At 37.1% G+C, this 72,089-nt stretch overlaps 2 protein-coding genes and 2 non-coding genes across 5 annotated transcripts; all 4 read right to left on the bottom strand.

The window, feature by feature from the left end:
• Positions 1-6,710: 6,710 nt before the first annotated feature.
• LOC145625885 (small nucleolar RNA R71) lies at positions 6,711-6,817 on the bottom strand. The gene has a single exon (XR_014110781.1). It is a non-coding gene; the product is annotated as a small nucleolar RNA R71 (small nucleolar RNA).
• Positions 6,818-17,870: 11,053 nt separating this feature from the next.
• Positions 17,871-19,932, bottom strand: LOC145614301 (uncharacterized). 2 transcript variants are annotated; one of them, XM_081669346.1, is made up of 4 exons: positions 19,813-19,932; positions 19,338-19,403; positions 18,766-18,898; positions 17,871-18,472 (listed from the first exon to the last, which is right to left on the bottom strand). In XM_081669346.1, exons 2-4 carry the CDS (start codon positions 19,383-19,385, stop codon positions 18,072-18,074), a joined length of 582 nt encoding a protein of 193 aa, XP_081525472.1. In that variant the 5' UTR covers positions 19,386-19,403; positions 19,813-19,932; the 3' UTR covers positions 17,871-18,071. The 2 variants fall into 2 exon arrangements, with proteins under 2 accessions (XP_081525472.1, XP_081525464.1); XM_081669338.1 differs by lacking the exon at positions 19,813-19,932 and adding an exon at positions 19,693-19,780.
• A 7,859-nt stretch (positions 19,933-27,791) lies between these two features.
• Positions 27,792-27,898, bottom strand: LOC145625884 (small nucleolar RNA R71). The gene has a single exon (XR_014110780.1). It is a non-coding gene; the product is annotated as a small nucleolar RNA R71 (small nucleolar RNA).
• An 11,056-nt stretch (positions 27,899-38,954) lies between these two features.
• Positions 38,955-49,527, bottom strand: LOC145624008 (COP9 signalosome complex subunit 3-like). The gene is made up of 12 exons (XM_081676934.1): positions 49,367-49,527; positions 48,800-48,989; positions 46,611-46,723; positions 46,277-46,523; positions 45,066-45,123; positions 44,808-44,897; positions 44,642-44,707; positions 40,455-40,544; positions 40,194-40,352; positions 39,875-39,996; positions 39,434-39,506; positions 38,955-39,337 (listed from the first exon to the last, which is right to left on the bottom strand). The coding sequence occupies exons 2-12, from the start codon at positions 48,982-48,984 to the stop codon at positions 39,269-39,271; spliced, it is 1,272 nt and encodes a 423-aa protein (XP_081533060.1). The 5' UTR covers positions 48,985-48,989; positions 49,367-49,527; the 3' UTR covers positions 38,955-39,268.
• Between the last annotated feature and the right edge of the window lie 22,562 nt (positions 49,528-72,089).

The following is a 72,089-nucleotide window of genomic DNA, read 5'->3' as shown; positions in this document are numbered from 1 at the left end:
ATTTACAATATATACTAATCGGTTAAAATAATATACTTCCTTTTTTTATTATTATTATTTGCATCAGTTTGACCAACACATTTGTCAAGACGCAAGTTTGATGACAGGGTAAAGTCGTATCCCCTAATCAAAAATAATTCCTAAGTCCTCTAATTAAAGCAGATCGGGAATTAGGGTCGATCTCCACAGGGAAACAAGTCTTTCTATTCCTAATTAACTAAAATAATCTAGATTATGAAGTAACCAAAGTTTATATTTGAATAAGGAACTAAACTACTAAGATTGAGATTAGGGAGAAAACAAGATATAAAAGGATATAGGGCATAGATTCACCAATAAATAATATTCCAGGGTAGAATATAATAATCAGTCATCAATGCATACATCAATCAGATTATAAAGGGCTTTCCCTACGTATTATAATCACACACTTAATTTACCGGTATTAAATCTCATCTTTCAAATCTCGACTTAACCATTTATAAATCAACCTGCCTATTGAAACTAGACCTAAACATTAATTCGCATTTGTCTAATCTCGAATTAATATTGTCAAACTCATGCATAAAAGATCAGGCCTAATCTAGTCACAGAGCATTAATTCAATCAAAAGGAAATTAATCTAGCATTGATAATCAACAACAATAAATTACCCCTTCATATTATTTATGGATCCCCATAAACCCTAGAAATAAAACTACTCACACATAGTAAAAACTAAACTAATCAAAGCAATAAAGCAAGACATGATGAAAGAAAAAAAATAAACAACTAAGATTAAGAGAAGAGAAATCGTTACCAAAATAAATATGGAATTAAGAGTAGATTAAGAACAAAGGTTTAGGAGAAAGAAAATCTAAGAGAACAATTAAGAGAGTAAAGAAAAAGTAAAAGAAGAAGAAGAGAAAAAAAAAAAAAGGATCGTATTACGGAGGAGTATTTATACTCCGTACAAAATCCTAAACTAAAACAAATTAAAAAGACACTAATCGTCTCCTAAGAAATACACGCGCCCGATCGGGCGAGGCACCGCCCGATCGGGCGCGCCTTTTTATCCCTAATACTAATCTCGCGCCCGGCCGGGCGCGTCACCGGGCGCAGCCTTAGCTTCTCCCGCCCGGCCGGGCGCGCCTCCGGGTGCCAGCCTCTTTGGCCGGGCGGCTCACTTGGGCCATTATTTGAACTACGATTGGGACCCAATTCTTTGGGTCAATCTGGGTTTCCTCTTCCGGTCTTGAATACTCGGTCCAAATGCCCCGGTATCACCTATACCGAGCCCTTAATCACCGGTTCGATGGCTCTAACCGACCATGGGCTATAGAATCTGGTCGTGCTTCTCCAATGTTCGTGATTGCTCCAAAATAACTCGGGAAAATACTCCAAAAGCATAAATCCCTGCAAAAGTCAACCAAATCTACGAAAACACTAGAAAACACCAATTAGTAATAAAAGTGGCTCTAAAGAGCCAAAAACACTACTAATTATGACCAAGGGACGGGGGTAAAATACTATATAAAATAGACACATCAAACTCCCCCAAGCCAAACCTTTGCTTGTCCCTAAGCAAAGATCTCATCAATGAATCAATAAATATGCTTCACCCCAAAAGTAAAATCAAGCACAAACGATCCAGGGTAAATCAAATAAACATGCTTCAAAATCAACCAATCAAATCCATTAATTACCAATCTTCCCTAACAATTGTCAGAGCAGATCACAAGAGCATATAGAATTCAAGACTAGTGCTCACGCACTCAACTCTCATTTTTGTGGCGAGTAAAAGATGTACTCGATCGCTCTCCATCCAACCCCTTTATGTGAACAATGCCCTCCCAACTCACACTCTCGTGTGTATAAAACAATGAACGCTCAATCCTACTAATCGACTCAAAATATGCCAAATCATAACTTGCATTGATAAACAACACTTTCACATTCATACAATTCTATGCACAAAGGTCAGAAGGTCTTTAAAGCTTGTAATGTAAGGCTAGGGTAAAGGGTAGGATAAATTTGGGAATAAGTGAGAGAAAAGCTATGCTTAAGGGAGCAAATCCTATCAAAACCCATGATCAAAACAAATAATGATCATACATCTCCTACATAACCAACTCTAACATCAACCAAATATACTCCAATCATAATAAATAAACCCAACTCTTACAATTTCACTCATAAGATATAATAATGAAGAAGTAGAGTGAATAAACAAACTTTATTTTCCAAACTTGAATTTTTCATTGAGGCTCAAAATTATTTTCCTTTGATCAACCTCCAACTAGAACATTTGAACATTTTTTTTCTTTTGAAGTTCACTTATTTTTTTTTCACATTTTTTTCTTGAACTTCTCTTTTTTTTTTTCATAATATCATGCTTTATTTTTTTCAAGAAAATATAACTCTCAAACTCATCAAAAATAAACATGATCAACAACAAAGCAACTTCTCAAATCCCACCCAAATTGTGCAAATAATAAGCACACTACAAACTCCCTCACCTCACTCACTAATAGCTCCCCCAAGCCAAGCTTGGGACTAGTAACCAATGGGGCAAATAGGCTTGAAATGCGGCTAATAAACAACAAAAAGTCAAGGCAACAACATGGGTAGCAAGAAGGGAACAAATGTATCTACAATGTCTGGAGGCTACCTAAAAGAACAAATGCCTTCGTCCTCCACAATGTGCATAATAATGAATCATATAAATATTACTAATAGTTGCAAACCAATACTCAAATTCATTGACATACCAGGAACTATGGAACTATCACACATTCCTTACCAAATCAACTAGTCAAGCACTATATTCACAAGTAGTTGGACAAAATTGACGCATGTAAAGGTTTCAATGCAATCAAACATCAAATCATGATCAACTAGTCCACAATGCTTATCATCAAATACCAAGAATCAAAATAATTTTCTCAAGTAAGGGGCACAGGGAAGCATACTTTATAATTCATTTGAACGTATTTTTGGATTTTTTATTTTTTAATTTTTTTGTATTTTTTCATATATAAGAAAGCAATAAAACTAACCTAGAAAGCAAGAAATCTAACCTAAGAAAACACACCAAAAAAAAAAGAAAAGAGAAAAAAGAAATATATCAAATCAAAATCTCCCCCAAGCCAGAATAAGACAATATCCTCATTGGCTCGGGAACTAGCCCAGCATAGCTAGTCCTGATCATCCTCATCCATCGAGCCGAAACCCGCACCTCCACTGCCACCTGCACCACCTGCACCAGAAGAGCTACCACCAAAATAATCAGCGTGAAAACTCCCCCCCCCCCGCCGGTCCCCCGAAAGGAATGTCCTGGCCGTACCCGTAGAAGGAAGAATAGTCAGTGTAAATACCACGGGCAGTGGGATCCCTATCGTATCCCTGGGGTGGAGGCTGAAACCAGTCAGGGTGAATAGCGTCGTTAGGAATGTTGCCCCGACGAGCATAATCATCGTACATAGGGTAGAAAGCTCTACCCTGGTTCCTCTCTAGGTACCTTAACCTCTGGTCTAAGGAGCCTACCATCCTCCTAAGGTCGGTATAGGAATGCTCGATACATCCTAAGGCCTGACCTATACTCTGAAGATCCCAAACTAGGTCAGAGTCAACATGAGGGACGGAGTGGGACATACGAGGTGGAGAGAAAGCCACCTCGGGCTGAGGCTGGGGTGGTGGAACTGGTGGTGGTGGTGCATGCCCCCTAGCGTTGGCAACTAAAACATCATAAGTGTAAGAAGGTGCCCTGGGGGAAAGGCGGTCAAGTCAGGACTGAAAAATGGGCAAAGGTTGCTCACTCCCAGTCCGAATACACCAAAAGGGTGTTTGCTCGCTATCCGGTCTAACCCACCCCAACTCCTCAAAATACCTAGAAGTCATATAGGTATCTGATCCACAGTTGGTCAACTGGTGGGGTCCGTCCAATACAAAACCGGCCTTTTTCACTGCTATTCGAGTGATAAGGCCACCTAAACGGATAGGGGTCTTGGATGTGGTGCTGGCCGTGGCATGCCTACTCAAATGGTGAACTATAAACCTACCTATGTCCAATTTCCCGTACCCATATACATAGTTTCCTATGACAGCTAGTTTGTTAGATTGGGCATTATGGGGCTCGGCCCTACCTAAAAAACACAAACCCGCAAATCTTTGCCAGATTTTTTGGGACAGGGTGGTGAATAGGTTTGGTACTAGCATGTTGGGGGTCGGGGGTAGGCAAACCAGTCAAAGCATTATATATGTCACCCATTTTATAGTCTGCATGCCATTGGTGAGATAATTCAGAATTTAATTCAAAAATTTTACAAAATTCTACAAAAGTTAGACTAATATTTCTATTGTTCAACCTGAAAAATAAATTTGGCCCATTTCTACTACTAAGAACATGGAAAGTAGACAGGAATTCACAAGTAAGTTCTTGGAAAATAGGATAGTGCATATCAACAAATTTTCTCATGCCAATGTCATTCAAAAATCGTTTTACAAAATCATACAAACCAAATGATTCTAGGGTAGGGTGGTGTAGCCACCGAGGAGGAATTACCTCACGACCGATTAAGTACTCTAGCCGCTCCTTTTGCTCTCGACTCGCAATCCGGATCGTCGGCCAGTGATGTGTCTATTTTATACAGTATTTTACCCCCGTCCCTTGGTCATAATTAGTAGTGTTTTTGGCTCTTTAGAGCCACTTTTATTACTAATTGGCGTTTTCTAGTGTTTTCGTAGATTTGGTTGACTTTTGCAGGGATTTATGCTTTTGGAGTATTTTCCCAAGATATTTTGGAGCAATCACGAACATTGGAGAAGCACGGCCAGATTTTATAGCCCAGGACCGGTTAGAGCCATCAAACCGGTGATTAAGGGCTTGGTATAGGTGATACCGGGGCATTTGGACCGAGTATTCAAGACCGGAAGAGGAAACCCAGATTGGCCCGAAGAATTGGAGCCCAATCGAAGTCCAAATAGTGGCCCAAATGAGCCGCCCGGCCAAAGAAGCTGGCGCCCGGAGGCGCGCCCGGCCGGGCGGGAGAAGCTTAGGCTGGCGCCCGGTGACGCGCCCGAACGGGTGCGAGTTTAGTATTAGGGAGCAAAAAAAGGCGCGCCCGATCGGGTGCGTGTTTTTATTAGTTGACGCTTATCGTCGTTTTAATTTGTTTTAGTTTAGGATTTTTGTACGGAGTATAAATACTCCTCCGTAATACGATTTTGGTATCTCTTCTTCTCTTTTTACTCTTTCTTTTACTCTCTTAATTGTTCTCTTAGAATTCTCTCTCTAAACCTTTGTTCTTAATTCTACTCTTAATTCCAGATTTATTTTGGTAACGATTTCTCTTCTCTTAATCTCAGTTATTTACTTTATTCTTTTATCATGTCTTGCTTTATTGCTTTGGTTGGTTTAATTTCTATTATGTTTGAGTAGTTCTCTTTCTAGGGTTTATGGGAATCCATAAATAATATGAAGGGGTAATTTATTGTTGTTGATTATCAATGCTAGATTAATTTCCCATTGATTAATTTAATGCTCTGTGACTAGATTAGGCCTGATCTTTTATGCATGAGTTTGGCAATATTAATTCGAGATTCGACAGATGAGAATTAATGTTTAGGTCTAGTTTCAATAGGCAGGTTAATTTATAAATGGTTAAGTCGAGATTCGAAAGATGAGATTTAATACCAGTAAATTAATTGTGTGATTATAATACGTAGCGAAAGCCCTTTATAATCTGATTGATGTATGCTTTGATGAATGATTATTATATTTTACCCTGGAATATTATTTATTGGTGAACCTATGCCCTAGATCCTTTTATATATTATTTTCTCCTTATTCTTGATCTTCGTAGTTTAGTTTATTATTTAATATAAATATTGGTTACCTCATAATCTAGATTATATTGGTTAATTAGGAATAGAAAGATCCGTTTCTCTGTGGATTCGACCCTAATTCCCTATCTACATTAGTTAGAGGATTTAGGTATTACTTTTGATTTGGGGATACGACTTTACCCTGTCAAAATTTGGCGCCGTTGCCGGGGAAACGGTTTTATTTTTATTTCTGATTGTTTTTGTAGTCTAGATTATTTCCCTTTTTGTCTCAGAGAGCGTTAGTTCTCTGAGACAAATCTCACATTTGCTTCTAGTTTTTGTTTATGCCCAGGTGTTCCAGATCAGGTTACATCCCATTCGATCCTGAGATCGAACGTTCCTTCCATAGACAGAAAAATTTCTACAAGCAAATCCTGGCGGATTCTGGTGATAATAACAATAATCACCGCGATCCTCCGACTGGTTCTAGCGATTCAGAGACATCATCAGACGCAGAATCAGAGATGACGGCTCCAAAGAAGCTTAGTGATTATTCACAACCAAAGCTTACGGATTTTCCACATCTCACCCCTACTCAGGCTCTTGATGGGGTTCAATTTGAAATTAAACCTCAATTTATAACGATGATAGAGAGGAAGCAATTCAGTGGAGCCAAGGGTGAAGACCCGAATCTTCACATTGCCGACTATTGTCAATATTGCAACACCATCAGGCAAGCCGGGGTCACTCAAGACCAAATCAGGGAGATTCTCTTTCCCTTCTCTTTAACTGGAAAAGCTAAATTGTGGTTTAATGGCTTAAATAGAACTACACTTGGTATAACTGACTGGGAAACTCTTGTTTTGAATTTCTATAACAAGTATTATCCTGCAGAGAGAACAGCCGTACTACGGAGTGCGATCCAGAACTTTGCCCAAGAAGCCGATGAATCTTTATATGAGGCTTGGGAGAGGTTCAAAGATCTACAAAGAGATTGCCCTCACCATAATTTAGCGCAATGGCAGTTAATCCAAGCCTTTTATAATGGCCTTGGAAATTCTTCACGAATAATTTTAGACTCTGCAGCTAGTGGGAGATTTTTGAATCTTGATGTTGATGATGCAGGTCAGGTTATTGAAGACATGGCGATACACAATTCCCAATATGGGAACCCTAGAGGATTTGCTAACAAGGGGAAGCATAGTGTTGACTCTATATCCTTTTTGCAAGCTCAACTAACCTCTATTTGCCAAAAATTAGATAATATGAGCACTGCTAATGTAGCCAATGTTTCTGCGATTAATAATAATTCTAATGAGGCTTTCTGTGAAAATTGTGGTATTGTAGGTCATTGGGAGCAGGATTGCAGGTGTTCCGTGGAGCAAGTTAATGCCTTCCAAGCTTATAGGCAGAATAACCCATACTCCAACACTTACAATCCTGGGTATCGGAATCATACATACCTTTCCTACCGCAGCACTAATGTTCAAAATCCACCACCACAAGAACCACTGGCGCCGCAGCAACATCAGCAGAAATATTATCATCCCAATGCTAGCCAGAAGAACCAACCACAACAACCCTCCTCATCTTCTGACCCTTCTCTGGTGGAAATTAGAGCAATGTTGGCTAATATGCAAAATCACATGGAGAGCAGAGATGCGACAATTGATCAAACTCTAACGCATAAAAAAATTGTAGATAATCAAATTGCGCAACTCTCCGCTACTCTACAAGCCTGCCAACAGGGAGCTCTGCCGGCACAGCCAACCCGGCCTACGGATCAAGCATTTGCAATTACTCTAATGAGCGGTTCAAACTATGAAGGGCCCTCTATGCCCAGAGTTGATGAACCTGTTTTATTAAATAATGCTAATCTTGATTCCGTTAAACCAAACAATGTAGTTGATAGCCCTGCAGGGCTAAAGGATAATACTAACATATCTAATTCTACATTGCAGGGTACAACTCCAGAGAAGGTGGCTACTCCAGACAAGAGTAATAATGCTCCAAAGCCAATTATCAAACTTCCTTTCCCTAATCGTCAATTGAAGACAAACTTGGATAAGCAGTTTGGTAAGTTCCTGGAGGTGGTAAAAGATTTGAAGATAACAGTTCCCTTTACTGAATTGATCACACAAATCCCCTAGTATGAAAAATTTATGAAAGAAATATTGACGAGAAAAAGGTCTATTAGTGAGGTAGAGACGGTAGCTTTCACTGCAGAGTGTAGTGCCGTACTTCAAAATAAGTCTCCACCTAAATTAAAAGATCCGGGTAGTTTCTCTATCCCTTGTCATATTGGAAATCTCTTGATTGATAATGCATTATGTGATTTGGGTGCTAGTGTTAGCGTCATGCCATTATCTGTGTGTTATAAGTTGAATATGGGTAAATTAAAAGCTACCAATATAACTCTACAAATGGCCAACCGTTCTTTCAAATACCCCTTAGGTGTTTTAGAGGATGTCCCCGTTAGAGTAGGTAAATTTTATATACCTGTAGATTTTGTTGTTCTTGATATGGCTGAGGATATGCAAACCCCAATTATTTTGGGTAGACCATTCCTTAACACTGCAGGAGCAGTCATAGATGTAAGAAGTAGTAAGTTAACATTATTAGTAGGGGATGGTAAAGTTTTTTTTAATCTGAATAATGCCCCTAAAAGCTCCATGACTGAGGAGAAATGTTTCAGTGCTAATGTGGTTGTAAATTATTCTAACAAGCCTCAAGCTCTTGAAAAAGATCCCTTGGAGGCGATATCTTGTGTTGCATCCTTTTCAGATGAGATAGACAAATGGCAGAAGGAAGTCGATGCAATAGAAAGAGCACTCTACAATGTTGGTCTTGGTTTCGAGGATGAACAGGTGGAACCGATCGAGCAAGTTGTGCGAATCGAGCCTACGGTAAGTGTTCCGCCAGATCGAGTTGCAAGTGTTGAACGCAATGACAATTTGAAGCAACATTCGATCGAAGAAGGGTTTTTAGTGCGTAGAATTGAAGATCCCCCGGTCCAAGTCAAGGAGGATCCACCAAATAAGGTGATTTGGCGTCCCACAGGGTATGTCAGGAAGCCGCATCGCAGCCTGAACACCGCTAGACCGGGTAAGAAACCACCCGATCAAGCGTTAGGCCAAGGGTCCTAAATATTGTACTTGGTAAGAAGGTCGTGCGGGACCTAGATAAACCAGCGCTTTGCGGGAGGCAACCCGTATTTTTATGCTTTTTAGACTAGTTTTTATTTCATTTTTCTTATGAGAGGAGAGATGAGGGAATTTCATGAGTTTTATAAGTGTTTGTACAGGTTTGAAGGAAAAGAGTTAGCCAATTTTTGGAGAAAAGAAGAAAATAGTACTTGGACGATTTAGTCTCGGGCCCGATTGGGCGAAGCTCGCCCGACCGGGCGCGAGAGGAAGGTCTAAAAATAGAGTCATTTCGCCCGACCGGGCGCGAAATATGTCGTATACGGACTAAATTGTCCGCCCGATCGGGCGACTCTCGCCCGACTGGGCGTGAGAAAAGCAAAAATTTGAAGCTACAGATCGCCCGACCAGGCGAAGGGCGCCCGACCGGGTGCGAGACCATGAGAAAGTCTGACCAAATAGATCGCCCGACCGGGCGATGGGAGCCCGACCGGGCGCGTGAGTTGGGCAAAAATCACAATTTAGATCGCCCGACCGGGCGACCGGCGCCCGACCGGGCGCGATAGCTCGAACATATTTAAAATTAGATTGCCCGATCGGGCGACACACCGCCCGACCGGGCGCGAGATGTCCGACGCTTCTATTCTTCTTCCTCCTTCGCTTTTTTTTCATTTCACCCTTCTTTCCTTCATTACTTTCTCTTTCTAAAACTCAAATTCTCTCTACCTTCTCTCTAAGATTTCTTCTTCATTTCTTACCCAAATTCAAAACTCTTTGCATATTTGTGATCCTCTCTTCATCCTCTACACTTCCATATAAAAAAATTTCAGATTTAATTCAATAAATTTTCAAACCCATTTCCTAAACATGGCTTCAAAGAGGGCTAGGTCCATTTTTGGTAGGAGCTCCAGTTCGAGGGAGGAATACGACCCAGACTTGCAACTCCCGTACTGGCCGACGATCCAAATTGTGAGCCGAGAGCAAAAGGAACGGCTAGAACACTTAATCGGTCGTAAGGTAATTCCTTCTCGGTGGTTACACCGCCCTACCCTAGAATCATTTGGTTTGTATGATTTTGTAAAACGATTTTTGAATGACATTGGCATGAGAAAATTTGTTGATATGCACTATCCTACATACCGAGAACTTACTTGTGAATTCCTGTCCACTTTCCATGTTGTTAGTAGTAGAAATGGGCCAAATTTATTTTTCAGGTTAAACAATAGAAATATTAGTTTAACTTTTGTAGAATTTTGTAAAATTTTTTAATTAAATTCTGAATTATCTCACCAGTGGCATGCGGACTATAAAATGGGTGACTTATATTATGCTTTGACTGGTTTGCCTACCCCCGACCCCCAACATGCTAGTACCAAACCTATTCACCACCCTGTCCCAAAAATCTGGCAAAGATTTGCGGGTTTGTGTTTTTTAGGTAGGGTCGAGCCTCATAATGCTCAATCTAACGAACTAGCTGTCATAGGACACTATGTGTACGGGTACGGGAAATTGAACATGGGTAGGTTTATAGTTCACCATTTGAGTAGGCATGCCACAGCCAGCACCACTTCCAAGACCCCTATCCGTTTAGGTGGCCTTATCACTCGAATAGCAGTGAAAAAGGCCGGTTTTGTAGTAGACGGACCCCACCAGCTGACCAACTGTGGACCAGATACCTATATGACTACTAGGTATTTTGAGGATGTGGGGTGGGTTAAACCGGATAGTGAGCAGACACCCTTTTGGTGTATTCGGACTGGGAACGAGCAACCTTTGCCCATTTTTCCCCTACCCAGTCCTGATTTGAGTCATGCTTGCTTGGGAAAATGACTAAGTCACCCTTCACGGGTATAGGTGAAAGAGCTAGTGACCTTTTGGGACTTATACATACGGATGTGTGTGGACCAATGAGTTCAAAAGCAAGGGGTGGGTTTAACTACTTCATTACTTTTACTGATGATTTAAGTAGATATGGTTATGTCTACTTAATGAAGAACAAATCGGAATTCTTTGAAAAGTTCAAAGAATTCCAGAATGAGGAACAAAACCAACTCGGGAAGACGATTAAAGCATTACGATCAGATCGTGGTGGTGAGTATTTAACCCAAGAGTTTGATGAACATCTGATTAACTGTGGAATACTTTCACAGTTAACTCCTCCAGGAACGCCACAGTTGAATGGTCTGTCAGAAAGGAGGAACAGGACCTTACTAGATATGGTTCGGTCCATGATGAGCTTTACTGATCTTCACATATCATTCTAGGGATATGCATTAGGAGCAGCTGCGAATATACTAAACAGAAGCCCGTCCAAAGCAGTTGAGAAGACACCATATGAGTTATGGACTGGAAGAGTTCCGAAATTGTCTTATCTCAAGATTTGGGGATGTGAGGTCTATGTAAAACGTTTACAAAGCGACAAATTACACCCAAAATCAGACAAGTGTTTCTTTGTGGGTTATCCTAAAGAAATAAAAGGGTATTACTTCTACAATCGCGAAGATAACAAAGTGTTTGTTGCTCGCGATGGTGTCTTTCTAGAAAAGGAATTTATATCTAGAAAGCCAAGTGGGAGTAAAGTGGTTCTCGAAGAAATTCGAGACGAGCAACAAATGGATGTGGATAACACCACGTCAGAGGCGAGGGCGCATGAGACGATTAATCATGCGTCGGAGCAAGCTAATTCCACCAGCGAGACTCCTATCGTCCCACTTGAATCTAATTCATGCGAAAATCTTCAAGGAGTTGGAGAGAAAATTTCTACTGTTGCTCCTACCCCACGTAGGTCTGCCAGAATCAGAAACAAACAGTTTGTTGAGGTTCTGTTAACTGAGGATTCTGAAATCTTCCTATTGGAGAATGAGGAACCCACAACCTACAAGCAAGCTTTGGTGAGCCCCAACTCAGATAAATGGCTTGAGGCCATGAAATCCGAAATGGAATCGATGTCTGAAAATAAAGTGTGGACCCTAGTAGACTTGCCTAATGGGGTAAAACCCATTGGTTGCAAATGGGTCTACAAGATTAAAACAGACAAGGATGGAAATGCCTACATCCATAAAGCAAGACTGGTTGCAAAAGGATACAGACAGATTCATGGTATTGACTATGATGAAACTTTTTCCCCAGTAGCAATGTTTAAGTCCATTCAGATTCTTCTAGCGATTGCTGCATTTTTTGATTACGAAATTTGGCAGATGGATGTCAAATCCGCCTTCTTGAATGGGTTCTTGACGGAGGAAGTGTACATGACACAACCTGAGGGTTTTGAAGATCCAGAAAATCCTAGAAAGGTATGCAAGCTTGAGAAATCCATTTATGGATTGAAGCAGGCATCCAGGAGTTGGAATCTTCGTTTTGATGAAGCGATCAAAAGGTTTGATTTTGTCAAAAGTGAAGAGGAACCTTGTGTATACAAGAAGTCTAGTGGGAGCAGCGTAGTTTTCTTAGTCTTGTATGTGGATGACATACTTCTCATGGGAAATGACATACCAATGCTTGAATCAGTCAAGGAATGGTTGAAGAGTTGTTTTTCCATGAAAGACTTAGGTGAAGCCGAGTACATTTTGGGAATCAAGATCCATAGAGACAGGTCTCGAAGGATGATTGGACTAAGTCAAGAGACTTATATTGATAAGGTTCTTGACAAGTTTGAGATGACAAACTCCAAGAGAGGTTTTCTCCCCATGTCCCATGGCATTACGCTCAGTAAATCTCAATGCCCGGTTATGCCAGATGAGATGAGACGTATGGCTATCATTCCTTATGCTTCTGCAATATGATCGATTATGTATGCCATGATTTTTATAAGGCCAGATGTTGCATATGCTCTAAGCATGTGCAGAAGGTTTCAAGCAAATCCAGGTGAAGCACACTGGACAGCTGCCAAGAACATCCTTAAGTACTTGAGAAGGACGAAAGGAATGTTTCTAGTGTATGGTGGCGAAGATGAGTTGGTTGTCAAAGGTTATACGGATGCGAGTTTCCAAACAGACATGGATGACTTCAGATCTCAATCTGGATACATTTTCTGTCTGAATGGAGGAGCAGTGAGCTGGAAGAGTTCGAAGCAAAGCACTGTCGCAGACTCTACGACAGAATCAGAGTATTTGGCTGCTGTTGAAGCAGTTAAGGAAGCAGTTTGGATAAAGAAGTTCCTAACTGAGCTGGATATCGTACCAAGTGCTCAAAAGGGAATCGAGGTATACTGTGACAATAATGGAGCCATTGCTCAATCGAAGGAAGCTAGGTCACACTTCAAATCCAAACATGTAGAGAGGAAGTTTCACCTCATTCGAGAGATCGTTGACAGAGGAGATGTCAAGATGAGCAAAATTCACACGGATGAGAACATCGCTGATCCGCTTACTAAACCCCTTCCAATGCCTAAGCATGAGAAGCATACTAGTGCAACTGGATTGAAGCGAATGATGTAATCAGAAGTTGTTATTTGTTTTTGAGAAAAATAAATTACATGTGTAATACATTCATTTGCAGAATTATGTTTAATCAGAAATTATCATTTCTTTATTTAATTGTGGTTTCAATATTAAATAAAATGTCCAAAATAATTATGAATTGTTGGGCTCACTAGGTTAATGACCTTTTGAATGAAACCCCACAAGTGAACAAAATTCATACATTATTTAAGTTCCTAGTTCGAAATCATTAAACTGGACATAAATGATTTCGATTTGGACTAGCATGTTAAGATTGATTGGATAGCGCAGTTTCATGGGCTATAGGAGCCTAGTGATGCTCGGTCAATCACATGGATATGCATGAATGATGCATGATCGAACCATAGACCTACTTTGAAGTTCAAGTATAGAGCTTCCGGATATATTAGTAGATTCCTTTGACATGAGTGAAACATTGATCTCATTCAATGGATGTTATAACTGTGGTACATTCAAACGTCTTCCCGTAACTGGAGATTATAAAGGTGTTTCCTGGTTATTTCAGAAGTTGAGTGGGAGCTTTGGTTGCCACAAGATTGGATAGAGTCTTCCTATTTAATTAGGAATGTGTCTTATTTTGGCCTCTTGAAGAGGGAGAATTCAGAAAATGCATGGCCGTGCTCAAATGTGTTACATAGTAACCATTTGTTTTGTAATTCTAACTCAGATTTCAAGAAATGATTTGTAGATTAATAATGATTACATAAGATGCAATCATATTATCAAATCGACACAAAATGACTTAAGGAATTTGAATATTGCGCACTTGTCTCAGACAAGTGGGAGATTGAAGGAATTGTGTCTTCGATAAGTGCAATTACTAGATGTATCAAGGATCACTATTATGGAGATAATAAGTTTATTCTATTGGGGCGTCATCCTCTGTTGCTAGACTATGAGAGATGACCTTTGGGCTAGTCAAATAGTCCAAAGCCCTTTAGAGTGGATCCTATATTGGTCACACACAAGGGTAATGGGTTAAGCAAGTTAGAGGCCCATTAATGGGCCTCATGAGCAATTAATTAGTCATAAGTATGATTGGGCTAAATGTAGTTTGAGTGGGATTAGGAATTGGGCTTGGACTTGGACTATTATTTAGAGATATGATCTATAAATAATAGTCATGCCTAGGGTTGATTAAGGAAGTCACAATTAACATACAGTGAATTGTGAATCTAAGCAACCAACATCCAAAAAGCCCTCATCCCTCTCTCTCTCACTCGCACGCCTCTCTCTCTCCCCTCTCACCCACGGCCGGCCACCCCTAGTGGCTCACGTGGTGTTGCGCGGTGGTTCTTGGCTAGTTCATTGTTCGTTCATCTCCGTAGAAGGTCGATAGAAGGGTTCTTTCGCGACTAACTAGCATTAGTGGAGGTCTTAATCTGTGCCCGTGGACCAAGTAGAGGAATCACGTTTGAGGTTCTTTATCTCCCCTTTTGTTCTTGCTCGATCACCGTGGAATCACGCTTCAAAGGTATAATTCTTACTTCTTTATGTGTTATGCATGAGATCCTTGGTTTGGTGCTATGTGAATATGATTCATGTTATTTCCGCAATTAGTACCTATAATCTCCTACAATTTTCTCTCTCTCTCTCTCTCTCTCTCTCTCTCTCTCTCGATTCTCAATCATGTTACAAATCAATAAATATTTTCTCTAATCAATAATTATTTTTTCTATGATGAATCAAGGTTAATTAGATTATATTCAATTTTTTTAGAGTTTGAATAATTACAATTGAATTTGAGTACAATTTCTGTAAAAAAAAAATAATAATAATAAAAAAAAAAAAATTGAACATATAGTAATATAAAAATGAACATTTAGTACACCAAATGTGAATATTTAGTAAAAATGAACATATTTCAACAATTTATTATATATTTATTTTTCGTTAATTATATTCAATGAATTTGAACCTATATAAAAATCATGTTCATTTTTTATGTTCATAACTTTTTTTGACATGTTCAATTTTTTATACTAAATGTTCATTTATTTAAATTGTGCATATATTTTAATTTTTATGAAATGTTCATTTTATTAGGTTGAAAGTTGAAATATAAATAACCCTTTTTTAAAAAATATTATGAATATACTCATTTTAGAAAATGAACATACGCATTCAAAATATAACATATGCATTGGTTCAATTTTTGAATGCGTATGAACATAAGCATTTTAGAAGGTGAACATATACATAAATAAATATAAACTTATGGATTTCAAAAAAGTGAACATATGCATTTTAGAAAGTTTACATAAGCATTCAAAATATGAACATAAGCATTTAAGAAAGCGAACATATACATAAAAAAAATATGAACATATGCATTTCAGAAAAGTGAACATAAGCATTCAAAATATGCACATAAGCATAAACAGACAAGATGAGAACATTTTATGAACATTAGCAATATCACAAACTATTGGGTGCATCCACCCACACCCAATGTTTGGTGCGGCCATTCTCCATTTTCCGCCTTTTCACTTTTCTTCTCCTTGAAAATCGGAAAATTGAACCTTTCTCTCTCCTCTTTCTTCTACCAATTTGCAATTTACTTGGAAGCAATTATGGGTTTGCAATTTTGCACTACTAATTTCGCAAATTGCGATCTCAAATTCACGAATTGCGATTTGAAATTCATGATGTGCGAAGCTGCTGCCGGTGGTTGTGGGAATTGATGCGGTGAGGATGTTGTGACTGATTGTGGAGTTTGTTTCTGGTGGCGATTCGGTGCAGGTGATGGTTTGATGGTGGCTGTGTGCTGTTGTTGTTGGAGTTCGGTGGTGGCTTAATTGCGGGCTATGAGGGAGTATATGAGGCGGCCCGGTGGATTTACGGTTGCTATTGGTGGTGCAATTTGGTGTTGGTGAATTGGGGGAATAGGGGAGTTCGCTTGGTGGTGGCAACCAGTGTGGGGGAAGGAGTAAGAGCGAACTTTGTTGTGATGGTGGTAAGGGGCGGCGGCAGGGGCGGAGAAAGGAGTGAGAATGTGGTTGTGGTTGTGTTGGTGATGGGTGGGGGCTGCATAGGATTAGAAGAGAGAGAAAGAATGCATGGGGAAGAGAGAAATGGCCATTTTGTGAAGAAGACAACATTATATCAGCCAACACTATGTTATATTATGTTGTTAATTATATAAGAAAACAAATGACCCATATTAGCTAATTAAAATAACATATAAGCCAATTTATGTCTGATAATATCATATATTGATAAACGTATCAGCTAACAAAAGAAATCTATGAGCCAACAAAATATATTTATTTGCTAACAAGAGGAGTATATCAACCAACAAAAGGTATTTATCAGCTAATAAAAGGAATATATCAACCAACAAAGGATGCATATCAGCCAACAAATGATGCATATCAGCAAATAAATGCAACAAGTAAGCAAACAAAATAAACATATTAGCTAACAAAATGAAACATATAACCCAAATATACATATCAGCTATATCAGCCAACTAAAGAAACATATAAGCTAAATTATGTCTAATTTTAGCCAACAAAAGGAAAAAAAAAAAAAAAAAAAAAAACCACATTAGCCAACAAAAGGAATATATTAGCCAACACAAAAACCGTATCAGCCAACACATATCGGCAACGAGTAAAATATATCAGCCAAGCCTCTCGCACCAAACAGTTCGTGCGTCCGTACGCACGCAATACCTTCTCTAAGAATATTTATCATATGAACAACAAAACATTTTATGAAAATAAGGTATCCGTTTGATTTCACTAAATTTTTTAACAATTCCAATAAAATTTCGAACAACAGAATACCGAACAATATTCAAACAAAAATAAGTGATATTCACATAAATTCAAAAAAAAAATAGTGATATTCACAAAAATTTACCTTTTATTGGGAGATTCCGTTTGATTTTTCATCTCTTCTCAAATATCCATAGCGTTTTCTCATATTGTAAGTGAGGTAAAATCACAGAGGAGAGAGAATGAACTTTTTTTTTATTTTTTGAGAGAGAAAATTACAATAAGGAGAAATTGAATTTAGAAATTAAATTTTGAAATGACTAAATGATGTTTTGAAAAATTATATTTCAAAAAAATATGGTGGTTGGAAAGTGACCGTTTTTCTGTAAACTTTGTGTGTGTGAGCGGCATTTTTGTTTGAAACGCATTTGTAATTGGGCTCTTAATGCAATTAGGCTTCTTAATAGGAGCTAGAATAGCTGTTTAGACCAATTGTTATGTGAACCCTAGGTCAACAAAATAGCTGGACTTGAACAATGGGTGATGACATCTATTTTATTTTTTTTTTTTTTTTTTAAAATTTATTTTAATTTTCTAATTTTAAGAAATGGTTATGTAAAGTATTCAAAAAAGGGCAATTGCTTCTAATCAGGGCATTTTGAGGGGTGATTATTTTCAAAATTTCCAACAAAAATTGAATTTTGTTAGACAATTCTAATTATCTAACCGGTACAGTCATGTAGACTAACTACTCAGACGCCACCCATTTTCATTACATAATCTTGAAAACTCAAAAGTACATAATGGCCCCTAATTGCAAAACATTAAACGGAACACCGACAGCATAGAATTTTCACAGTAGTAACTGACTGTACGGAAGCAAACGCAAGAGACTATTCAACAAAAATGTTCATCAGATTTGAAACAAGGATATTATTTACTCAGTTGGCATCATTGCTACTCTCATCGATCAAACTTCCTGATGCAACAACCTTTTCAGCCTGACTAGCTTCAGCAATTGTATTTTCACATCTTACATGAACATCAGTTCTTTCATTCAGAGAATTATGAGAAAGGACAGAGGTTTCACCCTCCTTGAAATCCTGAATGAAATCATCAATAGATTCTTTGCATCTTAATGACACCAAATCATCATTTCTGGTGTTTCCATTTTGTAAGTCATCAATGTCATTTGCATCATAGAAGGATGAAGCCAAAGAATCACCATCAATATTATGGGCATCATTCAGCAGATGAGAATCATTAGCATCTTCTCCTGCAGCTGGTTCCAGAATAGAGGAGCTTGGTACTTGTACTTCAACCATATTCCTACCGTGTTCAACTGCATGGAATATTCTATTTAAATCAAACCAATACGCAAAAAAAAACCTTAAAGCTTGTATAGATAAACAATTCATTGTAAAACAAACTAACTCATCCAAAAATCAGGCTCGTCTCAAATTTTAAAAAGCACATCTGAACACTACAGAAATATAACAAATCAGTATTTTTCATATAATTATGCCTACAATCTCAAAGTTAGGTAAATACTAATAACGAGAAAGGAAAAAAAAAAATCCAATTTCTACCACAAAAAATCTCTACAAAACGTTGTATAAAATCTTAGATTCTTACCAATAGGAGCAACGGGATCAGGATCAGACTTTTCTCTAATAAAAGGGAGAACATCAGTAAGAATTGATTCCACAGCTTCATCAGGATCCTTTGCATGTTCGATAGCTACAGCTTTCAAAATACGAGCATCCACCTTCACGAAAAAAAAAAAAAAAAAAAAAAAACCTTATGAACACCTCACTCGAGCAAAAGACGAATCAAGATGTATCCTGATAACTACTACAAAAAAAACCTACAAAATACAAAGTCTCATAGTTGCAAATAATATGAAACGGAGGAAGTATTTTTTCTGCATCAAATCTATTAATCATACAGAAATTGTAACCTGAGCGTGAATGTGGCAATCCATAAAATATCAAATCTATACAGAGAAAAGGCTATACATGATCAGTGATAAACCCAAAGCAGCAATCGCAATTCGTAGAGCATATGAAAAAATTCACACTATCTTATAAACCCCTTTATGAATTCATTATCTCTTGAACAATAATTCGATACAAATAGCCAAGTCATAAACTCATATGTCAATCGAAGCAATGTAAAACAAGTTAATTAACTTATTAAATCAATACCTGAGGAAATAGCTCCTTCAAAGTCTTGTATACTGAATTGAAACCCATTCTTTAAAGCTATTACACCTGTATTGCAGAAAAAAGTTACAAAAAATCATAAAAATATGATCAGAAATTCAGAATTACCCGAATCACATACACGAAAAATAAATTGTACATTCCTAGTACGTAGTATAATTTAGGTTACAAACTAGTTTAATTTAAATAATCAATCCCAGTAATTCAGAAAAAATAAAAATCAAAACCCTTAAAAAATACAAGAACCCAAAATCTTCCCAAATTTGCAAAATTTAATCAAATCCGATAAAAATTAAAACTTGGAATATAAATCAATTAGGAAAATTGAGTCGTATACTTTAATTTAACAGGAGTGAAACCATGAAAGATAGGGAATTTAGAGGAATTTAGAAAAATCGAGAGATAAAACGATCAAAATTCCGAAGGAAAGAGAGAGAGAAAGTAGTGCTGCATTTACCTGGAAATTGCTACGAGGGAAGAGGACAAGGGCGAGGAAGATTTATAGACTGTTTTTACCTAAGGAGGAAGTAAAAACAAAAACCTCATTGGGTCTACTTAGGTACGTTGATCCAATTGAAGACTTGTGTGGACCTGGTCCACAATAATATATTATTGTGGACCCTAGGTCTATACACACGCAACTGATATTATATTGAACATAGTGACCATTATTTTTAACATAGTAACCTTATTTTTAACATAGTAACCTTTATTGAAACTACTACAACGTTCAATAATATTGTGAACTTGAAATACGACGCTATTACCCTAATTTTAACATAGTGGCCTTTATTATTCATATTGATCAGTATATAAAATATTTCATTACAAAAATAATCACTTAGGCCTATATATTACCAAAATGATTTTTATTTCAATATAGTGACCTTTTATTTTAATTATAGTGACCCTTTTTTTATTAATAAAACAACCATACTTTCTCTAATGTTAGTGGTCCACAATAAATTAATGTAAACCAGGTCTATTTAAGAATTTGTCCGCGGTTAAGCAATTTTATTTATTTATTTTTTTTTTTTTTTTTTTTTGGGTGACATGAGCTTAAATAAATAAACAAAAGTGTGAGAAATTATTAAAAGTTGATAAGTTCTGCCGTTTTGTTGAAACATGTTGCTCAAAATGAGAATCGAAATTGAAATTTGTAGGGTTTCATTAAGATCAAGGTATCATGCCTTTTAATATACTTATTTAATATTTTTTTTAAGGCATAGGAAATATTATGTAATTCATATGATACAATATCTTTTCTATAGAAATATGATAAGAAGAAATACAATCATATAACTAATATTACCTCCAATTTTTTTTAGTTGTAATTTTGGGTATTATTTGAGAGATATAAAATATTCCAAAGTTGCAACTAAAAAATTTGGAGGTAGTATATAAAGCTAAACTATAGTCAGGTCACAAGGTAGCGATGACACTTGGCGTTCTAACTTTTCGTGTCGCGCCACATTGAATAGATTAAAATAGACTTTATAAGATAAAAAATTATGTTTAGAAGTCTATTTGGATAGAATTTTAGGATAAAATTGTTAGTTTAGAGTTTTATTTTCGATAAAATACCAATGTTTCGGATGTAAAGATTGAATTATAATTTTATTCAAAAAAAAATTAGATTATAATTCTAAAAAATTATCATATAAATTTATTTTTTATATCATAATTTTTTTTTAGAGCGAAGGAAGTGGTTGAAAGGTAAAACATTCATTTACAATATATACTAATCGGTTAAAATAATATACTTCCTTTTTTTATTATTATTATTTGCATCAGTTTGACCAACACATTTGTCAAGACGCAAGTTTGATGACAGGGTAAAGTCGTATCCCCTAATCAAAAATAATTCCTAAGTCCTCTAATTAAAGCAGATCGGGAATTAGGGTCGATCTCCACAGGGAAACAAGTCTTTCTATTCCTAATTAACTAAAATAATCTAGATTATGAAGTAACCAAAGTTTATATTTGAATAAGGAACTAAACTACTAAGATTGAGATTAGGGAGAAAACAAGATATAAAAGGATATAGGGCATAGGTTCACCAATAAATAATATTCCAGGGTAGAATATAATAATCAGTCATCAATGCATACATCAATCAGATTATAAAGGGCTTTCCCTACGTATTATAATCACACACTTAATTTACCGGTATTAAATCTCATCTTTCAAATCTCGACTTAACCATTTATAAATCAACCTGCCTATTGAAACTAGACCTAAACATTAATTCGCATTTGTCTAATCTCGAATTAATATTGTCAAACTCATGCATAAAAGATCAGGCCTAATCTAGTCACAGAGCATTAATTCAATCAAAAGGAAATTAATCTAGCATTGATAATCAACAACAATAAATTACCCCTTCATATTATTTATGGATCCCCATAAACCCTAGAAATAAAACTACTCACACATAGTAAAAACTAAACTAATCAAAGCAATAAAGCAAGACATGATGAAAGAAAAAAAATAAACAACTAAGATTAAGAGAAGAGAAATCGTTACCAAAATAAATATGGAATTAAGAGTAGATTAAGAACAAAGGTTTAGGAGAAAGAAAATCTAAGAGAACAATTAAGAGAGTAAAGAAAAAGTAAAAGAAGAAGAAGAGAAAAAAAAAAAAAGGATCGTATTACGGAGGAGTATTTATACTCCGTACAAAATCCTAAACTAAAACAAATTAAAAAGACACTAATCGTCTCCTAAGAAATACACGCGCCCGATCGGGCGAGGCACCGCCCGATCGGGCGCGCCTTTTTATCCCTAATACTAATCTCGCGCCCGGCCGGGCGCGTCACCGGGCGCAGCCTTAGCTTCTCCCGCCCGGCCGGGCGCGCCTCCGGGTGCCAGCCTCTTTGGCCGGGCGGCTCACTTGGGCCATTATTTGAACTACGATTGGGACCCAATTCTTTGGGTCAATCTGGGTTTCCTCTTCCGGTCTTGAATACTCGGTCCAAATGCCCCGGTATCACCTATACCGAGCCCTTAATCACCGGTTCGATGGCTCTAACCGACCATGGGCTATAGAATCTGGTCGTGCTTCTCCAATGTTCGTGATTGCTCCAAAATAACTCGGGAAAATACTCCAAAAGCATAAATCCCTGCAAAAGTCAACCAAATCTACGAAAACACTAGAAAACACCAATTAGTAATAAAAGTGGCTCTAAAGAGCCAAAAACACTACTAATTATGACCAAGGGACGGGGGTAAAATACTATATAAAATAGACACATCAAACTCCCCCAAGCCAAACCTTTGCTTGTCCCTAAGCAAAGATCTCATCAATGAATCAATAAATATGCTTCACCCCAAAAGTAAAATCAAGCACAAACGATCCAGGGTAAATCAAATAAACATGCTTCAAAATCAACCAATCAAATCCATTAATTACCAATCTTCCCTAACAATTGTCAGAGCAGATCACAAGAGCATATAGAATTCAAGACTAGTGCTCACGCACTCAACTCTCATTTTTGTGGCGAGTAAAAGATGTACTCGATCGCTCTCCATCCAACCCCTTTATGTGAACAATGCCCTCCCAACTCACACTCTCGTGTGTATAAAACAATGAACGCTCAATCCTACTAATCGACTCAAAATATGCCAAATCATAACTTGCATTGATAAACAACACTTTCACATTCATACAATTCTATGCACAAAGGTCAGAAGGTCTTTAAAGCTTGTAATGTAAGGCTAGGGTAAAGGGTAGGATAAATTTGGGAATAAGTGAGAGAAAAGCTATGCTTAAGGGAGCAAATCCTATCAAAACCCATGATCAAAACAAATAATGATCATACATCTCCTACATAACCAACTCTAACATCAACCAAATATACTCCAATCATAATAAATAAACCCAACTCTTACAATTTCACTCATAAGATATAATAATGAAGAAGTAGAGTGAATAAACAAACTTTATTTTCCAAACTTGAATTTTTCATTGAGGCTCAAAATTATTTTCCTTTGATCAACCTCCAACTAGAACATTTGAACATTTTTTTTCTTTTGAAGTTCACTTATTTTTTTTTCACATTTTTTTCTTGAACTTCTCTTTTTTTTTTTTCATAATATCATGCTTTATTTTTTTCAAGAAAATATAACTCTCAAACTCATCAAAAATAAACATGATCAACAACAAAGCAACTTCTCAAATCCCACCCAAATTGTGCAAATAATAAGCACACTACAAACTCCCTCACCTCACTCACTAATAGCTCCCCCAAGCCAAGCTTGGGACTAGTAACCAATGGGGCAAATAGGCTTGAAATGCGGCTAATAAACAACAAAAAGTCAAGGCAACAACATGGGTAGCAAGAAGGGAACAAATGTATCTACAATGTCTGGAGGCTACCTAAAAGAACAAATGCCTTCGTCCTCCACAATGTGCATAATAATGAATCATATAAATATTACTAATAGTTGCAAACCAATACTCAAATTCATTGACATACCAGGAACTATGGAACTATCACACATTCCTTACCAAATCAACTAGTCAAGCACTATATTCACAAGTAGTTGGACAAAATTGACGCATGTAAAGGTTTCAATGCAATCAAACATCAAATCATGATCAACTAGTCCACAATGCTTATCATCAAATACCAAGAATCAAAATAATTTTCTCAAGTAAGGGGCACAGGGAAGCATAATTTATAATTCATTTGAACGTATTTTTGGATTTTTTATTTTTTAATTTTTTTGTATTTTTTCATATATAAGAAAGCAATAAAACTAACCTAGAAAGCAAGAAATCTAACCTAAGAAAACACACCAAAAAAAAAAGAAAAGAGAAAAAAGAAATATATCAAATCAAAATCTCCCCCAAGCCAGAATAAGACAATATCCTCATTGGCTCGGGAACTAGCCCAGCATAGCTAGTCCTGATCATCCTCATCCATCGAGCCGAAACCCGCACCTCCACTGCCACCTGCACCACCTGCACCAGAAGAGCTACCACCAAAATAATCAGCGTGAAAACTCCCCCCCCCGCCGGTCCCCCGAAAGGAATGTCCTGGCCGTACCCGTAGAAGGAAGAATAGTCAGTGTAAATACCACGGGCAGTGGGATCCCTATCGTATCCCTGGGGTGGAGGCTGAAACCAGTCAGGGTGAATAGCGTCGTTAGGAATGTTGCCCCGACGAGCATAATCATCGTACATAGGGTAGAAAGCTCTACCCTGGTTCCTCTCTAGGTACCTTAACCTCTGGTCTAAGGAGCCTACCATCCTCCTAAGGTCGGTATAGGAATGCTCGATACATCCTAAGGCCTGACCTATACTCTGAAGATCCCAAACTAGGTCAGAGTCAACATGAGGGACGGAGTGGGACATACGAGGTGGAGAGAAAGCCACCTCGGGCTGAGGCTGGGGTGGTGGAACTGGTGGTGGTGGTGCATGCCCCCTAGCGTTGGCAACTAAAACATCATAAGTGTAAGAAGGTGCCCTGGGGGAAAGGCGGTCAAGTCAGGACTGAAAAATGGGCAAAGGTTGCTCACTCCCAGTCCGAATACACCAAAAGGGTGTTTGCTCGCTATCCGGTCTAACCCACCCCAACTCCTCAAAATACCTAGAAGTCATATAGGTATCTGATCCACAGTTGGTCAACTGGTGGGGTCCGTCCAATACAAAACCGGCCTTTTTCACTGCTATTCGAGTGATAAGGCCACCTAAACGGATAGGGGTCTTGGATGTGGTGCTGGCCGTGGCATGCCTACTCAAATGGTGAACTATAAACCTACCTATGTCCAATTTCCCGTACCCATATACATAGTTTCCTATGACAGCTAGTTTGTTAGATTGGGCATTATGGGGCTCGGCCCTACCTAAAAAACACAAACCCGCAAATCTTTGCCAGATTTTTTGGGACAGGGTGGTGAATAGGTTTGGTACTAGCATGTTGGGGGTCGGGGGTAGGCAAACCAGTCAAAGCATTATATATGTCACCCATTTTATAGTCTGCATGCCATTGGTGAGATAATTCAGAATTTAATTCAAAAATTTTACAAAATTCTACAAAAGTTAGACTAATATTTCTATTGTTCAACCTGAAAAATAAATTTGGCCCATTTCTACTACTAAGAACATGGAAAGTAGACAGGAATTCACAAGTAAGTTCTTGGAAAATAGGATAGTGCATATCAACAAATTTTCTCATGCCAATGTCATTCAAAAATCGTTTTACAAAATCATACAAACCAAATGATTCTAGGGTAGGGTGGTGTAGCCACCGAGGAGGAATTACCTCACGACCGATTAAGTACTCTAGCCGCTCCTTTTGCTCTCGACTCGCAATCCGGATCGTCGGCCAGTGATGTGTCTATTTTATACAGTATTTTACCCCCGTCCCTTGGTCATAATTAGTAGTGTTTTTGGCTCTTTAGAGCCACTTTTATTACTAATTGGCGTTTTCTAGTGTTTTCGTAGATTTGGTTGACTTTTGCAGGGATTTATGCTTTTGGAGTATTTTCCCAAGATATTTTGGAGCAATCACGAACATTGGAGAAGCACGGCCAGATTTTATAGCCCAGGACCGGTTAGAGCCATCAAACCGGTGATTAAGGGCTTGGTATAGGTGATACCGGGGCATTTGGACCGAGTATTCAAGACCGGAAGAGGAAACCCAGATTGGCCCGAAGAATTGGAGCCCAATCGAAGTCCAAATAGTGGCCCAAATGAGCCGCCCGGCCAAAGAAGCTGGCGCCCGGAGGCGCGCCCGGCCGGGCGGGAGAAGCTTAGGCTGGCGCCCGGTGACGCGCCCGAACGGGTGCGAGTTTAGTATTAGGGAGCAAAAAAAGGCGCGCCCGATCGGGTGCGTGTTTTTATTAGTTGACGCTTATCGTCGTTTTAATTTGTTTTAGTTTAGGATTTTTGTACGGAGTATAAATACTCCTCCGTAATACGATTTTGGTATCTCTTCTTCTCTTTTTACTCTTTCTTTTACTCTCTTAATTGTTCTCTTAGAATTCTCTCTCTAAACCTTTGTTCTTAATTCTACTCTTAATTCCAGATTTATTTTGGTAACGATTTCTCTTCTCTTAATCTCAGTTATTTACTTTATTCTTTTATCATGTCTTGCTTTATTGCTTTGGTTGGTTTAATTTCTATTATGTTTGAGTAGTTCTCTTTCTAGGGTTTATGGGAATCCATAAATAATATGAAGGGGTAATTTATTGTTGTTGATTATCAATGCTAGATTAATTTCCCATTGATTAATTTAATGCTCTGTGACTAGATTAGGCCTGATCTTTTATGCATGAGTTTGGCAATATTAATTCGAGATTCGACAGATGAGAATTAATGTTTAGGTCTAGTTTCAATAGGCAGGTTAATTTATAAATGGTTAAGTCGAGATTCGAAAGATGAGATTTAATACCAGTAAATTAATTGTGTGATTATAATACGTAGCGAAAGCCCTTTATAATCTGATTGATGTATGCTTTGATGAATGATTATTATATTTTACCCTGGAATATTATTTATTGGTGAACCTATGCCCTAGATCCTTTTATATATTATTTTCTCCTTATTCTTGATCTTCGTAGTTTAGTTTATTATTTAATATAAATATTGGTTACCTCATAATCTAGATTATATTGGTTAATTAGGAATAGAAAGATCCGTTTCTCTGTGGATTCGACCCTAATTCCCTATCTACATTAGTTAGAGGATTTAGGTATTACTTTTGATTTGGGGATACGACTTTACCCTGTCAAAATTTGGCGCCGTTGCCGGGGAAACGGTTTTATTTTTATTTCTGATTGTTTTTGTAGTCTAGATTATTTCCCTTTTTGTCTCAGAGAGCGTTAGTTCTCTGAGACAAATCTCACATTTGCTTCTAGTTTTTGTTTATGCCCAGGTGTTCCAGATCAGGTTACATCCCATTCGATCCTGAGATCGAACGTTCCTTCCATAGACAGAAAAATTTCTACAAGCAAATCCTGGCGGATTCTGGTGATAATAACAATAATCACCGCGATCCTCCGACTGGTTCTAGCGATTCAGAGACATCATCAGACGCAGAATCAGAGATGACGGCTCCAAAGAAGCTTAGTGATTATTCACAACCAAAGCTTACGGATTTTCCACATCTCACCCCTACTCAGGCTCTTGATGGGGTTCAATTTGAAATTAAACCTCAATTTATAACGATGATAGAGAGGAAGCAATTCAGTGGAGCCAAGGGTGAAGACCCGAATCTTCACATTGCCGACTATTGTCAATATTGCAACACCATCAGGCAAGCCGGGGTCACTCAAGACCAAATCAGGGAGATTCTCTTTCCCTTCTCTTTAACTGGAAAAGCTAAATTGTGGTTTAATGGCTTAAATAGAACTACACTTGGTATAACTGACTGGGAAACTCTTGTTTTGAATTTCTATAACAAGTATTATCCTGCAGAGAGAACAGCCGTACTACGGAGTGCGATCCAGAACTTTGCCCAAGAAGCCGATGAATCTTTATATGAGGCTTGGGAGAGGTTCAAAGATCTACAAAGAGATTGCCCTCACCATAATTTAGCGCAATGGCAGTTAATCCAAGCCTTTTATAATGGCCTTGGAAATTCTTCACGAATAATTTTAGACTCTGCAGCTAGTGGGAGATTTTTGAATCTTGATGTTGATGATGCAGGTCAGGTTATTGAAGACATGGCGATACACAATTCCCAATATGGGAACCCTAGAGGATTTGCTAACAAGGGGAAGCATAGTGTTGACTCTATATCCTTTTTGCAAGCTCAACTAACCTCTATTTGCCAAAAATTAGATAATATGAGCACTGCTAATGTAGCCAATGTTTCTGCGATTAATAATAATTCTAATGAGGCTTTCTGTGAAAATTGTGGTATTGTAGGTCATTGGGAGCAGGATTGCAGGTGTTCCGTGGAGCAAGTTAATGCCTTCCAAGCTTATAGGCAGAATAACCCATACTCCAACACTTACAATCCTGGGTATCGGAATCATACATACCTTTCCTACCGCAGCACTAATGTTCAAAATCCACCACCACAAGAACCACTGGCGCCGCAGCAACATCAGCAGAAATATTATCATCCCAATGCTAGCCAGAAGAACCAACCACAACAACCCTCCTCATCTTCTGACCCTTCTCTGGTGGAAATTAGAGCAATGTTGGCTAATATGCAAAATCACATGGAGAGCAGAGATGCGACAATTGATCAAACTCTAACGCATAAAAAAATTGTAGATAATCAAATTGCGCAACTCTCCGCTACTCTACAAGCCTGCCAACAGGGAGCTCTGCCGGCACAGCCAACCCGGCCTACGGATCAAGCATTTGCAATTACTCTAATGAGCGGTTCAAACTATGAAGGGCCCTCTATGCCCAGAGTTGATGAACCTGTTTTATTAAATAATGCTAATCTTGATTCCGTTAAACCAAACAATGTAGTTGATAGCCCTGCAGGGCTAAAGGATAATACTAACATATCTAATTCTACATTGCAGGGTACAACTCCAGAGAAGGTGGCTACTCCAGACAAGAGTAATAATGCTCCAAAGCCAATTATCAAACTTCCTTTCCCTAATCGTCAATTGAAGACAAACTTGGATAAGCAGTTTGGTAAGTTCCTGGAGGTGGTAAAAGATTTGAAGATAACAGTTCCCTTTACTGAATTGATCACACAAATCCCCTAGTATGAAAAATTTATGAAAGAAATATTGACGAGAAAAAGGTCTATTAGTGAGGTAGAGACGGTAGCTTTCACTGCAGAGTGTAGTGCCGTACTTCAAAATAAGTCTCCACCTAAATTAAAAGATCCGGGTAGTTTCTCTATCCCTTGTCATATTGGAAATCTCTTGATTGATAATGCATTATGTGATTTGGGTGCTAGTGTTAGCGTCATGCCATTATCTGTGTGTTATAAGTTGAATATGGGTAAATTAAAAGCTACCAATATAACTCTACAAATGGCCAACCGTTCTTTCAAATACCCCTTAGGTGTTTTAGAGGATGTCCCCGTTAGAGTAGGTAAATTTTATATACCTGTAGATTTTGTTGTTCTTGATATGGCTGAGGATATGCAAACCCCAATTATTTTGGGTAGACCATTCCTTAACACTGCAGGAGCAGTCATAGATGTAAGAAGTAGTAAGTTAACATTATTAGTAGGGGATGGTAAAGTTTTTTTTAATCTGAATAATGCCCCTAAAAGCTCCATGACTGAGGAGAAATGTTTCAGTGCTAATGTGGTTGTAAATTATTCTAACAAGCCTCAAGCTCTTGAAAAAGATCCCTTGGAGGCGATATCTTGTGTTGCATCCTTTTCAGATGAGATAGACAAATGGCAGAAGGAAGTCGATGCAATAGAAAGAGCACTCTACAATGTTGGTCTTGGTTTCGAGGATGAACAGGTGGAACCGATCGAGCAAGTTGTGCGAATCGAGCCTACGGTAAGTGTTCCGCCAGATCGAGTTGCAAGTGTTGAACGCAATGACAATTTGAAGCAACATTCGATCGAAGAAGGGTTTTTAGTGCGTAGAATTGAAGATCCCCCGGTCCAAGTCAAGGAGGATCCACCAAATAAGGTGATTTGGCGTCCCACAGGGTATGTCAGGAAGCCGCATCGCAGCCTGAACACCGCTAGACCGGGTAAGAAACCACCCGATCAAGCGTTAGGCCAAGGGTCCTAAATATTGTACTTGGTAAGAAGGTCGTGCGGGACCTAGATAAACCAGCGCTTTGCGGGAGGCAACCCGTATTTTTATGCTTTTTAGACTAGTTTTTATTTCATTTTTCTTATGAGAGGAGAGATGAGGGAATTTCATGAGTTTTATAAGTGTTTGTACAGGTTTGAAGGAAAAGAGTTAGCCAATTTTTGGAGAAAAGAAGAAAATAGTACTTGGACGATTTAGTCTCGGGCCCGATTGGGCGAAGCTCGCCCGACCGGGCGCGAGAGGAAGGTCTAAAAATAGAGTCATTTCGCCCGACCGGGCGCGAAATATGTCGTATACGGACTAAATTGTCCGCCCGATCGGGCGACTCTCGCCCGACTGGGCGTGAGAAAAGCAAAAATTTGAAGCTACAGATCGCCCGACCAGGCGAAGGGCGCCCGACCGGGTGCGAGACCATGAGAAAGTCTGACCAAATAGATCGCCCGACCGGGCGATGGGAGCCCGACCGGGCGCGTGAGTTGGGCAAAAATCACAATTTAGATCGCCCGACCGGGCGACCGGCGCCCGACCGGGCGCGATAGCTCGAACATATTTAAAATTAGATTGCCCGATCGGGCGACACACCGCCCGACCGGGCGCGAGATGTCCGACGCTTCTATTCTTCTTCCTCCTTCGCTTTTTTTTCATTTCACCCTTCTTTCCTTCATTACTTTCTCTTTCTAAAACTCAAATTCTCTCTACCTTCTCTCTAAGATTTCTTCTTCATTTCTTACCCAAATTCAAAACTCTTTGCATATTTGTGATCCTCTCTTCATCCTCTACACTTCCATATAAAAAAATTTCAGATTTAATTCAATAAATTTTCAAACCCATTTCCTAAACATGGCTTCAAAGAGGGCTAGGTCCATTTTTGGTAGGAGCTCCAGTTCGAGGGAGGAATACGACCCAGACTTGCAACTCCCGTACTGGCCGACGATCCAAATTGTGAGCCGAGAGCAAAAGGAACGGCTAGAACACTTAATCGGTCGTAAGGTAATTCCTTCTCGGTGGTTACACCGCCCTACCCTAGAATCATTTGGTTTGTATGATTTTGTAAAACGATTTTTGAATGACATTGGCATGAGAAAATTTGTTGATATGCACTATCCTACATACCGAGAACTTACTTGTGAATTCCTGTCCACTTTCCATGTTGTTAGTAGTAGAAATGGGCCAAATTTATTTTTCAGGTTAAACAATAGAAATATTAGTTTAACTTTTGTAGAATTTTGTAAAATTTTTTAATTAAATTCTGAATTATCTCACCAGTGGCATGCGGACTATAAAATGGGTGACTTATATTATGCTTTGACTGGTTTGCCTACCCCCGACCCCCAACATGCTAGTACCAAACCTATTCACCACCCTGTCCCAAAAATCTGGCAAAGATTTGCGGGTTTGTGTTTTTTAGGTAGGGTCGAGCCTCATAATGCTCAATCTAACGAACTAGCTGTCATAGGACACTATGTGTACGGGTACGGGAAATTGAACATGGGTAGGTTTATAGTTCACCATTTGAGTAGGCATGCCACAGCCAGCACCACTTCCAAGACCCCTATCCGTTTAGGTGGCCTTATCACTCGAATAGCAGTGAAAAAGGCCGGTTTTGTAGTAGACGGACCCCACCAGCTGACCAACTGTGGACCAGATACCTATATGACTACTAGGTATTTTGAGGATGTGGGGTGGGTTAAACCGGATAGTGAGCAGACACCCTTTTGGTGTATTCGGACTGGGAACGAGCAACCTTTGCCCATTTTTCCCCTACCCAGTCCTGATTTGAGTCATGCTTGCTTGGGAAAATGACTAAGTCACCCTTCACGGGTATAGGTGAAAGAGCTAGTGACCTTTTGGGACTTATACATACGGATGTGTGTGGACCAATGAGTTCAAAAGCAAGGGGTGGGTTTAACTACTTCATTACTTTTACTGATGATTTAAGTAGATATGGTTATGTCTACTTAATGAAGAACAAATCGGAATTCTTTGAAAAGTTCAAAGAATTCCAGAATGAGGAACAAAACCAACTCGGGAAGACGATTAAAGCATTACGATCAGATCGTGGTGGTGAGTATTTAACCCAAGAGTTTGATGAACATCTGATTAACTGTGGAATACTTTCACAGTTAACTCCTCCAGGAACGCCACAGTTGAATGGTCTGTCAGAAAGGAGGAACAGGACCTTACTAGATATGGTTCGGTCCATGATGAGCTTTACTGATCTTCACATATCATTCTAGGGATATGCATTAGGAGCAGCTGCGAATATACTAAACAGAAGCCCGTCCAAAGCAGTTGAGAAGACACCATATGAGTTATGGACTGGAAGAGTTCCGAAATTGTCTTATCTCAAGATTTGGGGATGTGAGGTCTATGTAAAACGTTTACAAAGCGACAAATTACACCCAAAATCAGACAAGTGTTTCTTTGTGGGTTATCCTAAAGAAATAAAAGGGTATTACTTCTACAATCGCGAAGATAACAAAGTGTTTGTTGCTCGCGATGGTGTCTTTCTAGAAAAGGAATTTATATCTAGAAAGCCAAGTGGGAGTAAAGTGGTTCTCGAAGAAATTCGAGACGAGCAACAAATGGATGTGGATAACACCACGTCAGAGGCGAGGGCGCATGAGACGATTAATCATGCGTCGGAGCAAGCTAATTCCACCAGCGAGACTCCTATCGTCCCACTTGAATCTAATTCATGCGAAAATCTTCAAGGAGTTGGAGAGAAAATTTCTACTGTTGCTCCTACCCCACGTAGGTCTGCCAGAATCAGAAACAAACAGTTTGTTGAGGTTCTGTTAACTGAGGATTCTGAAATCTTCCTATTGGAGAATGAGGAACCCACAACCTACAAGCAAGCTTTGGTGAGCCCCAACTCAGATAAATGGCTTGAGGCCATGAAATCCGAAATGGAATCGATGTCTGAAAATAAAGTGTGGACCCTAGTAGACTTGCCTAATGGGGTAAAACCCATTGGTTGCAAATGGGTCTACAAGATTAAAACAGACAAGGATGGAAATGCCTACATCCATAAAGCAAGACTGGTTGCAAAAGGATACAGACAGATTCATGGTATTGACTATGATGAAACTTTTTCCCCAGTAGCAATGTTTAAGTCCATTCAGATTCTTCTAGCGATTGCTGCATTTTTTGATTACGAAATTTGGCAGATGGATGTCAAATCCGCCTTCTTGAATGGGTTCTTGACGGAGGAAGTGTACATGACACAACCTGAGGGTTTTGAAGATCCAGAAAATCCTAGAAAGGTATGCAAGCTTGAGAAATCCATTTATGGATTGAAGCAGGCATCCAGGAGTTGGAATCTTCGTTTTGATGAAGCGATCAAAAGGTTTGATTTTGTCAAAAGTGAAGAGGAACCTTGTGTATACAAGAAGTCTAGTGGGAGCAGCGTAGTTTTCTTAGTCTTGTATGTGGATGACATACTTCTCATGGGAAATGACATACCAATGCTTGAATCAGTCAAGGAATGGTTGAAGAGTTGTTTTTCCATGAAAGACTTAGGTGAAGCCGAGTACATTTTGGGAATCAAGATCCATAGAGACAGGTCTCGAAGGATGATTGGACTAAGTCAAGAGACTTATATTGATAAGGTTCTTGACAGGTTTGAGATGACAAACTCCAAGAGAGGTTTTCTCCCCATGTCCCATGGCATTACGCTCAGTAAATCTCAATGCCCGGTTATGCCAGATGAGATGAGACGTATGGCTATCATTCCTTATGCTTCTGCAATATGATCGATTATGTATGCCATGATTTTTATAAGGCCAGATGTTGCATATGCTCTAAGCATGTGCAGAAGGTTTCAAGCAAATCCAGGTGAAGCACACTGGACAGCTGCCAAGAACATCCTTAAGTACTTGAGAAGGACGAAAGGAATGTTTCTAGTGTATGGTGGCGAAGATGAGTTGGTTGTCAAAGGTTATACGGATGCGAGTTTCCAAACAGACATGGATGACTTCAGATCTCAATCTGGATACATTTTCTGTCTGAATGGAGGAGCAGTGAGCTGGAAGAGTTCGAAGCAAAGCACTGTCGCAGACTCTACGACAGAATCAGAGTATTTGGCTGCTGTTGAAGCAGTTAAGGAAGCAGTTTGGATAAAGAAGTTCCTAACTGAGCTGGATATCGTACCAAGTGCTCAAAAGGGAATCGAGGTATACTGTGACAATAATGGAGCCATTGCTCAATCGAAGGAAGCTAGGTCACACTTCAAATCCAAACATGTAGAGAGGAAGTTTCACCTCATTCGAGAGATCGTTGACAGAGGAGATGTCAAGATGAGCAAAATTCACACGGATGAGAACATCGCTGATCCGCTTACTAAACCCCTTCCAATGCCTAAGCATGAGAAGCATACTAGTGCAACTGGATTGAAGCGAATGATGTAATCAGAAGTTGTTATTTGTTTTTGAGAAAAATAAATTACATGTGTAATACATTCATTTGCAGAATTATGTTTAATCAGAAATTATCATTTCTTTATTTAATTGTGGTTTCAATATTAAATAAAATGTCCAAAATAATTATGAATTGTTGGGCTCACTAGGTTAATGACCTTTTGAATGAAACCCCACAAGTGAACAAAATTCATACATTATTTAAGTTCCTAGTTCGAAATCATTAAACTGGACATAAATGATTTCGATTTGGACTAGCATGTTAAGATTGATTGGATAGCGCAGTTTCATGGGCTATAGGAGCCTAGTGATGCTCGGTCAATCACATGGATATGCATGAATGATGCATGATCGAACCATAGACCTACTTTGAAGTTCAAGTATAGAGCTTCCGGATATATTAGTAGATTCCTTTGACATGAGTGAAACATTGATCTCATTCAATGGATGTTATAACTGTGGTACATTCAAACGTCTTCCCGTAACTGGAGATTATAAAGGTGTTTCCTGGTTATTTCAGAAGTTGAGTGGGAGCTTTGGTTGCCACAAGATTGGATAGAGTCTTCCTATTTAATTAGGAATGTGTCTTATTTTGGCCTCTTGAAGAGGGAGAATTCAGAAAATGCATGGCCGTGCTCAAATGTGTTACATAGTAACCATTTGTTTTGTAATTCTAACTCAGATTTCAAGAAATGATTTGTAGATTAATAATGATTACATAAGATGCAATCATATTATCAAATCGACACAAAATGACTTAAGGAATTTGAATATTGCGCACTTGTCTCAGACAAGTGGGAGATTGAAGGAATTGTGTCTTCGATAAGTGCAATTACTAGATGTATCAAGGATCACTATTATGGAGATAATAAGTTTATTCTATTGGGGCGTCATCCTCTGTTGCTAGACTATGAGAGATGACCTTTGGGCTAGTCAAATAGTCCAAAGCCCTTTAGAGTGGATCCTATATTGGTCACACACAAGGGTAATGGGTTAAGCAAGTTAGAGGCCCATTAATGGGCCTCATGAGCAATTAATTAGTCATAAGTATGATTGGGCTAAATGTAGTTTGAGTGGGATTAGGAATTGGGCTTGGACTTGGACTATTATTTAGAGATATGATCTATAAATAATAGTCATGCCTAGGGTTGATTAAGGAAGTCACAATTAACATACAGTGAATTGTGAATCTAAGCAACCAACATCCAAAAAGCCCTCATCCCTCTCTCTCTCACTCGCACGCCTCTCTCTCTCCCCTCTCACCCACGGCCGGCCACCCCTAGTGGCTCACGTGGTGTTGCGCGGTGGTTCTTGGCTAGTTCATTGTTCGTTCATCTCCGTAGAAGGTCGATAGAAGGGTTCTTTCGCGACTAACTAGCATTAGTGGAGGTCTTAATCTGTGCCCGTGGACCAAGTAGAGGAATCACGTTTGAGGTTCTTTATCTCCCCTTTTGTTCTTGCTCGATCACCGTGGAATCACGCTTCAAAGGTATAATTCTTACTTCTTTATGTGTTATGCATGAGATCCTTGGTTTGGTGCTATGTGAATATGATTCATGTTATTTCCGCAATTAGTACCTATAATCTCCTACAATTTTCTCTCTCTCTCTCTCTCTCTCTCTCTCTCTCTCTCTCGATTCTCAATCATGTTACAAATCAATAAATATTTTCTCTAATCAATAATTATTTTTTCTATGATGAATCAAGGTTAATTAGATTATATTCAATTTTTTTAGAGTTTGAATAATTACAATTGAATTTGAGTACAATTTCTGTAAAAAAAAAATAATAATAATAAAAAAAAAAAAAATTGAACATATAGTAATATAAAAATGAACATTTAGTACACCAAATGTGAATATTTAGTAAAAATGAACATATTTCAACAATTTATTATATATTTATTTTTCGTTAATTATATTCAATGAATTTGAACCTATATAAAAATCATGTTCATTTTTTATGTTCATAACTTTTTTTGACATGTTCAATTTTTTATACTAAATGTTCATTTATTTAAATTGTGCATATATTTTAATTTTTATGAAATGTTCATTTTATTAGGTTGAAAGTTGAAATATAAATAACCCTTTTTTAAAAAATATTATGAATATACTCATTTTAGAAAATGAACATACGCATTCAAAATATAACATATGCATTGGTTCAATTTTTGAATGCGTATGAACATAAGCATTTTAGAAGGTGAACATATACATAAATAAATATAAACTTATGGATTTCAAAAAAGTGAACATATGCATTTTAGAAAGTTTACATAAGCATTCAAAATATGAACATAAGCATTTAAGAAAGCGAACATATACATAAAAAAAATATGAACATATGCATTTCAGAAAAGTGAACATAAGCATTCAAAATATGCACATAAGCATAAACAGACAAGATGAGAACATTTTATGAACATTAGCAATATCACAAACTATTGGGTGCATCCACCCACACCCAATGTTTGGTGCGGCCATTCTCCATTTTCCGCCTTTTCACTTTTCTTCTCCTTGAAAATCGGAAAATTGAACCTTTCTCTCTCCTCTTTCTTCTACCAATTTGCAATTTACTTGGAAGCAATTATGGGTTTGCAATTTTGCACTACTAATTTCGCAAATTGCGATCTCAAATTCACGAATTGCGATTTGAAATTCATGATGTGCGAAGCTGCTGCCGGTGGTTGTGGGAATTGATGCGGTGAGGATGTTGTGACTGATTGTGGAGTTTGTTTCTGGTGGCGATTCGGTGCAGGTGATGGTTTGATGGTGGCTGTGTGCTGTTGTTGTTGGAGTTCGGTGGTGGCTTAATTGCGGGCTATGAGGGAGTATATGAGGCGGCCCGGTGGATTTACGGTTGCTATTGGTGGTGCAATTTGGTGTTGGTGAATTGGGGGAATAGGGGAGTTCGCTTGGTGGTGGCAACCAGTGTGGGGGAAGGAGTAAGAGCGAACTTTGTTGTGATGGTGGTAAGGGGCGGCGGCAGGGGCGGAGAAAGGAGTGAGAATGTGGTTGTGGTTGTGTTGGTGATGGGTGGGGGCTGCATAGGATTAGAAGAGAGAGAAAGAATGCATGGGGAAGAGAGAAATGGCCATTTTGTGAAGAAGACAACATTATATCAGCCAACACTATGTTATATTATGTTGTTAATTATATAAGAAAACAAATGACCCATATTAGCTAATTAAAATAACATATAAGCCAATTTATGTCTGATAATATCATATATTGATAAACGTATCAGCTAACAAAAGAAATCTATGAGCCAACAAAATATATTTATTTGCTAACAAGAGGAGTATATCAACCAACAAAAGGTATTTATCAGCTAATAAAAGGAATATATCAACCAACAAAGGATGCATATCAGCCAACAAATGATGCATATCAGCAAATAAATGCAACAAGTAAGCAAACAAAATAAACATATTAGCTAACAAAATGAAACATATAACCCAAATATACATATCAGCTATATCAGCCAACTAAAGAAACATATAAGCTAAATTATGTCTAATTTTAGCCAACAAAAGGAAAAAAAAAAAAAAAAAAAAAAACCACATTAGCCAACAAAAGGAATATATTAGCCAACACAAAAACCGTATCAGCCAACACATATCGGCAACGAGTAAAATATATCAGCCAAGCCTCTCGCACCAAACAGTTCGTGCGTCCGTACGCACGCAATACCTTCTCTAAGAATATTTATCATATGAACAACAAAACATTTTATGAAAATAAGGTATCCGTTTGATTTCACTAAATTTTTTAACAATTCCAATAAAATTTCGAACAACAGAATACCGAACAATATTCAAACAAAAATAAGTGATATTCACATAAATTCAAAAAAAAAATAGTGATATTCACAAAAATTTACCTTTTATTGGGAGATTCCGTTTGATTTTTCATCTCTTCTCAAATATCCATAGCGTTTTCTCATATTGTAAGTGAGGTAAAATCACAGAGGAGAGAGAATGAACTTTTTTTTTATTTTTTGAGAGAGAAAATTACAATAAGGAGAAATTGAATTTAGAAATTAAATTTTGAAATGACTAAATGATGTTTTGAAAAATTATATTTCAAAAAAATATGGTGGTTGGAAAGTGACCGTTTTTCTGTAAACTTTGTGTGTGTGAGCGGCATTTTTGTTTGAAACGCATTTGTAATTGGGCTCTTAATGCAATTAGGCTTCTTAATAGGAGCTAGAATAGCTGTTTAGACCAATTGTTATGTGAACCCTAGGTCAACAAAATAGCTGGACTTGAACAATGGGTGATGACATCTATTTTTTTTTTTTTTTTTTTTTTTTAAATTTATTTTAATTTTCTAATTTTAAGAAATGGTTATGTAAAGTATTCAAAAAAGGGCAATTGCTTCTAATCAGGGCATTTTGAGGGGTGATTATTTTCAAAATTTCCAACAAAAATTGAATTTTGTTAGACAATTCTAATTATCTAACCGGTACAGTCATGTAGACTAACTACTCAGACGCCACCCATTTTCATTACATAATCTTGAAAACTCAAAAGTACATAATGGCCCCTAATTGCAAAACATTAAACGGAACACCGACAGCATAGAATTTTCACAGTAGTAACTGACTGTACGGAAGCAAACGCAAGAGACTATTCAACAAAAATGTTCATCAGATTTGAAACAAGGATATTATTTACTCAGTTGGCATCATAAAGGTCCTATCTAAATAGTTGATCTGTCCTTTGTCCTACAAGAAATGCACAGACTTTAGCAGGATGTAGCTTCCAACATGTATAGTAGATTCTTCTACTCAAATGTTAAATCTTTGAGGCACACTGTCAAAATCGTCGAAGTCAAAGCGTTGCCGTTCTTTCCCAACCTGTTGTGTACAAGGCCAGTCATCCATATCATTTAGTTGCAGTAATGGACTAAGGTTAGACCAGCATCTTCACACAGACTAAGACATCAAATTTACCTTTGCCAAGTACAGTGGATCACACGAAATCTGTTCATCTACAGAAGCTAGTTTCTTTGATAGAGCCATTATCCTTCAAAAAAATTTCAGGAGTTATTGACAAGCATTTTATGAACTAAATAACAGTTCAAATCCCTACATTACAACAGTAACTTACGGAGATAAGCCTGAAAAACAAATAATATCTTAGCATAAACTAATAGAAACCAGAACTGTGCAGTGCCAGAACGATAGCAACTACAAATTTCAGCAGTTCAGCTACTGCCCTTCATCATTTCATAGTGTAAAATTACAGCCAACCAAAACCATAGAGGCATAATACCAAAAACAAAACTATAAAGGCAATAAAATGTAACGACCAGCAATGATCTACTGATAACAACTCAAACAACTGTGACATTGGACAAAATCACAAAAATATACATAACTTGAAGAAAATACCTCTGAATGGAGCTATCTATGTGTTCAATCATCTCACATGTTTTATACTGTTCTGGGTCCTCGAGGAATCGAACCATTCCATCTTTCTGGTTGATTGTAGCATAAATATGACCGTCTTGAATCTGATAAAAAGAGATTACTAGTGTTTGAATGAATAAATACATAAGAAAGCTTACAATAGATAATTTATTTTTGATGACCTACAAAAACTAAAGATGTTCGTGACAACTGACAAGCCAAGCATAACAAATGATAACAGCAATGTCTAAAATGTCCACAGCCATTAAGGCTCCAGAATTGTATAAATAGTCTAATTTACCATTTGAAGTACATGCATCTCTGCTTCCTTGGGACTGTTCAATTGCACTGTATTGGCTATATCTTGAAGAGATAAAGTCAAGTATGTTTGAGTCAATCTCTGGATATTTCGCTTATATATGGATGAAACAACCTGCTTCACCAATCCAAGGTTGTTATCCTGGAAAACAGATAGAGAAAAGGTTTGTAAAGTTTAGCCCGCTTCCCACTGATCAAGTATATAATGAAGACTAGCTCACAAGTCACCATATTAATAACTCACCCCTTCAAACCTGTCCTTGTTCACCTGAACAAATGTCTCTAGCTCAGCGATATTCCCATTGCTGTAACTATTTACTAGTTCAAGGTACACCTGCATTCAGGTAAACGCGACGAATTTCACTGAAGTAATATTATGAAACACTATATTTCAAGATTATCAAATGCATTTAACATTAGCATGCCGCAAGGCGAAGGCGCGCGCCTTTTCTATGCAAGGTGCATGTATGTATATATTTATTTCAAACTATTTTTTACTTTGCTTGTACTTAATACCAATTAAAAAGATTTATAATAAATTAAATAATGATATATGTAAAGCTAAGGTAGTCTTAATTTGAAAAAATGTCCATCATTCTTCAATTTATAACTTCAATCTTAGTTATTTTCCTTGAGGCGCAAAGGCGCTTTGAGGCGCACGAGGCACGCGCCTTCCATAGGTGACTAAGCCTCGCCTAGCTAAAGCGCATTTCCCAAAGCCTGGGAGAGAGGCGTGCCTAGGCATGCCTTAGGCGCGCTTTTTAAAACCAAGAAAGGAGAGCGCTTCCTAAGCCAAAGAGTACGAAAGCAATACTGTATATGAAAGCAAACTTTAAACAAAAAAGGGCCAATGATGCACACAAGGACTAGTGTTATAGACAAAAGATAACTGACTCATGACACTCCAATCAGGAGCTTTGTGACAGAATATGTTGGCTATCAAATCAATGATAGCAAAATTTGATACAACATGATAAATCAGCTCAAAAATGTATTATAAAAGTTACAAGTTATCAGGGCTCATTTGTATTCTTTTTTTATTCTGTTTTTTTGAAAACTAAAAACAAGAAACAAGAAAAAGTAGTTTGTATTTGTTGTCAGTTTTCAAAATTGTGATATAAATTTGACTAATTTTCATTTTTTCAGAAAATCATATCATATGGCTTTTTTTTTATTTTTTATTTTTTTATTTTTATAATAATAATAAAAAAATAAAAAATAAACTACAGTGATACCGAATGAACTCTTAAATTCCATGTTCTAGTTCATCAATCATACTTGCACAAAACAAAAAAAAAACTGAAAACTACAGTGATACCGAATGAACTCTTAAATTCCATGTTCTAGTTCATCAATCATACTTAAATACTAAAATGTTGAGCTTCTTCACTTCAACTTATTTTAAAATTTTTTACTTGAACTTCTCAGATTTCGATAAAAACTTCTAGTACTTAATACTAAACATCTTATCTGCACACTCATAATAATTATGATAACTACATATTTGGAAAGTATGCAGAGAGAAGAATGTAACAAGATCTCACTTAATAATTCTTCTAATACATTAGTATAAAAATACGGTCAAAGCTTAGTCAGATAATTACATCAGATCAGACTATGACATACCAGACTTCAATAAAATCAAATCTTCACTAGTTATTTCAGGTGGAGAACAAATTCATTATCACCCTCTCGCAGTTAGGTTTGAAAAACATGTCCAGGCACCAGGCAAACCAAGGCATGGGTCAGGGGTATCATGCACAAAGCTAGACAGCTCGTGCTTCTAACTTCCTTTCCCAAGGCAAAGCACCTAGGCTGTCTTTTGTTCATATGTGAGAGAGAGGAGAAATGACTTGGAAACAAATATATATATATATATAGGTTAAAGATTATATTTCAAATTACTCACCTTTTAAGCCACACTTGAAATCCTTCATAAGTAATCACTTTTATCAACATTAAGTTTTACAAAAAGCCATCGAAGCCATATTCCTTGAATATTCATATAACCTCAAGTAAAAAGGACAGCCAGGTCCAACACCATGACGTTTACTCAATCATAGCATCAAAGTCAAAGTGGTGTTTATATAGGGCTGGCAGGAAAAGAACAGGTTCCTCTGTTTGGTTCAATGCCCCTTTATTGGGGGGGGGGGGGCGCATTGAACTCTTCCCAAACCTCATGAATCTCACTTCTACCTCAGTCAGTCAGCCCTACAACTCCCAAAAATCATACTGTAACTTGCATTCTCTAAAGACTTCCCTCCAAAAATAATCCATATTGTTTCATGCTCTAATGACCTTTCCTTCATTGTCTGGAAACCACTAGTTGTTATCTCTTTGGCATCTAGGAGCATTATTAATCAAATTATCATCATATCATGTCCGACAAAAGCAACAAAACCATGACTTTGGACCATTATCATCATGTTGTCAATTGAACTTAGTTTCTTTTTCCTATCTCTGTTCTTATAAATCAATTTTGAATTGATTGTGGTGGTTAGGATGTATCCAATGGTAACACAAGAAAAGTATCAACTCAAGAAAAGAGTACAAATAAAGTACTTGCATACTACAAACAAACAAACCAAAAAAAAAAAAAAAAAAGCATAACACACATGATGATTTTATCTCTACAAATGGGAGCATAATGCACATTACATGAAAGAGCTCCAAATCCTATTCCCAAAGTTGAAAATATTTGAAACAGAAGGATCTGATTTTACCCACTGGCTAGCTCTTTTGGTCTTTCCTTGATAAGTTATTAGGCTACATTAAGAGTTTAAGGCATGCCTTAACACTTGGAATTTGTTTCAAAAACTGATTTATTATATGGGTCCAGAGCAAGTTTAGCCCAAAGTCTTAAGACTTGGATGTGACATCATTTTTGGTGGTCCCAATTGAAAATGATGTCATCAAGTTCTTGTTAAGAATCACTAAGATTTACACAAATTTATCACTTTAGCCCTAAGACTTAAATATTTGACATATTATATGTAGAAAAGTGTAAGGAAAAAAAAAAGGATAATAAAAATAAAAGTGAGGTGTGAGTAGTGGGTCCCAATCTCAAGTCTTAAGTTGAGTCTTGAAGTTTCAAGACTCAATTTGAGACTTGCTTGAGATTTTTGAAGAAAAATGGGAAAAGTCTTAAGCATAAGTCTTAAGACTTAAAATGATGATGTCACCCCAAGTCTTAAGACTTGGGCTAAACTTGCTCTAAGTCTTTTTTTTTTTTTCCCCTTCGTAGTGTGTTAATTTTTTGCAGCAGATTAAGGCCTTGTCCGTTTAACCTAATAATAAGTCTTAGGACAATTAGGTTCAAGTTCAAACTAAGTCTGAAAAAGAGTTACCAAGAGTTCTTTTTTTACTACTACGTCCTTAAATTACATTCAAGTTAAAGGTTATCTCAAGGCAAATAATTCTACACAATGTCAACAAAGTGCTAACAGATTCAGATAAGTTCAGATGCAGAAAATTTAATGCAAAAAGAACAAAGCCTTATTTTTGAAGCAAGATTAGATAAAACTCAATTTCCGGAAGTTCACTGTTGATAGAAGAGGTTCTATGTCACAGTTATGTTCTAGTTATGACAAAACCCCAATAAAAAAAACTCGGAGATTAGAGGTGAAATTCAAAACTCAACTTAAAATTTAAGGTGTTTGGCAACGTAGGGGATTAGGTAGAGGTGAGTGACAAGGGTAGTGGTTGTCAAATGACACAAAATTTTACGATGCAAAAAATTATAAGTAGTGGCGCAACATTTCTACCTTCCATTTATAGCTTTCTACCTTCATGTAGTATCTCTGTAGTTTCTTTGGCAGTAATCAATAGGTTTGATTTATGTATAAGTTATTTTAATGTAGATTAAAATATGGTACAATATGAAAATTTTATAAATATTGTTGAACTTTATTGTGGTCAATTACATAAAGTATTGTCGTTTACTTTTTCCATCGTTTGAAAGAGTGTATAGTACACATTAATTGTTCATGCCATCTCCTATCGTAAAGTCATTATTGTATAAGGTATCATTAATAATTTCTTGAAAGCTAGATAGCATAACAAGATTATTGTAAAAATACATTAATTTTGACAAATGATCATTATGCGAAACAATGTAGAACATTAAGTATACGAATATCATTACCTTTACACACCTTTTTAACGTTTGACTTTATTATTGAAAAAAAAAATAGATGCACTATTTTTTAAATTTTTTAAAAAAAGGTAATACTGAATACAACCATAAATTTATAATCAACCGTAGCGTGGACCTGTAGTCAAATATCATGTACTGTGACTGAAGGTGGTAGGTGAAGCATCAGCAAGTTATGAAAAATGTCTTTCCCTCTCCCTTCCCCCAACCCCATAATCATCAAATTCTTGTCAACAGAACAAAGAATGCAATTTCTTTACTCATGTGCTTAACATTACCTGAGTTAGATTCTTGATACTCCTTTGAACAACCGTAGATGTATACTTAGGAAAATGAGTGTTGAACTGCCACCAGACATAAAATTGTCAGAGCTAGCACCTTGAAATCTAGATTCTGGGTACCAAAGAAAGAAATGCAAACCCACTAATTTACAGAGATAATTACCTGCCCATGGTGGATTAGTGAAACCAATATGTACTTTTTGTATGCTTCAACAGCTATTGCATTTAATGTAGACATGGGAGCAGTAACAACCTGCAAAAAATATTGTAATAGCACCATAATCACAGGGACTAAGAGAATAAACTGTGCCTTAACTCTCATCATGCATAACATGAAATTTAAATTTACAGAATAAAAGCAATTTTCATAAGTTGAGAAATCAGAAATAATATAGGACTCTAAGTCAAAGAAAAAACTCACATTGCGAAGAAGCTCCAATGCTTTCTCAAACTTCTTAAGTCCAATACAGATCATTCCCCTACCATTAAAAATCAAAATACTCAGTTCATCACAATTCAACAATCTAATTTGATTGAGGTGGGTGATTTTCACTCACAATGAAAGCTCAAATAATTTCAGCTTTTTTATCCAACAAAATCTCCAAGTTAATAATATAATGAACAAAAGTAATGCAAAGAAAAATTAAATAAAAAAAAAAAAAAAAAAAAAAAAAAAAAAAAAAAAAAAGCTTTTTTATTCAACACAACGTCAAGATCTCCAATCTAAAAATAGAAATTAACAAAAGTAATGTAAAGGAAAATAAAGAGGCACTTGTTAACAATAAATCTGAAAAAGCAATTTCTCTTTCAGATGGGAGGGTACACCATAGAAGTTCCCAAGTCCAGTGGAAAAAGTAAATAATTTCATCTGAATTCATAATAAAACTACATTCAAAACAAACACAAGGAAATCTGATGTCTGACATAACTAGACAGAGTCACTTTGAGTACCTCAATCTGCAGAAAGAAAGATAAAGCTTAATAATGTATATGATAAAAATTTGGAAAGCATCTCTGCAAATGGTTTTGATTTTTTTTTTCTTCCCAATGTTGGCCAGTTAGGACCTTAGTGTAGTCATATATCCTCCATTCTTTTTTAATTGCAACGTTGGGGTTTTCAAGCTTGCCAACACTTATTTTCTACCATCAATGCAATTAATTATTTATACCAAATCTAGAAATTCAATTCTGAGCATAACAGTATAGTTGAAGCTTTCATCTCATCAGGCACCACCAGTAACACTATAATCAGTGTAAGATTGATTTTCAAAGTTAAATCGCGCCTAGGAACTAGGATGTGATTCTCTATTCTCAATTCACAATCTCAAATTCTTAATCAAGATAAGGTTGCCATGACTGAATTATCTCTAGAATGCCTTAGTCCATATATATATATATATATATATATATATCTGTCAAAAGATCAATTAAATATCCTACAGGGTTCCCAACTTTCTAGATCCTTAAAATGCATAATGTACCTGCTTTTATTTCCTATCTTTGGCACGAATAGTTAGTCATTAATTCATAAAGTTTCATGGTAAGGGACAAGGTCAAACCAAATTATGTTAGAGAAGCATAGAGATAGGACAACGTCAACAAAATTCAAGACCAATGATAGTAGCAACTCACCCATAGTAACAATAGAGAAATAGATCCCTGGGCTGGTCAACCTCAAAGACATCATCTTCTAACACGGATAGACCACTCTTATAGCACTTTGCTAATATACAGAGAAGAAGAAAGTCGGGGTGCAGAGTAGTCAGATGCTCAGAAGAAGGGCGAATTTTACGGATGGCAGTCAGCATTGGGGCAACACCTCTCATGGGAGCCTCAAGGACTATAAGGTGGTCCTTAAACCTCTTGCAGACACTAATAACTGCCAAAGAAAAGTTTCAAATAGTCAGATTATACCTACAAGACTACCAAGTTTTGACTAAATATATATCCTTATACAAATACGTACACTTATGTTGTGCAAGTTGGATCTGCTCAGCAAGGCAAGAACTAATAAATCTAGCCACCAATAGAACCACCTCATTAGCTCCATCTCTTGATACTGAATGTGTATAAGCATCCCTGTAAATTACATAGATAAAATCTAAGATTATTCTTGAGAAAAGGGAGATTACATGTGTGAATAAGGGAAAAAGAAAATAGAAAAGTCCTGCTTGGCATCATACACATAGGTACCGCCATATCACTATACATTAAAAAAATGATAAAAACAATAAATTCATACAGTACCCAGCTAACTTACAAACATGTTAGGTACTAAAAAAGACATGGTTGAAGCTAAAATGTGGTAAAGAACCACCAACACCAGCTTTTGCACATCTTTTCTAGAACTACATAAAGTGATCCTCTGGATATTTGGCGTTAACAAATCCAAGAGGTTGGTTCTGGATTCATATAAAAAGGATGGTTTTCAGAAACAGCAATAAACACTCTGCCCCCCTGGCCCTTGCCAATTGCCAGGAGATGTCAGTGCATTTCACAAAATCTTCCTCCCATGATTAACTTAATTTTTATCAGTAAGAAGCCATTAGGCATTAATAAACATATATATAGGTTAAAAAATCAATTGTCAGCTTGAATTAAAATCATAAGAGACCAAGCTAGTGTTTCAGAGAAATAGCTAGGGTTTTATTGTAAAATCCTCACTTTGATCCACACCCTATATATTTTTCTTATACTATGTGCCTAAGTAACAAAAGAAATATTGTTTACAACAAAATTGCTAGTCTATAGAGCAATATGTCAACGAATTACAAAGATTATCATTAGCATGTGAATGTAAAGTCAGGGATGAACATAAAATTGCTCTTGAATGACCTAGATAATGAGATTGCAAATCAAGTAGAATTGCAACAAAATTTTAGTCGTTTGATGAGGCATGAACTTTGGCAAACAAAATAGAAGGACATTCGAACAAATCCAAAAGCCTGTCCAAAAAAAAAGGTCTCAAGCTCTAGTGGATTCATGGAAATTAGCAACTCCGAGTCTCGACCTTAACACAAGGACAATTAGCTATAAAGGATAAACAATGCTTCAGGTGTAAGGACATGATCATATTGCTCAGCAATGTCAAGCATAGAAAGAAACCTCAAAGGATTACCAAGCTTTAATGATGCGGCAAAGGAAGAAAAGGAAGAAGAGGCTTGTGTTCTTACTTTGTACAAGACACCACATATCAGGTTTGATAATGGAAAGGATGTTCTCAACTATTGTGGCAAATGGAAAGGACGAAACTTGGCATGTGAAGATTTTGAGGTCTTTACACATGGAAACGACACTACTTGAAGAGAATTGGTAGTGAGAGAGCTTGTTTCGCACAAGTTTGGTGAATGGTAAGCTTTGCTCGATGATTGAGTATAGGGGATAATGTACTAATGCTGTAGCTAGTACACGGTACAGAAGGACTTGGAATTGCCTACTCGTGATACTCAATTGGTTGGATGAAGATGGTGGGATTTGATTATAAAGCAAGCATTGGTAGCTTTTAATTAATTTGGCGATTATAAAAAGTGGTTTGGTTTTATCTGATTCCAATGATAGGATACAACATCCCGAAGTGTCCTTCATAAGATTGGAAAGTTTTACACCATTGCAGGGATAATGTTTACGAGGTAAAGGTGGAAGCTAACCGATTTCATTTATCATCAAACAAATATGAGCCAAAATTGTTCTTACATTCAAAGCTTGAGCTCAAATGCTTATACTTTGATAGAACTCCTAACAATGTGGTTACAAGAAAATAAGAGCCACCGCCCGTCCCCTCCCCCCCCCCCCCCCCCTTCCCCAGCCAATGAAATAACAGCGTGAACAGGGAAACTCGCAGTCAGATTATATATATAATTTTAACCCTTGCCAACACAAAAAAATACTACTTCCTCCTTTTCAAAAAATTGCTCAAAATCAGCCCTGAATTAATTGTGGTGACGCATGAAAAACTAATTATGACTACTTCATTCCAACAATAATTAAAAACATAGCAAGATTCATATGAAACAAACTCAAAACATGCTAAATTTACGAACAATCATATCAGTAAAAAAAAATACTAACTACAATAACACAATGTCATCCTTCAATCCCATCGCAAAACTAATTGTACACAAAATAAAATAAAGTTGGAAATAGAAAGGGGCTTACAATAAGTAGAGATAACCAAGCGAATGCACGGAAGGATCGAGTTGATGAAGAAAAGGAGCCAACCGAGAGGAATTGTGACGAAGAGAGTCTTCAGCTTGTTTGAGGAAAAGGTGTAGTTGATTCAAATCTCCTACGCTATCAGATAGCCCTTGGATTTGCGCCACCAGCTTCTCCACCGCATCCATGCCGACTGTGGGGGTTCGCGAGCATCATACAGTGAGAGGAAAAAACAATTTCATAATAGTATTATTACAAGCAAATTTGATTTATTTATCAACTTCAGCTCAAACAATCACATAATGTTAGGGGAAAAAGGTCCAATTTCATAATTCGGTCCTAACATTAACGAAAAATATCTAATTTCATATTCAATTATATCGAAAAATACATATATGGAATTCAAAACCAATAGTTGAGATTTATGATGTTTGTAATCTAAGAATTTAGAACCAACAGTTGAGATTTACGAACCCTAAACTTAAAGCACTGATGATTAAATTAGACTAGATAAAATATAAACCCTAGATTGTGAAATTGACATGATGATAACAACAACAAACAATTTACCTTAGAAGCTTGTTCAATGGGGGATACCAGCAACAGAGAACGTGAACTGCGCTTTAATGGAGAACGTTGAGTGTGCTTCAATGGAATAACTGAGAGAGGTAGAATAGAGCCTTGTTAAAAGCCATGACCCGCCATAGCTATAAATGGCTTGGATCCGTCTAGTTACAGCGACACTTGACGTTCTAACTTTTCGCCAAGTGTCGTGTCACATTGGATATATTTAAATAGACATTATAAGATAAATAAAAAAGTTAGTTTAGAATTCTATTGGATAGAATTTTAAGATAAAATTGCTATTTTAGAGTTTTATTTTCGATAAAATACAATTGGATTATAATTTTATTTACAAAAAACTATTAGATTATTATTTTCAAAAATTATCATATAATTTTTTTTTTTATATCATAATATTTTTCGGAGTGAAGGAAGTAGTTTAAAGTGTAAAACATACATATATAATACATACTAATCAGTTAAAATAATATACTTCACAATCTAATAGAATTTTATCACTGTGTAGACCTGTCAATTAGGGTCAGGTCATGAGTCATCGGTTGGATCACTTCAGGCTACGAGTCAAGAAATGTTCAACCCATGCCCAAAGTTTTGGGTTTGGGTCAACCCAACGGGTTTTGAACATTTATTTTATTTGATGTATTTATTTGCTAATTTTTTTTATTTTTTTAATATATTAAATCGAACATTTCCACCAATATTATTATTAGTCATAACATGCCTACTAGATAGCAAATCGTTATAAAAGCACATTAATTCATAACTAAGGGTCTGTTCTCTTACGTTGAAATTCAGTTCAGTTCAGCTCAGTTCAGTTCAGTTCAGCTAAGTTCAGTCAATGAGAACATGCCCTAATTTTGTATCAATGATATATTTAAAATTTGATATATAGATTATAAATTTATCTTAAAATTCAATAAACAACCCGGGCATCTCACGGGGCACAAAACTTAAAATTCATAACTAATTTTAGCCAGGCGATGAGGCAGTGGCACTTGGTGTTCCAACTTTTCGCCAATTGTCGTGCCATGTAAGATAGAGTTATATCGAATTCAATTTGTAGGATAAAAAAAGTTAGTTTAGAATTTTATTTTCAATCAAATTTTGATAGAATTTTAGGATAAAATTGTTAATATAAAGTTTTATTTTTTATAAAGTACCAATATTTCATAGGTACAATTGAATTATAATTTTATTCAAAAAATAATTACATTATAACTCTCATAAATTATCATATAAATTTATTTTTTGTATTAAAATATTTTTCTGGAGTGAAGGAATTAGTTCAAAATGTACCACATCCATTGTTTATAATATATTTTAATCAATTAAAATAATATACTTCACAATCTAATATAATTTTATTATTGTGTGTAGACCTTAAATCAGGTCGGGTCACCAGTTATTTCAGGCAGGGTTATTATTTCAGGTTACGAGTCAAGAAATATTTTTCACCAATATTATTATTATTATTAGTCATTACATGTCTAGAAGTTTAAATCGTCACAAAAACACTATCAATTCCTAACTAATTTTGTATCAATGATATGTTTAAAATTTGACATATAGATTAAAAATATATTTTAAAATTCAATAAACAACCCGGGCATCGCACGGGGCACAAAACTAGTCTTATATATAATTGTAGAGTTAATTCACCACAACCCTCCAAATCACCAATACTCAAATCTCATGCATTTGAGTTTTTTTTTTTTTTAACAAACCAATAACTACCCAAGTGCCCATCCCACTATATTATTTATTATTTATTTATTTTTTAACTTAAAAAAAACATCAATAAGGATAATAACTACCCATCCCACTACACCTTTTTTTTCAAGGAATTGCATTAATTAATAAAAATTTACTTTTTAAAAAAACAATACTAACATTTCACTTTGTTTTATTTTCTTTCGCGTGTTATACATGTCGTGCATTAGCATGGATATACAATTCCTTTATCAACAATTCATCATAGCACTCTAAGTCCCCAAACCTTTAATTATATGCATATTTTTTGGGGACTATCCTACAAACAATTTCTACTCCCCTAATCATCAAAAAAAAAAAAAAATGTATAGCACGCCATTTGCGCGACAGGCCTTACCGAATAGCTACTTGCAAAAGATAAAAAATAGACCTATGACACTAACTACGTAACCCCTATAACACATAACATGTAACCTCTATAGATTTAACACACCCATACTTCCCTATTCATCAAAACAAAAAAAATGTACAACACTCTATTTGCGCGACTGGCCTCACCGAATAGCTACTTGCAAAAGATAAAAATATTTTGGTTGCAAAAGAACAGTCACTCCTATAACCCTCACTGTGTAACCCTTATAAGACTAACATGGTTACCTCTATAAAATTGAATGGATAACCCCTATAGAACTGATAAAATAAATCTCATAATAGCTGCACATTTTGCACGGGTACACTCTAGTAAAAATAAATTGGGCGGGCCTTTATATAATCGTCTAATTATGGGGTAGGGTAGGCCTTATAAGTAAATAAAAAATCTCTCCTCTCTCCTCCTTCCTCTCTCTTAAACCCTAGCCTCCATTGTTGAATTTTAAAGGGGCTTTCGTCGGTTTTAACCGGTGAAAAGCCCCAATCCTAGTTTTTTTAGGTTTTATAATAATGCTTCCTCCTTTAGGGAGGAACTTTTCTCCCTTGAAAGAAAGAGTTTCCGGCCTCCTTCGAAAGACAAGGTTTATCTCCTCTTTTCGGGAGAGAAATTTCTTAGTTTTGAATCCATGATATTAGATCCAATGAATTGTCGTGAAATTATCTCTTTGGTGAAAAATTTATCAAGTTTTCGAATGCACACAGATGAATCAGAAAAAAAAAAAAAAAAAAAAAAAAAAAAAAAAAAAACATCCTCATGACTACAAAGGATCGTTAGATTGTCTCTCCAATAAGGCTGTATTTTCTAGCGATATAAGCAGGAGATGTTCCACAGTGCAAGATCTACTCGACGATCGTAGTTTTTATGAAGGAAAATTTTATTTGATTCAATGTCTTATGTATTTGTTAACGTCGAAGCTATATTGTAGATGTCGTATGACTTTTAATTAATGAAATATTTTTGCTATTCAAAAAAAAAAAAAAAGTAAATTTGTTTTAAAAGTATTCCCTCCGTTTCAATATGATAGTCTCATATGGAATCAATCACATGAAATAAGAAAAGAATAATATTTGGAATCTAAATTAATGTAAAAAATTGTTTAAAATTAATTTTTTCTTATTTATTTATTTATTTATTGAAAAGTATTAGCCATAATTGCATAATTAGGGTAGGATTTCCTTACTTTGTGCCATGACATCAAATAACAATTAATTAATTTAACCAATTAGAATTTAATATGTATAAAATAAGAAATAAAACTAAGTTTAAAATGGAATATATTCAATATAGGTAGATCTTTTTGAAATGTCTAAATTAGTATATGGGACTAACATTATGAAACAGAGGAGTATTAGTTTTCCTTTGTTTTTCCTTTTCTCAAATACTCCTTTTTTTTTTTTTTTTAAATGCATCACTCACATCTACACGGAGTTTTAGGAAAATTATTTGTTTTAATATTACATTGTGCAAGTGGGGCAAGTGGGTAATTAATTTATTTTGATAAAAGTACAATGTGGGTCATGAAATAGATAGTATGTGAGAGAGATTGATTTATATAATTATATACGTGGGGGACCATAAAAGAGAGAGAAATGCTAAAATATTTTGGGTGGAGTATTATTGAAGAGAGAGAAATAATAAAGTTATCAAATATAGAAATGATACATTTAAAAAAAAAAAAAAAACTCTCAAAATGGAAAGCAATGCATTTGAAAAAACGGAGGGTGTATAATTTTTCACAAACGCACTAAAGTTTGTATCAATTTTTTGAAAGTTTTTCAGATTTTTTTTTTTTTTTTAAAATAAAAATTTTGAAAACAGTTGAAATTACACTAATTAAATTGAATTTACAACAAACGAAAGGAAAGTAAAGTAACATGAGTTACTATAGGCATAAGAAGCCCTTACACATTACTCCGTACCAACTAAGGTCATTAACGACATTTACCTTTAAGCTGTTACAACGAATGAGGACAACGCAAATAAGGCTTACCAATATATATTTAAACATGCGATAGAACTATTGATAGAACGAGGGAAGTTGGTGATGATGTTTCGTGTTGTGCATGGTCTTTTCTAATATACAATTGAAAGGAATGTTGTTGAAACGGAGATGGTCCAAAATCAGTATGCTTTACCCTAAGGGGCCCCAATAATTCAAACGGCTATTTCACCAAATGCCACTGAGTACTTAAAAAATTCACCAAATGCCATCAAGGTTTTCAAAATTCACCAAATGCCATTGAGCTTATAAAAAATTCATCAAATGCCATTAATGACTAACGGTCGTTAACTCCGTTAGTCATTGAGACTAAATCTTGACACGTGTCATAATAATATGATTGGTTCATTTTAATTAATAAAAATAATATTTTTGTTCTTCATTTTCGTGGCAAAAATTACTCGGGTATAGTTTTGGGGGTCATTTTGACCCTTATGGACACAAATTAAGCTCGAAATTGACAAAAAAAACGTAAATGCTCCGTCTTGTGTATTGAAAAATATTTCGATTAGCGTGTCGTTATTTTTTAACCATCAAAATTGGTCGGGTAAGGTTTTGGGGGGTCATTTTTATCATTTATGGAAACAAATTAAGCTTAGAATTGACAAAAAAAATATCGTAAATGCTCTTTTTGCGTGTTGAAAAATATTTTGATTAGCGTGTCGTTATTTTTTAACCATCAAAATTGATCGGTTAAGGTTTTGGTGGTCATTTTGATCCTTTATGGTAACAAATTAAGCTCGAAATTGACTAAAAAATAACATATATGCCTCGTTTTGTATGTCGATATCATAATTTTTTAAGGAAAAAAATGCAAAACGGGGTATTTACGTTTATTTAGCCAATTTCGAGTTTAATTTGTATTCATAAAGGGTCAAAATGACCCCCAAAACCTTACCCGAATAATATTCGTCATGAAAATCGAATAAAAGTATTATTTTTATTCATTAAAATAAAAAATTATTGTGTATTAATTTTAAAAAGTAATGGCATTTGGTGAAATAATTTTCCAAAGTAATGGCATTTGGTGAAATAAGAATTACATTAACGAAAAACTAACGTCCATATGCTATTAGTGGCACGAGGTGTCATTGTATTGTTTGTCAGTGGCATTTGTTGAATTTTGAAAACTTTGATGGCATTTGGTGAATTTTGACATTTTGTAAGTACTTAGTGGCATTTGGTGAAATAGCCGTAATTCAAATGGATTAAATCCTCTTAAGATATTTGCTTTATGCATGTCAATCACATTTTTTTGCCATTTGACAAAACCATATCTTATATATATTCTCATACAAGGTCATGATGTTGTAATGACTTTTACCATCATCACATACAAATAGGCTTAACAACACCTACTACCATCCTCCTCCAAAAAGGGTTTAAGTAACCTGAAATTGAAATTTTGCTCCATCTCCCAACAAACATAAGTAACACCCTTTCCATTAAAGGCACACATTTTCATCAAAACTAAAGATATTAAAAAGCGCAATTCCAAGAGTCAAACGTCTCTATTTCATCCTCCAATTAACCCTTAATTCGACTTGTCTCGCTTTTCGATATATTCTTTTGGGTGCTTCCAAAATCTAAGTTTTATTTTCTTAGAAAAGTTCACTTTAATTTATTAATCTGAACTTTCAACGATTTATATTACTCTCAATAATCCTAACTTACGTTTATTCGAGAGCACTATGAACTTTTGGGTGGATTTTCTTCCACTAGGCCGAATTACCAGTGATTTGAAGAAATGTGATTTTTATTTTGTACAAGCCATGTATTGTAACCTAATTGGCCCATTTTTGTAAAGAAACAAAAAAATAATTATAAACCCATCCACCCAGCCACCATCCATTCTCCCCTTGCCCCACCGTTAAACCTTAGCCCCAACCCCCGACCCCACCGAAATTCAACCGACTGCCTCCCCTAACAACCAATAACAGCCGGTCGTCCCCTCCCAACCCAAAACCACTTGGGCGATCAACCTACACCATCGAAACCACCCCCATTCCCCCACCCCGCCCAAAACATCCCTTCCTTTCTCATCCCCGGCGTAAGGAATTTAGTGAAGTTTTCTTACGCCTTGACCATATTTCTAACCTTACCTAAAAATGTTTTAATCCAAAATCATTCATTTCGTGTCTTCAAATTCAACATCATTCATTTCATGTCCTTAATATTATTTATTTTGTGTCTAAATCATAAAAACGTCCAAATTAGATTATTTTTGTCCATAATCCCATTCCAAATTGTTTTGTTCGATGGGGTTTGAAAAGAGCTTTCCACGATATATTATAATACCAAATCCGACTCAAAACGAATAACTTATGGCCAAAATACTAAACCAAGCCCAAATTGGACCTAGGTCCACCTTACCTATGACCCAATCATGCGAGGGTCTAAATATCATGTTCCCAATCATGAATCAATTAGGATTCATAAGGAGAACCTAGTGGTGACTGGCTAAAGTCGTATCACCTACTTAAAATTAATTCCTAAAACCACTAACTAACATAGATAGGGAAGTAGGGTCGAATCTACAGGGAAACAATGTTCTTTTATTCCTAATACATTATTATAATCTAAATTATCAAGAAACGAGGAAGAATTGTGAGAATTATACTACTACAATAATTAAACTAAGGGAATAAGTAATAATAATAAAATGATCTAGGGTCATAGGTTCACTAATAATTAATACTCCGGGATAAAACATAACAATTAATTATCAATGCATAAATCAACCAGATTATAAAAGGCTTTCGTTACGTATCATAATCATAGAACTAATCTAACAGTATTAAAACGCATCTCTCGAATCTTGACTTAACCATTTATAAATTGATTCTACTTATTGAAACTAGGCCTCAATTAATGCTGTCAAATTTCAAACCAATACCGTTTAACTGCGTGAAACAAACCGACCCAAATGAGAACCGAACCGATTAAAAACTGTTTTTTAAAACCAATAACTGACCTGAACCGTATGTGAATGAACCCGAAATCGAACAGATCCGAATAACGTTACACCGTATAAGAACCGAACCCGTTAATGAACCGAACAGATCTAAACCGAACTGAAATCAAACTGAACCGAAAAAGAATCAAATTGTTTCTAACCCAAAACCGCTTTCAACCCGAAACTGTTAGAACCGGGATAAAAACCGTTTACACCGAACCGTTAACAACCCGCGACCCGTTTGCACCGAACTGTATATAAACTGAACCGCTTGCAAACCGAATCGTTTATGAACCGGACCGCTTATAAACGAATTGAATCGGCTACAAATTGCTTACTATAAAGAGAATATTAAAATCAAGTTAAAAGGTGTTTTAAATGAAATTTAATTATCATATTACAAAAGTTCTTCTTGCCAAATTAATATTTATTGAAAATTTATTATCATAGTATAAAGTATCTTCCTGCCAAATTATTATCATAGTATAAAATATCTTCCTGCCACTAAAAATCCTCTTGCCATAAACTGAACCGAAAAAGAACCAAACCAGTTATAAACTGAACAAAAAAAAAACCGAACCAATTATAAACTGAACCGAAAAAGAACCAAAGTAGTTATAAACTGAACTTAAAAAGAACCGAACTGTTTCTAACCCAAAAATGTTTAAACCGAGATAATAACCGTTTACATCGAACTGTTAACAAACTGCAACCTGTCTACACCGAACCGTTTACTACCCGGACTGTTTACAACCCAAACTGAATTAAAACCGCTCAAGAATAAACCAAAACCAAAACAAAGGTCCAATTAACTAAACTCGTTCATAATTAGGCTTAAGCCCGTGCTTAAAACCCAATAATGACGGATTTAGGAGCGCCTAGGTTAAATTTTAGTGCTGCCGCAGAAAAGCCGCTCGCATCTCAAATAGTCGCGTTGGGCTGTCGCGCACAACTAATACATCCAGCGCAACCTCCAGAGTTACGCTGCGGAAGATTCAGAATTATACGAAAAATATTAAATCGAATCTTACCATAAAGTCGCGCGCAAGACAATTAGTTGCGCTGCCCATAGCAGCGCAACCTAATCACTTGCGCTGGGATGTCGCGGGCAACTCATCCTGTTGCGCGCGACACCTGCTGCGGCAGAATGCTTGTAACCCTAAATCTAATCATTCACTATAAATAAGAGCTTAAACCAAGGCTTAAATAGACAGAAAAATAACCTAAAACTCTAGCTAAATACTTGTGAACTTGTGAAACCTAGCCCCTCTTGTCTTAAACACTCGCCCCTTTTGATATTTTGTTACTACGGTGGAGGTTTCCCAACAAGAAGGAGTCCATAAGTATTCTAAACGGAGATCTAGCAAAGAGAAGTGGTAAATTCCCGAGTACTTAATTTATTTTCTTGTTTAAAAGAACCCTAATTAATTAATTAGTGTTGTTTGATCACCTTTAAAATAATTAATTAATTAATTCCACACAGTATCTTGCGTTAAACAAAGATTAGAATTGAATTAAATAATTGTTGGTTGATCACTTAAGCCAAGGCGAACATTGTTTATTTTCTTGTCCTTTTCACGAATTTGATTAAATAAAGAATAACGACATTACAATGTAATTCCTACGTGAATTGGTATGTGTAAATAAAATCAACTAACATTGTTTTAGGTATCGCGTTGCATATATTGTTTGGTGATGAAATTGTAAAAAAGAAAGAGCTAGTAGAAGCCGCACTAGGGCTAGGATAACGATTCCCCTCTAAAGGGAACGTTATTTTAGTACCCTTGCTCCCGAACTCATTTCTGGTTTATAGACCAATTTGGGCATGGGTAAACTTATGATTCGTGCTAATTATACCATGAACTCCACATGGAAGAAAGGTATGAACGAGGTTTATGAGTTTTCCTAAAACTCATTGGTGACTCCCTACTTGTTTCTTACAAAAAAGCGTAGTGATAGAATCAATTCTAATTCAAGGTCCCCCAAACAGTCATGAATTCAAATCCTACTACACCCTAACAAGTGTAAAGTCCTAGGCTTTTAAAGGGCCATGGGCATTTAAGGAGAGGACCCTTTACGATGGGAACCCCCTCCTTAAACAAACCGACCCGTTTTAATACCGAACCGATTTCAAACTGAACCGAACCCAAACTGTCAAACCGTTTTGACAGTGCTAGCCTCAATATTAATTCTTATATCTCTAATCTCAAATCAATATTGCGTAACTCATACAATTAAACTTGTGCTAATCTAATTGCATAGCATTATAACAATCAATAGGAAATTAACTTAAAACATTAATAATCAATAATAGTAGATCATCCCTTCATATAAAAAATGGATCCCTAAGAACCCTAGAATTAAACTACTCGTGCATAATTAAAATAAGGAAAAATTAGAAATAATAATCCCAACTTTCATCAATTTTGGTTGAATAATCCTAACTTTGAAATATATTGGAATATTCCGAACTTTTGGGGGTCTTCTTTTTCTTCAATCCCTAATACCAGTTACCTGCTGTAGGGAATAATTTCAAGCGTTAAACCCCTAGCTTGAACCCCACTGTGATCATACACTAAAGTATGGTGGCGTCCAAAAGGGAAGAATATAGAGCAAAATAGTCGCCAACAAGTTTTAGGAACTTGTAAACCGTTCATAGGATGAAGGTTACACCCCTTAACGATCCAAGAGATCGTCAACTCCATAAGGTCTAGAACCAAATAAGGGTTCGGGGATGATGGTACAAATCCAACCTAAAAGAGATTGAACCTGCCCTAATAATAGACCTCTACTTTATTCTGATCGTATTCATGTGCGCTTTTTAATTAACGTGAAATCAATAGGTTTAACCCTAAACCTGTTTCTCTATGTTGGTTGAATTTAATGCACAAATAAATCTATTATTGACGATCACTTGAATTATAATCATATTAACCCTAACAAGATTATTAATTATCTTATTAAGCGTTATTACAAATACCAAATTCCCTTTAAACATGCAATAAAGGTGTGATCAAGCGATAACAATAAATATAATCAAGCAACATAATAATCATAATGTTAATAATAATAATATCATCATAGATAAAATAATCATCATCAAATAACAATAATATTCATAATCATCATAAATTCTAACAATTATAGTCATAATCATGTTCATGTTAATATTAAAGCATAATAATAGCAAGATCCTAGGCATAATACTAACAAGATTAATAACAAATCCTAGCATGTCACTAAGCAATAAAAATCAAATCTTTAACCCTAACATGATACTAACAATCATAAATATCAGGAAGAGAATAAAAAGCATCATAGCAATTATATTTAATATTAACATTACCCTAGACATGATACTAGGAATATCATAATAACAATATAAACATGATTTCTACATCATAATATCAATTAAAACCATTAAATCACTTACTTTGATGCTTCGTACCTCTTTCTAATAACAAAATACACACGTTAGTAAATTCAAGGAAAATAATAATCAAAACAATTAAATTAAATAATCGAAATAGAGATTTTGGACCAAACCCTCAGAAATTAAACTTTTCACGTCTAGGGCGAAGGCAACTTCGAATATGACTAGGTGTTTCTAGATCTTGCGAATGCGGAATTTTGTATGTGAAAACAAAGTTTAGAGAAAGAACAGAAAGAAAGAATGACTAAGAGAATGAGAGGATTAATTAAATGAAAACCGATTGTAGATGATAACTCGAGAATGATGAGAATCGGTGTATGAAAAGGAGTTTTTAATACGTTATTTATAGAGAAAATTAGCCAAAAAGATAAATTAACAAAACAGAGTCTGACGCACGAAAAACAGAGCTGGCGCAAACCCTGACTAACTAGCGCCAGACACCAACACTAGTGCCAGGCGCCATTGGCTAGCGCCAGGCGCCAGGCCTGGTTCCAGGCGCCAATGCCTGGAGTCAGGCACCAAGCCTGCTTTTAACGCGTTTTCGAAAATCAGATAAGTTTGCCGTACTGGAGGATAAAATCATATAATTTCCTCGAAAATGCTATTTGATTTTAATTAAAACTCTGAAAAGTCAACAAAAGTCAATTTATCAATGCTAATTGAATTAAGAATGAAAAGAACCTTCTAGAAGAATCTAGAAGACTAAAACCATTCCTAATTGCATTAGGAATGATAAATCATATTAGGCCCTCCCCTAGATCATTGGGCCATATATAATGCTCAAACCGGGCCCAGTTTAGTAAATTGGCCATAATTTCCTCAATATTCATCGGAATTGGGCTTATAATATATCGTTGGAAAGCTCTTTTCTAGCCCCATACAACTACACTACTATTGGACCCATATCATGGACCAACCAAACTGGATTGGCTGTTTTCTTAAGATAAGTTTTCAAAAACAGAGAGAAAAGAAAAGAAATTAAAACTATTCGCAACACTAGACTTTCCACACTTTCGCTTCATTCGATTATGATTCGACGTGAAAGGTACTCATCACTAGGTTTGGTTTTGGGGACACACAAATGGGTGTCTATAGAAGCCCCCACTTTGACTGAGTTTGGAGAAACGCGAGTTTCGAAAACAAAAGTCAAAGTATCGATAGGGACGGAGAATGATTTAGAACGTTCTGCGATCCTAAATCACTCTTGTAACGCCAATAACTGCAAAACTAGCGTTAGTTAAACAGATAAAAGAGTTAAGAAACGGGTATCTTGCACCGTCGAGCACACGTCTCTAAAAGTAACCGATTGTTGCCGCTTTACTGTTGTTTTGATGACCTCCTACAAGCTAGAGAATGCCATCTCGCTTGAAAACCGCTACGCCTGTAACTGCTTCCAAATTAGAAGATTGCTCCGCCTGAAATGATCCTCCTCCGCTATGATAATATTCCACGTCCAAGGGAATACCATCGAAGATTATTTCTCTCGAAACAATCCTCATCCGCATTGATAATATTCTACGTCCAAGGGAATACTATCGAAGATTATTTCTCTTGAAACAATCTCCAGTTGTTTGTGACAACACTCCACAAGCTAGGGAATGCCGTCGAAGATATCCTCGCTTGAAGTCATCCTCATTTGATGCGATAATTTTCCAAAGGAAATTACTGAAGACCCACGCTTGTCGATCTTTAAAAGTTCGCCTAAACTTTGCTTCTGCTATGCCTGTACGTCGGCGCTTCTGTTGCTTTGAACCTGTACGTCGGTGCTTTTTTTTTTTGCTTTTGAACCCATATGTTGGTGCTTTTTTTTGTTAATGAGCCAATGCTTAGGCGCTTTAAGCTAAGTGAGACGATCTTTCATCAGGTCGATCACTTTACGTAATCAAGCCGATTACTAAATCATGTCAAATTGCTTAGAGGGGCTAACTGGCGTACCAAGGAACCCAAAAATATGTTGCAGAAAGGTAGAACAACCTCACCAAGTGGCTGGGTGTTCTGGCGCCGTTGAAAAGCCATTAGCGCCACACAATTAGCCTTAGCGCCAGGCGCTGGGATTGGCGCCAGGCGCCAAGCCTAATTTTTGACGCCAATGCTTAGGGCTTGGCGCCGGCACGGGAATTTCCTTAAATACCCCTTTCCTCTTCATTTTGCTGCTTGCTCGTCGCGAAACTGCTCGAAAAAACCAGAAAATTTCATTTGCTTCATTCTTGCTCGTTTCTCAACCGAATTCACTCAAATTCGTCGCAAATCAAAGCTCTTTTCATCTATTTTCCCGATCTATGTAAGTTTTCTTAAAACTCACATCAGTTTTTATGAATTTTTGGCATGTTTATTCACGAATTTCATGTAAATTCGAAATTAAAAATGCTCAATTCGCTTTGTTTATCAAATTTTATGCCATGAAATTGCTTGATTATGTTTATATATTGCCTTGGGAGTAATTTGAGACTTGTTTGACTCAATTTGGTGAATAAATGAGCAATTTGCCATTGTTGGACCTCCTAAGGTCGTGAAGAACAATGTGACTTGTTCTTGATGTTTTTGCTAGCAATTCTTGTCCAATTTGTCACAATAATTACTATAGTGTTGCAAGAAATTGTGTGATTTCTTGAAAAATGTCGTATATGCTCAATTTGAATTTGTGCTCTGTTTTAGTACTACGTACTCTTTTTTTTTGCGAACATAGTATCATGCGGCTAGGCGAACCTTAGATACTATAGAACCTTAATTTATGATGATTTTGCACAATATAGTATGGCTAGACAACGAGGCTCGGGTTCACGTTCCCGAAACATCCGACGGGAGCATGAGCCCGTAGAGGATGACGTCACACCTTCCACTTCGCTAGGTCGACTTCCCGAGTGGGATGAGCGGACCCTGTTCTTCGCCCCCGTCCACCACATTTCTGAGAGGGTGAGACGGGGCATCATGGTCGGGAGGACGCGCTATCACGGTTCCGGCTGTGATGGTTTGGGCGATTTGTACAAGATGTACATCGCCGGGGATCTTGAGACGAGACTCCTATGGGAGTCTTGTGGAATGGCTACCCTGTTCGAGACCTCCGAGGTTATGGTTGCCTCCAGTGGGGGTCACCATATAGTGCGCGCTTTGGTGGAGTTCTTCTGGGACACCACTAACACTTTCCATTTCTCCTGGGGCGAGATGATGGTCACCCCTACGGACTTCAGTCTCATTACAGGAATGGAGTTCAACTTTGTGCCACTGCCATTCGACAGTGGAATCGACATCTTTTCTGCGGAGGTCGAGGAGCTGTTGGGGCCGATTGCTATTCGGGCCCGAGCTGAGGTCGAGACGACTCAGTTTAGTGCTAGGGGAATTCGCCGCTCGACGCTGGCAGTGGCTTTTGATGACGATGCGACTACCCGAGAGCAGCGGGTGGGCATCTTTGCGCTGATGTTGTTGTCAGGGACGTTCTCCCCTGACAAAGGTAGTAGGGCGTTGCTTTACTACCTTCCTGCTGTCCGCGATCTTCACCGGATCGGGATTTATGACTAGGCCAGCTTGGCCTATGCTGACTTCGTTCGTGCACTGAGGGACTCGTGTCGACACCGGTCCTTTGGGACGAATGTTGCTTTGTCTTCCTTTTGGAAGGTCATAGAGGTAAACATTATTCCCTATAAAGTTTAGCCTTACGTTTTAGCTAGCATTTACTCACAATTTTAACTCCTTGTAGATCTGGTTCTACGAGCGCTTCCCCTCTGCTGCATCGGCGAGACCATCTTCGCGCGGGTTTCCAGTGAGCGCTTCTTGGGGCGGCCGCCATGTGGATATGTCTACTACACATGTCCGGAACTGGATCATCGCGATACGACTTTTTATTATTTATTTGCTTTTTCACGATGCTTTAGGTACACTCTCGCCTGATTGATCTTCTTTGTAAGGGCCTAAGGTGATGTACCGGCCGTGGGGCGGCTGGACAGTCCTTGGGTTAGCCGCACAATATTCTGCTAAGCGTCGGTATTTCCTAGGGACTTATGGGGCGATCGCGTACTTAGGAGAGAGGGTTGCTAGACAACATTCCTCTGATGTCTTCGTTGTTCCTGCTCCTCCACCACGTCATATGTTCGACGACGCGCGGTTGTTGAGCATGTATGAGGGAGCTGGTACCCCTTGGCGGTCCTACGTGATCCCTGGGCGGTGCTATGCTGAGGAGCTACTGCCGTTGTTAGCTCCAGCCCCCGTACCGGCTGAGGATGTGAGGGTAAGATTTTTCAGCTTTTACTTTCCATTAAATAGCCCCCAAGTAATGTTTTACTGACTTTTTTGGTTTATCAGGACGATGCTACTGAGTTCGTGCCACCCCGTATGTCCATCCACTACCCGAGGGCGAGCGCTTCGTAGAGCGGTCGATTCCTCGCCACCAGACTCGAGTAAGCCTAGTTATTCATAATTTTTTTTTTGTTCATATATCATGCATATTTACTGACTTATTTCTCTGACAGTTTTCGCGCGAGGTGGTTTCAGCGATGGCACGATGTATAGATGCCTTCCGGAGCCAGTTCGTCCGGATGAGGAATGCGGCCACCTGCCGTCGAGACGACGTTATCCGAGAGGTAGTCTTTCTTTATATATTTTTTGCATTACCGCTTCAATTTTGCCTTGTTTCTGATTTAATTCTTTTTGCAGGGTCAGCCTATTGCTTCTCACACCCGCACGAGACCTGAGGTGCGGAGGGATCCGACGAGGTCTAGCTCGAGACGTCGTCGTACTACGTCAGGGGGTAGAGGCGGTCGCTCTGAGGCTGCTCGTGCTGACGTTGCAGAGGGCTCGGGATCTTCTTCTGAGGGTGCTCATGCTGCACCGGTAGGCGAGGGAGAGGCTACCTCGACTTTTAGAGGTGGTGGGATGTACGAGGTAGGCTCGTTATCGCAGCAGCCTCCGCAGCCTCAACCTCAGGTTGATCCTGGGTGGAGTGGACCTACATTGAGTTTTCCCCCTCCTGCGGAGACTGGAGCTGGTGGAGAGGTGACTCCTTGTACGGCGCAATTTTACGATATGATGGGAATACGTCATCCGGCGCCGTAGTTTGTTCCTGTGATTTTCATTTTGACTTTGTATAGAACTTTGCCTTAGACTCACTATTTTTAGACACGTTTTGTATATTTATGCTATTATGAGTTTATTTTGTTTGCTATTATTATGTGTATGTTTGTGTGTGCAAGAGAAGTGTGACAAACAATTTTGCGCAAAAATTCCGTCAATTTATTATTGATGGAGGATATCCGACTCTCACCCCCAAAAAGAAAAAATAAAAAAGGAAAAAATCGAATAAATGTCGGGTGTATAAAAAAACTTGGAAATTAATATAAATAAAGTCCAAAAAAGAATAATATAATTAATATAGTAGCTATTATAATTAAAAAAAAAAGGATAAAAAAGATGTTTAGAAAAGATAAACGGAGCCGTAAAGTCATTAGCCGACTCGAGTTTAGGATAAAAACGCAATTTAAGCAAGCGCGCCTGATGTGGCAACTTGGCGCCAGCTGGCGCCACGCAATGGCGCGTAGCGCCAGAGGCTACACTTGGCGTGTGGCGCCAAGTGCTGGCGGCTGGCGCCAATTACGGAGTCCGACGCTAATTGGTGCTGATTCTGTATTTCACTCTGATTAAAACTTCTTGCGATTTGTGTATAAATAGCCCCCTGCCCAGCCGATTCTTCTCATAATTCCAGCAAATAAAATAATTCTTTGCCTTAGAAAAAAAATATAATACCATGTCTTTAGTCACCAAAACTTTCACCCAATACACTCATGAATGGTGTCGATCTCTTAATGCTAGAGACAGAAAAGAATTAGATTTGTTTCACTTGGGGGGAATTTATGGCATCAAAGGTGTAGATCTTGACTTAGATTTCATACATACCGCTCTAGAATTTTGGAATGTTGATACTCATTGCTTTAGAATAGGGTATGATGAGATTAGCCCTTTTCCAGAAGAATTTGGTGCTATTTTAGGCTTCCCTGCAATAGACCTCATAGTAATCCCTAGAGTAGATGCATATTATTATAAGGATTTTGAGCGCTTCTTTAATTTAAAAGAAAGGGATTTATCAAAAATAGTAGATGGCAACATAGTGAATTTGAAAGAATTTGCACGCCATTATTTTGATAAACCTCTTTCTGAATCTTTTCATATATATAGAAGAAGGGCGTTCTTATTTTGCATGCTTAATCGATTTTTTCTTAGTAGTGGTAAAAATAATGAAGGTCAATCAATTATAACCACCGTACTAGAACAAATTGAATCAGGGAGAAACCCAATGCCATTGATAGTTGGAGAGACTATGATTAGTCTTGATGAACTGAAAAGGAACCCAAAAGCACCTTTTCGCGGCTCTCCAATTTTATTACAGGTAGAAAAATAATATTTTTAATTACAGAAATAAAAAATATATTTTTGTATTGTAATAATAATTTATTTGCATTGCAATTTTTTTTACAAATGTGGCTAATGGAAAGGCTAGGATTAATTAGCCCTCCGGACGATATTGAGAAGTATACTCCCAATTGCTTCGTGAGAAGGAAGATACGCTTCCCTAAAATTGGGCGCCATGGGTGGAGAAAGGTCTTCGAATCTCGTGATTTTGCTATCAAGTGGGTCGTCCCATGGTGAAAAATAGAACGGATGGTTAGTGTCAACAAGCAACCTTTCTGCCGTCTTCCAAGCTTGTCTCGTATGACTTATTATTACCCCTGCAGGGTAAAAAAAGACAATACAGCTTGCTTCAGAATATTCCTTCCGGGGATCTTCGTCCTCCCTACGAGTACCCTGTTTCCCAAGAAGTAGACAGATTTGATGCTTACTGGAGTGCTAGACCTTTATGGGAAGTGATTACTCAAAAGGTTCCTCCTTTTTTGCCCAATGATGTGAAGAAGTGGTTGCTGAAGAAGCCTTCGAAGGATTCGAAGAAAGATCAGGGTAAAACTGATGTGAAGAGTCGTCTAGGTGACAGGGTGATTCCTGCCAAGGAACGCCTAGGTGCAAGAGTTGAATTCAAAGCACCTGAAATGCCTAGGAAGAAAGGTGTTACCAAAGATAAAGGGAAAAGGAAAGCTGACACCACAGATAAAAAGGCTTGGGTGGAAAAGAAACATGGAGTACTAGCTGAAGGGGAGACTATCTATTCTAAGATTGAATGTAGGTCCTCTAAAGGATGCCTACTAGCTAAAGTTATGGATGAGGAGGAGGAAGCAGACAAAAATTGGAAAAGGGCTATAAAAGAAAAGAAAGATTAGGAGCATTGCTTAACTTCAAATTATTAGACTTAGTTTATTTTTTTTTCATTTAAAGTTAATTTATTTCAGCTTTATTTAAATTCCATCAATAATGTAATTTTATTTTATTAATGAAATTTCAGCTTTTAATTAAATTATTTACTTTAAATTTATTTTATTAAAGCAATGAAAACCGAAAAATTAATTTTCCAGAAATTCTTCGAGTACGGAAGTTGAAAATTTTCCGAAAAAACACCGAAATTTGCCCAGAATTTATTTTGAAATTGGCGCCACTTATTTGCGATTGGCGCCTGCCATTGAAGTCTGGCGCCAGGCACCAATTTCATCGGCTGGCGCTGATGGTTGTTGGCTGGCGCCAGGTTCTACTCTACGACGCCGATATTTCGCCGATCTTCTGTTGAATTTTTAATTAATTCTGGGGCGCGGGGATGTCGAAAAATAAGGTGGCCGCACCCGTCAAGGGTTGCCTACGTATCCTTTCTTAAGGAATCAGGCCGAACGTAGCTTTCTTGAGTATCCTACTCAAGTAATTACGGGTAGTATTTCTTAAGTTGGTCAAGATTTGTCATGTTCGAGAATTCATTGCCATCCATATCAGTTAGTTTTGCTGCACCTCCTGACAAGATTGTTTTGACAATGTAGGGTCCAGACTAATTAGGTCTAAATTTACCCCTTGGATATAAAACATTTTTCCTTAGTGCTTTTAACACCAAGTCTCCTACTTTGATATTTCTTGTCTTGACCTTCTTATTAAAATGCCTAGCCATACGAGTCTGGTAACACTGAGTGTGATGTAGAGCTTCTAGTCGTTTCTCATCGAGTAGAATTAATTCTTCTTATCTTGCCCTAGTCCATTCAACTTCATCGAGTTTACTCTCTAATGCAATGTGTAGAGATGGTATTTCTAGTTCGACAGGTTGTACGACATCCATTCCATATACCAAGGAAAATGGCGTATTTCCTGTTGATGTACGGATTGACGTGCGGTAACCCCATAATGCGAAGTGAAGTTTGTCAGGCCAATCCTTATAATTTTCCGTCATTTTCTCGATGATAGTCTTTAAATTTTTATTAGCTGCCTCGACTGCTCCATTTGCTTGAGGTCTATAAGGGGAAGAATGATGATGTTGAATGCCGTATTTTTGTAGCAATTCTTCACATTCGGCTTGAAAGTGAGTTCCATTGTCATTTATCATTTCATGTGGGACTCCGTATCGACAAATAATATTTCTCTCGATAAAGAGTGCTACATGTTTTGCAGTGAGTTTAGCGTATGATTGCGCTTCGACCCATTTTGTGAAGTAATCAATTGCTACTAGGATGTATTCGTGGCCTCCTGTTTCTGGGGAGTGTAGACACCTAAAAATGTCTCCCCAAAACCAAACCCGATGATGAACAACCTTTCACCGCCATTATTGGTCGGGTTGAGTATTTAATCTTGGTGTGCTTAAATCCATATTTCCATTTCATAAACCAACCCAACTTCTAGCCCATTTCCCCAAATCATAACTTATTTTCCTCTTTTCATGCCTTTAAACCCAAAACAATTCATTTCGTGTCCTTTAAAATCATTCATTTCGTGTCCTTTTTATAAAACGTTTAATCCAGTTTATTTTGGTCCATTATCTGGGTTCAATGATTGAATAGTTGGATGGGGCTTTAAAAGATCTTTCCAACGATATATTATAAGCCAAAATCCGAGTTATAACGAATAAGTTATGGCCAAAATATTAAACCGAGCCCAAATCGAACCTAAGCCCAAATCGAACCCAAGCCCAACTTACCTACGACCCAATGATCATGTGGAGGGTCCAAATTATTTAATCCCATTCCTAAACCAATTAGGATTAATTGGAATCTTCTATATGTTTCTAAAAGATCTTAATTATCCTTTTTGAAAAGATAAGATTAAATAGTTTGAAATTAAATAAAACTCTTTTTTTTTAAAGTCCTAATTTCTATCCGAATTGAAAGACGTTCAAAGATAGACAGATATTATTTTCGTGAATCATAGTTTTTATCCAAATTTTATATGGTTGGATAGCCCTTGAAATTATCTTTCCAATGATATATTATAATATCAATTTCGAGCTATAACGAAAAAGATATGAATTAAATAAAAAACTCTATCCAAAACTGATACCGTCTCACTATTTCGTCCATATCTTTTATTATACAAAATATTTTAATCTGATTCTAAATGGGTTAAAAAGTAGACTTCAAGATCTTTCCAACTATATCTTATTCATCTTATTTCGATTTCTGGATCAAAAGATATGATAAAAACAAAAACTGCTGTCTATCGCAAGAGTTTTAATCCGATTCGTACTCGATCTTTTCTTGATTCTTCGACCCTCTTTTTTTCCCTATAAATAGAGGTCATATCACCCATTTTTCAATGATCAACAAGCTTGATAATCAAATCCTTCTCTCTTTCTCTCTTTTACACCAAAAATCATTCTCTTCTCTCTCTCCCATATTCTAAGCCTTAAACCTACATTTCTAATTCTATCATTTCTTCCTTAAGCACTCCAAGGAGTTCATACAATACCCAAAGTTCTATACTTAAACCAAGGCGTGAAAGGTATAATTAACTGAGGGTTTGGACCAAATCAAATCTACCTTTATTTAATTTAATTTTCATTTGCTTTATATATTTTATTGAAGTTACTAACAGTTTATTCATGATGTAGCAATTCAAGGAAGCGCGGAAAGTGAGTAGTTAATCACTTAATTACTCTTATTTTTATTCTTGTTGCTAGTATCATGATTAGGTTTTTTATTATTTGATTTGACTAACGCTATTATTGTCAAATTGCTTCCAATATTAATGTTTATTCTGTTATATTTTTTATGATCACCATATTGCATGTTAAAGGGAATATGTAATTGAAAATCACGCCTAATAAGATAATTTGGAAAACCGGTTTAGGTTCCTTTTTAATCTTGTTATTAAATCAAGTGATCACAATATTTTAGAATTATATGTTGCATTAATATTAAACCAATTTAGCATAATAATAGTTTGGAGCAAATTAAATATTTTGTTTGTATGCCTTTGAGATCGCAGGAATTACTTTTCACTATAAGAATCGAGTAGAGGCAAATACGGGCGAATGTGACTCCATGACTCACTTCGTACCATCATCCCCGATCCTCCTTTCGTGGTTCCGAACCATATGGAGTTAGTAATCTCATGGATTATGAATGGGGTGTAACCTTCACGGGTCAATCGTTGTTGCCTATCGTTGTCCCTTTATCGTGGTTGCCTTTTATGATCCGTGAACGGTTTACAAGTTCCTTAAAAACTTGTTGGCGGCTCCCTACTTTCCTTGTCCCTAATCGTATATGTCAATTCCCACTTCCTATGAGTGCCAAGCATATTCACCACATGCTTTTAACGTAGGCGCACTTCGAGCGACGCCTATAGGGAGTGATTTTGCCAATGATGTCAATTCCCCATGTAGAGAATGGCCATGGCGATGTGTAGGTGTAGAGCAAGGATGGAGGGATATGTTGTAAATTGGCATAAATTTTGCACTTAGGGCATCTTTTTACGTATTGATGGCAATCCCTATTCATTGTAGTCCAATAATATTCTTCTCGCATTATTTTTTGGACTAACATTTTGCCATTTATATGAGTGCCACAGATTCCTTCATGGACTGTTCTCATTGCTCTTTGTGCATCCTTCTTTCCTACACATAAGAGAGCTCGACCCTTAGGTACCCTTTTATGTAGCTCGTTGTCTATGAGTACATATTAGGAAGCCAAAAGCCTTAATGCTCGTTTTGCTCTTTTGTCAGCATGAGGAGGGTATTCTCCTTTGGTGACATAATTGAGTATGTCCGTGTACCACGGTTCTTCTTCTTTTTCTTCTTCTTCGCCTTGGACTACTTCGTCGTCTTCTATAGCCTGGATGTATGCTGGTATGTGCCTTTTTTCTATAGTTAGAGGCATTTGCTCGATTTCCGTGGGAATCCTAACCATTCAGGCTAATTTTGCCAAGGCATCAGCAAATTGATTTTCCTCTCTAGGTAGATATGTATATTCCACCTTGTCTAACTGATCGGTAAGAGTTTCCAGATAGGTTTGGTAAGGGGCTAGACATTCTCTCCTTACTTTCCACCTTTTAGATATCTGATTGATAAATAAAGAAGAGTCTCCGAATATCCTTAACTTTTTTACTCCCAATGCCAAAGCTGTTTCAAGGCCTACCACGCATGCTTCATATTCAGCAGCATTGTTCGTAACGTCGAAATCAAGCTTTATGGAGATTGGAACATGTTCTTCTTTAGGTGGTACTAGTAACACTCCAACGCCGCATCCCTTTGGTTCGAGGCTCCGCCGAAGTACAAGGTCCAAGTATAATCTTCAGTAACCATTAGGTCTTCGTCTGGAAATTCGTTGTCTTGTATTGGCGTCGAGTCTTCTATTGGAAAATCTGCTAGAAAGTCTGACACCACGGATCCTTTGATAGCTTTTTGTGGCATGAACCTTACATCAAACTGAGCTAGATTGACTATCCATCTTGATATGCGTCCATTGAGTGTAGATTTCTCGAATAGATACTTGAGTGGATCTAATCGGGAGACTATGAAGACGGTATGCACTAGCATGTAATGTCTTAACTTAGTTGTGGCCCACACCAAGGCGAGGCACAACTTCTCGAGCGGTGTATAACGTGCTTCGTATTTGAGCATCTTCTTGCTTAGGTAGTAGATTGCGTTCTCTTTGCCCTCTACTTCTTGTGCTAGCATAGCTCCCATTGTCTCTTTGGTAACCGTCAAATATAACCTAAGAGGTATTCCGGGAAGTGCTGGTGCTAATACAAGAGGGTTTGCGAGATAGGCACTCTTAGGAAGTGGGAATTAACATATACGATTAGGGACAAATAAAGTAGGGAGCTGCCAACAAGTTTTTA

The sequence above is a fragment of the Chenopodium album genome, chromosome 3 (genome assembly GCF_948465745.1).
Source record: "Chenopodium album chromosome 3, dcCheAlbu1.1, whole genome shotgun sequence".
In the NCBI taxonomy this organism is placed as follows: domain Eukaryota; kingdom Viridiplantae; phylum Streptophyta; class Magnoliopsida; order Caryophyllales; family Amaranthaceae; genus Chenopodium; species Chenopodium album.
Note: the sequence above shows the minus strand (reverse complement) of the source record. Positions and strands in the feature narration are given on the sequence as shown.

What these genes read in the sequence shown, in the direction of transcription:
- LOC145614301 (XM_081669346.1), bottom strand. Translation starts at nt 19,385, where the DNA reads ATGGGTTTCAATTCAGTATACAAGACTTTGAAGGAGCTATTTCCTCAG. An exon ending in TGAAGGAGCTATTTCCTCAG is followed by an intron (nt 18,899 to 19,337) that starts GTATTGATTTAA and finishes TTTTTCGTGAAG; the next exon opens with GTGGATGCTCGTATTTTGAA. An exon ending in TGATCCCGTTGCTCCTATTG is followed by an intron (nt 18,473 to 18,765) that starts GTAAGAATCTAA and finishes TATTCCATGCAG; the next exon opens with TTGAACACGGTAGGAATATG.
- LOC145624008 (XM_081676934.1), bottom strand. Translation starts at nt 48,984, where the DNA reads ATGGATGCGGTGGAGAAGCTGGTGGCGCAAATCCAAGGGCTATCTGAT. An exon ending in TTTCTCTATTGTTACTATGG is followed by an intron (nt 45,124 to 46,276) that starts GTGAGTTGCTAC and finishes TTTTAATGGTAG; the next exon opens with GGGAATGATCTGTATTGGAC. An exon ending in ACAAGGACAGGTTTGAAGGG is followed by an intron (nt 40,353 to 40,454) that starts GTGAGTTATTAA and finishes TCTGTTTTCCAG; the next exon opens with GATAACAACCTTGGATTGGT.